We start from the raw sequence: 72,089 nt of genomic DNA, 5'->3' as shown, positions 1-72,089 counted from the left end.
CTCTCAGTAGATTTGGGAAGTTTTCAGCCATTATTTCCTGCAACCCTCCTTATGACCCCTTTCCCTTCCCTTCTCCTTCTGGAATGCCTATAATACATATATTTGTGTGTTTTGCATTGTCATTCAGGTCTCTAAGTCCTAGCTGGATTTTTTTTTTCTATCTTTTATCGATCAACTGTACTATCTGTTTGATTTCCAATGTACTGTCTTCTACATCACTAATTCTCCCTTCTGCCTCTTCTAATCTGCTGCTTTTTGCTGCGAGTGTGTTTTTGATTTCTTGAACTGTGGTGTTCATTCCCATCATATCTGTTATCTTTTTGTGTATGTCTGCAATTTCCCCTCCAACTGTTGTCTTCTTATTGTTAACCTCTTCCTTTACTTCATTAAATTTGTCTGTGATATATGTTCTGAGATCTTTAATTACTTGTCCAGGGCTCTAGCCAGAAGTGCTATTTCCATGCCAAAAACCCAAAATTTCACACCTTGCAAAAGACTCCTCTATCTCTGTTTTACCTAAATGGCTTCCACCCACCTCCCAACCTGCAAGCCCCTGAAGTAGCCTACTGGTAGCACCTCTTTATTGTGTCCGATTTAAGGACCACTGCAGATTGGCAGCCAGGCCTAGGGGGTGGGGCTCTAGCCAGAAGCCCTGAACTCCATGTCCGAAATCCAAAATTCCCTGCCTCGCAAAAGGCTCCTCCAACTGTTTCACCTAATCAGCTTCCAGCCACCTCCCAACCTGCAAGCCCCCGAAGTAGTCTGCTGCCTCTTTATTGCAGCCGATTTAAGGACCACTGCAGATCGGCAGCCAGGCCTAGGGGGTGGCACTCTAACTGGAGGCACTGAACTCTGTGTCAGAAATCTGAAATTCCATGCCTCGCAAAAACTTTGTCTCTCTCTCACCAAATTGGTTTCCAAAGGCCTCCTGCCCTGCAAGCCCCTGAATATCCTGCTCAGGGCTATGACTTCCCCAGCACCACAGATCCTCCAGGAATCACCACTGCCATGCTGCCTGCCCCAGGGGGGAGTGTCCTGTGTGCAGCCCCTATTTCTATGTAAGAGAGCCTCAATTCTGCCTTTTACACGAATCTACTCTGTCACCATCCCACCAAATTGATGTCCAGACACCTCCTGCCCTGTAAAATCCTGGAACAGCCTGGTCCTGAAGAATTTCCAACACTGCCCAGCCACATCTTTGCAGGAGAGACTATAAAGTGCACTCACTCAGACAGCATCTTGCCCTGCCAGACTCTGCTGATGGACATTTAATGTCAGTTTGCACATTGTGACCTTGGCTTGTAGAAGAGAAAGATTATTAAACAGAATGCAAAAAATAGTAACTACATTTAAAAAGTTGAAAATTGGAACTTCATTAAGATTCAGAACCTTATTCATCAAAAGACAGCACTAATGGAGGGAAAGGGCAAGCCAAAACTGTGAATATATATGTTGGAGTCTCATATACAAACTGTATAAAGTGGACTACAAATACTGAGAAAATATCCAGGCAAATCAATAGAAAAACAAATAAATATGCAATTTACAAAAACACATTTTAAAATATAAATAGCTTATACACCTCTCATTACACATCAGGAAAATGCACATCAAGATAAGAGAAATATTACATACCTGCCAGATTTGCTTATATGAAAAAGACAGAAAATACCAAATGTTAGCCATGATATGGAGCAATCAGAAATTTCATAATGTTGGTGGGAATACAGATTTGTGCAACCACTTTGGAAAACTGTGAGGAATAGCATTAATACAATTCTATTATGATTTTGTAATTCCACTCCCAAGGATATGTATTCAACTGTAATATGAATCCAAGGGAACCTATGTGATAGATTTTTTATCCACCATTATCCATTAATAAAATGATAAAACTGTGGAACATTTTATATTGTTCCTTTTCCATCTTGAATCTCTATTTTTCTACTTGCCAAATAATTTTATCATAATTAGTTCATTTTACAACTGAAACTTTATTGTACTGTTCTGTAACAAAAATAAGTGTATAAATTGAAATAAACTTTTTTCTCAGATCATAAATCTTTGTAATGTTAACTTTTACTCTAAAATGTAATTAACTTACCATTATACTTATTTTAAGTACACAATCAAAACAACATTAAGTGCAATCTAAGAGAAACAATGTAATATCACAATAGAATGAAGGGAAGAATCCCACATCATCATCTCAGTTGATTCAGAAAAGGCATTTGACAAAATCCAGCACCCTTTACTGATAGGAACATTCCTGGACTAGGAATAGAAGAGAACTTCTTCAGTATGATAAAAACCATCTATGAAAAGGCCGCAGTTAAAATGGTACTTAATGGTGAAAGCCTGAAAGCTTTTCTTCTAAAATAAGGAACAAGATAATGATGCCTGTTTTAACCAATACAGTTTGACATTATACTATAAGTTCTGACCAGAGCAACTAGGCAAGGAACAGGCTACAAGGAACATTCACAATTGAGAGGAAACAATATTACTGTTTCTGTTCACAGTGACAGAATCTTATAAATCTATAAATCCCAGAAAATCTACAAGAAAGGTACTAGAGCTAGTAAATGAATTCAGCAAAGTGGCAGGGCCCAAGACCAAAGCAAATAGGGGAGAGGGGCAAGATGGCGGCTGAGTGAACTTCGCTGTTAGGGTCTCCTGCAGGGAGTCAGCTGGGTGGCGTCAGAGACTCTTTGGGACCGGGTTGTTTTGGGATTTTTGCTGGTACGGAGGTGTCTGGACATTGATTTAGACAGAAGGTAACAGAGAGGATCCGTCTGTGAAATATACACGGAGATCCCGGCTACGTGTGGAGGCTTCCCTCCTTGGGTAGGCGGAGCTGAGGCATCTAGCGCTGCAGTGGCAGGGGAGCCGGTCCAAGTGGACCGAGCAGCGGTGGTGGGCGGAGCTGGGCAGAGCCAGGCCGGGCCACAGCGGTGGGCGGAGCCCGGCCGAGCCCGGAGGAGGGGTTTCTGTTCTTTGTTTTGTTTTTTTGGAGCCTCTGCAGTACTGGGGAGTCTGTGGGCCCTGGGCGGCCTATTGGGGGGTTGGTGGGAAAAGGGAGGTGCTTGCAGACCCATTTGGGCAGACAGACGGGGGTTTTAGGGCAAAGCGGGGGGAATTTGTAATTGCAGACACAAACAATAGCATTTCTGCCTAGAGCCACACCCCCCCCCCAAGCCCGGCTGCTGACCTACAGCAGTCTCAAAGTGATAGCAACAAAGAGACGCTACCAGGGTCTCACGGGGTGGCAGACGTTTGGAAGCTGATTAGGGGAATATTTTGCGAAGCATGGGAATTTCGGGTTTGGACCCTGTTATTAGTGTTTCTGGCTGGAGCCCCTCCCCCAGACCTGGATATTTGATCTGAGTCATTAAATTGACTGCAGCCTAGAGGAGTCCCCAGATGGACATTCCCAGGGACCACAGGGTGGGAGGGTTCCTGAAGTCAATTGGTGATATATCCACACAATAGATCCTAGTAAGTGAGTGAATTGTAGGACACAGAACACAGGATAGAGCTTGTGGATGAGACCTCACCCATAGGGCTGGCACCCAGCTGCGGGGATCCCTGAAGGCTGTGATGCATTGTGGTGCTCCCAGGATTCCTGTTAACTGGACTCGAGGTTGCCAGGTCTGAGTTCCCTGGACTCTGGCAGCCCACACGCCAGAGACTCACACCTCTTGAGGCCTCAGACTGTCCATCCCTGAATCCACCACGCCCTGAGGTTCATCTGAGGCCCTTGAATATCCTAGCCTTCAACGTTTGCATTTTTTCTTTTGTTTTATTTTGTTTTGTTTTTATTTTTGTTCTATTTCTATTTTTTTATTCCAGTTTTTTAATGTTCTGATTCCTGGCATTGCATTATCCCCTAATCTTTTCTCCCAATGTATCCCCCAAAGTCTCTTTTTCTTTCTTTCTTTTTTTTAATCCTCTCTTTCTTGTCCCCAATCTTCTTCTTATTCTATTTTATCTTAACAATACAATAGGTCCTGCAGGAAACACCTCCCAATTGCTGGGTTTCCTCATCCTCCACTGCCTCATTTCTCTGTGAATAGATTTAGGCTATCTACACTATTCCCTCTCCCCTACAACTTGATATCCTCCACCATCTGCTATCTCTCCTACATTCCATCTCCCTTTCTTTGATCCACTAAGCATCTAACTCTTAATTTCTAATACCTTTGTTTAGTTTTCCATCTGGTATCCACCCTTGAAACTATTACCATTCTTTTCTCTTTCCCTCTCTCATGAAAAAAATAGCTTCTTAGTACGTACCATATCCCTCCCATATTCAGTTGTCTACCTCATTATAGGTACTTTCCTACTATGATAACTCTACACAATTTAAATGATCTAACCTCCATCCTCCCAGAACTCATATTGATGCTTTGTTAACATATATCACCAATACTACTTTACACTTTTCCTTCCTTACACAATTGCCTTTCCCCAGCACTAATACTTTCCTTTAAAGTGAACTTAAACAGCAATAAGAAATTGGAATAGGAAAAACAAAGTGACAAAGAGAAGATATAACATTTACGCAAAAAACAACAGCTAATCAATCTCCAAGACTAGACAAAGAAGCTACGGACCTGATTAAACCCATCAAGGAAAAATGATGACAAGACAGCAACAAAAATCTACAAACCAAACCAGTAATCAGGAAAGCATGGCTGAATCCAATCAACAAACTAAAAATCAGGAAGGGGAGCAGAACTTCACACAAGCAATGAAAGATCTCAGAACATTTATCACCGACAAATTTGATGAAGTAATGAAAGAGGTTAACAACATGAAGACAACACTTGGAGGGGAAATTGCAGACATGTGCAAAAAAATAACAGATATGATGGAAATGAACACCACAATTCAAGAAATCAAAAATACACTTGCAGCAAATGTCAGCAGACTAGAAGAGGCAGAGCAGAGAATTAGTGATGTGGAAGACAGTGCATTGGAAATCAAACAGATAGTAGAAGTGGTCAACAAAAAGGTAGAAAAAATCCAGATAGGACTTAGGGACATGAATGATAATGCAAAATACTCAAGCATACGTATTATAGGCATCCCAGAAGGAGAAGAGAAGGGAAAGGGGTCAGAAGGAGTGTTGTAGGAAATAATGAATGAAAACTTCCCAAATCTACTGAAAGAGACAGATGTACATATCCAAGAAGCACAGCGCACTCCACTGGTCATAAACCCCAACAGGCCCACCCCAAGACATATACTTGTCAAATTATCCAATGCTCAAGACAAAGAGAAAATTCTAAAAGCAGCAAGAGAAAAGAAAACCATCACATACAAGGGAAGCTCCATAAGATTAAGTGCTGATTTCTCATCTGAAACGATGGAGGAAAGAAGGCAGTGGTATGATACAGTCAAGGAACTAATGGAAAAAAATTTCCAACCAAGAATACTCTATCCAGCTAAACTAGCATTCAAAAATGATGGAGAGTTCAAAATATTCACAGATAAACAGAAACTGAAAGAGTATTTCAACAAGAAACCTCCCCTTCAAGAAACTCTTAAGGGAGTTCTGCAGGAAGAAAGGAAAAAAAAAGGACAGTCAGAGATGGAAGAGAGTGTAAGAGCAACAAAAAAGACAAAAATAGAAGGGGAAAATAAAATAATACAAACAAAATATAACAAACACAAATCCAACCAAAATATGGCTACCACAAATAATTCTCTGAGAGTAATAACACTTAAGGTTAACGGATTAAACTCACCTATCAAAAGATTCAGACTGGGACACTGGATAAAGAAATATGACCCATCTATATGCTGTCTACAAGAGACACACCTTAGACCCAGAGACACATGGAGATTGAAAGTGAATGGCTGGAAAACAATCATACATGCAAACAACAACCAAAAAAAGGCAGGAGTAGCTATATTAATATCAGACAAAATAGACTTTAAATGCAAAACAATTGTGAGAGACAAAGAAGGATACTACATTTTAGTGAAAGGGACAATCTGTCAAGAAGATTGAACGATCATAAATATTTATGCTCCTAACAAGGGTGCCTCTAAATACATGAGACAAATGCTGAAAAAACTAAGTGAAAAAATAGATGCATCTACAAGTATAGTGGGGATTTTAATACACCACTATCAACTCTGGACAGAACATCTCAAAAGAGAATTACTAAAGAAACAAAACATTTGAACAGTATATTAGAAGAGCTGGATATAATAGACATATATAGATCATTACACCCAAACACAGCAGGATATACATTTTTCTCAGGCACACATGGAACATTCTCCAAGATAGACCATATGCTAGGCCACAAAGAAAAGCTTAGTGAATTCAGAAAGATCAAAATCATACAAAAGAATATCTCTGACCACAGTGGAGTGAAGCTAGAAATTCGCAAGGGACAGAGGCCCAGACTTCACACCACAATTTGGAAATTAAACAGCACACTCTTAGAAAAATAGTGGGTCAAAGAGGAAATCTCAAAAGAACTCAATGACCACCTTGAAACAAATGATAATGATAACACAACATACCAAAACTTATGGGATGCAGCAAAAGCAGTACTGAGAGGGAAATTTATAGCCATACATTCATACATTAAAAAAGAAGAGCAAAAATTGAAGAACTAACTGCACATTTGGAGGAATTAGTGAAAAAAAAAAACCACTAAGTAACCCTACAGGAAGAAGAAGGAAGGAAATAACAAAGATAAGAGCAGAACTAAATGAAATAGAAAATAATAAAGCACTTGAAAATATAAACAAGACCAAGAGCTGGTTTTTTGAGAAGATCAACAAAATTGACAAACCTTTACCGAGACTAACAAAGAAAAAAAGAGGGAAGATGCAAATACACAAAATAAGAAATGAGAAAGGTGATATCACCACTGACCCCACAGAAATAAAGACTATCATAAGAGGATACTTTGAAAAACTATATTCCAACAAAAATGACAATTTAGAGGAAATGGACAAATTCCTAGAAACACATAAGCAGCCCATATTGACGAAAGAAGAAATTGATGATCTTAACAACCAATCACAAGCAAAGAGATAGAATCAGTCATTAAAAATCTCCCAACTAAGAAGAGCCCAGGGCCAGACGGCTTCACAGGTGAATTCTACAAAACATTCCGGAAAGAACTAACACCAATCCTGTTGAAACTATTCCAAAAAATTGAAACAGAAGGAACATTGCTGAACTCCTTCTATGATGCCAACATTATCCTAGTACCAAAGCCAAACAAAGACACCACAAGAAAGGAAAATTACAGACCAATTTCTCTAATGAAACTAGATGCAAAAATACTTAACAAGATACTTGCTAATCATATTCAACAACACATTAAATGAATTATACACCATGACCAAGTGGGATTTATTCCAGGTATGCAAGGATGGTTCAACATAAGAAAATCAATCAATGTGATATACCATATAAACAGATTGAAGGAAAAAAATCACATGATTATATCTATAGATGCAGAAAAGACATTTGACAAAATACAGCACCCCTTCTTGAAAAAAACACTCCAAAAGATCGGAATACAAGGAAACTTTTTGAACATGATAAAGAGTATATATGAAAAACCTACAACCAACATTGTTTACAATGGCGAAATCCTGAAATCCTTCCCTCTAAACTCAGGAACAAGACAAGGATGCCCATTGTCTCTGCTCCTATTTAACATTGTCTTAGAAGTACTTGCTCGAGCACTGAGGCAAGAACCAGATATAAAAGGCATTCAAATTGGAAGGGAAGAAGTAAAAATTTCATTAGTTGCAGATGACATGATCCTATACATAGAAAACCCTGAGAGATCTACAACAAAGCTTCTAGAACTCATAAATGAGTTCAGCAAAGTCGCAGGTTATAAGATCAATGCGCAAAAATCAGTAGCATTTCTGTACACCAATAATGAGCAAGATCAGGAGGAAATCAAGAAACAAATACCATTCACAATAGTAAATTAAAAAAATCAAATACTTAGGAATAAATTTAACTAAAGAGGTAAAAAACTTATACACCGAGAACTATACAAGACTATTCAAGGAAATCAAAGAAAACCTAAATAAATGGAGGAATATTCCTTGTTCATGGATAGGAAGACTGAATATTAGTAAGATGTCTATTCTACCAAAACTGATCTACACATTCAATGCAATCCCAATAAAAATCAACACAGCCTTCTTTAAGGAACTAGAAAAACTCACTATGAAATTTATTTGGAAAGGAAAGAGGCCCAAAATAGCCAAAGACATATTGAAAAAGAAAAACAAAATAGGAGGAATCACACTTCCTGACTTTAAAACATACTACAAAGCTACAGTAGTGAAAACAGCATGGTATTGGCATAAGGAGAGAAACACAGACCAATGGAATTGAATTGAAAGTTCAGATATAGAACCTCATGTATATAGCCAAATAATATTCAATAAAGCCATCAAACCCTCTCAACTGGGAGAGAATGGCTTATTCAACAAATGGTGCCAGGAGAACTGGATAGCAATATGTAGAAGAATGAAAGAGGATTACCATCTCACACCTTATACAAAGATCAACTCAAGATGGATCAAAGACCTAAATATAAGAGCCAAGACCATAAAGATCTTGGAAAGCAGTGTAGGGAAACATCTACAGGAACTTGTAATAGGAAATGGCTTCATGAATATCACACCAAAAGCACAAGCAGCAAAAGAACTAATAGATAAATGGGACTTCCTCAAAATTAAAGCCTTCTGCACCTCAAAGGAGTTTGTTAACAAAGTAAAAAGGGAACCCACACAATGGGAGAAAATAATTGGCAACGATATATCTAATAAGAGACTTATAACTTGCATATATAAAGAATTCATATATCTTGAAAACAAAAAGATAAACAACCCATTTAAAAAATGGGAAAAAGATTTAAACAGACACTTCTCCAAAGAAGAAATACAAATGGCTAAAAAGCACATGAAAAAATGCTCCAAATCTCTAGTTATCAGGGAAATGCAAATCAAAACTACAATGAGATACCATCTTACTCCCATAAGATTGGCAGCTATGAAAAAAACAGAAGAATACAAATGCTGGAGAGGATGTGAAGAAAGGGGAACACTCATCTAATGCTGGTAGAAATGCAGAAGGATCCAACCATTCTGGAGGACAGTTTGGCGGTTTCTCAAAAAACTAACCATAGATTTGCCATATGACCCAGCAATACCACTGCTGGGTATATACCCATCAGAACTGAAAACAAGGACACAAACCGATATATGTACACCAGTGCTCATAGCAGCATTGTTCAGTATCACCAAAAGTTGGAATCAATCCAAGTGTCCATCAACAGATGAGTGGATCAATAAAATGTGGTATATACACACAATGGAATACTACTCGGCTGTAAGAACAAATACACTTCAATCAAACGTGATAACATGGATGAACCTTGAGAATCTTATGTTGAGTGAAGCAACCCAAGCATTGAAGGACAAATACTACATGACCTCAATGATATGAAATAAACACACTGCCTCAGATAGCTAGAGTCTGGAAAAGAGGCTTACAGGAAATCGGGGGGTGGAGGAAGGATGTGAGTTTACGTCTGCAGGGGTGGAATCTGTGATGAGCTGGCGGTAAGTATGAGCACAAAGAAGGGACAAAATGGGGCAAGGGGTTGCCTTCACGTGGGGCTTTGTGGGTCTGAGTGGGGCTGGGGATGGGAAGAGGGGTAATATTGTCCAAAAATTGGGGGGAGGGAGGGGCAATATATGAACATGGGAGAGTTCAGGTTTTGTTGAGAACAAAATGTTGAGAAAATCATATCAAAGTATAAGTAGGAGGGTTACCTGTTTACGATGCTCAGGGGGTATGGTCTGATGTGGGACAGACTTCGGGGGAATAGCTGAAGGCTCATTTTGCCAAGGTGGGTTGTACCATTGGGAAGAGACCCAAGAAGTGAGAGTTGGGGTGGACCCACATCCTGGGGAGGACTAATGCTGCCAAATAGAGAGAACTGTATCTCTCATGAGAAAGGATGGCTCCCAGGGCATTAGGGCAGTTGAGAAAGTCAGGTCCTGAATACTGCTGCAAGTATCTCTGGACATGGCTTCTTGGGAAATGGAGATTGGCTGGCATTGTGGGCCCTAAGGGGAGGGGAAAATGGATGTGGAATGGATGGAACCAAGGTAAATATGGGGGCAAGAGAGGAGTTCTGTGAGAGTACACGAGGATGAATATAAAACATGTAATACTACACCAAAAACATATAGGGGACGACAGACTAATAATGTAAACCATAAGGCAAAACATAGGATAACTAAAAAATTTAGAAAACTGTACAATCAAAAGTATGGACCACATAGTAAGCACAGATGTCACCTTGTTTGAAAGCTATTGTCTCCGAATCTGTACATCAGTTTCAGGAAATACGATATGAATAAGCTAAAAGATTATCGCTGTGGAAGGGAAAAGGTTTTATGGTGGATCTGGGGAAGCACTGTATATTGTATATATGAATTTCGGTGATCTAAGACTCTTGTGAAGCTGACATTATGTTGGGATCCACTTTACAGGAAGTTTTGGATCACAGAGTGGTTCAACAATGGCAGCGGAGGAATACTGATATAGGATGCTATTGACAGGATATATATGGCTGACAGGGAGTTATACAGGGCATATGCCCCGGGTATATAGTAATGTCTAGATATACTCAGTGGAAACAATTAAAAACAACAGCTGGGGGGGGGTACTGGGCCCCTGGCCGGGGGGTCACTGTCGTGGACCCTGGGGGAGCAGCAGCAGTCCCCCAGGTGCAATGACAAGAACCAGGAAGGAAGGAGGGCCCAACAGTGGGCTCCTGATACTAATGGCTATGCTTTTGAGCCTATACACCTGCAATAAGAACAAGGCCTAGAGTAGCACTGTGCCTGGGAGTTTCCTCCTGACAGCCTTCATGCCACTCTCACAGCCAAACTCAGCATGTAGATGCAGTGCATTCCCCCCAGCATGGGAAATGACACCTGGGGATGAGCCTCCCTGGCACCAAGGGATCACTACCACATACCAGCTGAAGATGCAACTAGAAAATGACCTTGAATTAAAGGTTCAATACGGATCAGCAGAATATCCCTGTCTACATATAATAACATGACTTCAAAATGCCGTTTGACCTAATGTAAGGGGGAAATGGAAAGGAGAAATGAGATTATAAGGCTATGAGTCTCTAAAAAAGAGTCTGGAGGTTGTCAGAAGGAATGCCCTTATGCACAACTGAGCAGAGTCTAAGAGACAGATAAAGTAGATACAACCCCAGGTATTGGTTCTTTTGAGGGATAAAGAGACCCACGGGTTCTATGGTCATGGCAGATGGGGTTCACTGCCATGTCAGATGGCCCTTCTTTGGAGCTGGTGTTTCTGCATGATGGAATTGGACTCAGAGGGGATCTCTTCTCACAAGACTTGCATGCTACTTTAATGGAATTTTAGCTGGTGCTGGGGTTTAAGATATATTTAGGGGATTTGAATCTCTGGACTGATAATAAGACACCCAGGCCCAGAGCCTCAAAAGACTTCAGCTCCTACATTTTGATTTATTGGACTGACCCCACTCAGCTAACATGGAGTTGAAGAAGGTCAACCACCACACCATGGAGCCTAGAATGTCTACAACTGAAAGCAGGAGGAGTGCATCCAGTATCCATGTGGAATCTAAGCCCCCAGTTGACATAGATGTGCAATGGACACAACCAATCCAATGTCCACAGAGAAAATGTGGAATGGGTGTGGGAAGGGTAGCCATGGTGGCTGCTGGGTTTGGGGAATGGGAGGAAGAGATGAGATGTGGAGGCGTTTTCGGGACATGGAGTTGTTCTGGGTGGTGCTTCTCTGACAATTACGGGACATTGTAGATCCCCCCAGGACCCACTGGATGGAACGTGGGAGAGTGTGGGCTATGATATGGACCATTGACTACGGGTGCAGTGATGTTCAGAGATGTACTTACCGGGTGCAATGGATGTGTCACAATGATGGGAGAGAGTGTTGCTGTGGGGGGAGTGGGGGGTGGGGGTGGTGGGGTTGATTGGGACCTCATATTTTTTTAATGTAATTTTTAAAAATAAATAAATAATTTTAATTAAAAAAAAAGATCAAAGCACATAAATCAGTAATTTTTCTATATTTAAGCCAGAAACAATCCAAAAAGAAGAACAAAATTCCATTTACAGTAGCACCTAAAGAATAAAATATTTAGGAATAAACTTAACCAAGTTCATAAAGGTCTTGTACATGGAAAACTGCATAGCTTCTTTGTTGCAAGAAATCAAACAAGACCTAAATAAATGGAAAGTGGGCCTATACCCTGGATTTTAGGACTTAATATTTGTAAGATGTCAATAATATTCAAAGCGACTTAGAAGTTAAAGTTAATCTCAAGAAAAACCCAACAGTCTTTGCAAAATGGGAAAACTAATTTTCAAATCCACTTGGAATGGTCTTCAAAAGAGCAAAGTTGGAGGGGGTCACACTATCTGATTTTAAAGTTCATTTTAAAACTATTGTAGTAAAAGCAATGTGGTACTGGTATAAGGGAAGATGTATAGGCCAGTAAAATAGAATTGAGAGTTCAAATACTCACCTATGGCCAACTGATTTTGACATGTGTGCTATGTCCATTCAATGGGGAAAAAATAGTCTGTACAAAAAATGATGCTAGGAAAATTCGATCTTCATATCCAAAAAGAATGAGAATGGATGCTTACCTCCTTCTATGTACAAAAACTCACTCAAAATGGATCAATGACCTAAGAATGAGAGCTAACACTGTAACACTTTTAGAAGAAGCAAAGTCACTTAAGGACCTTGTAACAGGCAATGGACTCTTAAACTTCATAACAAGATCATGAGCCACAAAAGAAAAAAATAGATATATTGACCTTCATGAAAATTAAAACCTTTGTTGCACAAAAGAACATTATCCAGAAAGTGAAAAGACAACAAAATGGAAGAAAATATATCAGATAAGGGTTTAATATCCAGGATATAAAAGACCACCTATAACTCAGTAACGAAAAGACAACCCAATTAAAAATGGTAAAGGAACTTAAGTAGCTAGTTTCCTGAGAATATACACAAATGTCCAATAAGCATATGAAAATACTTTGGACATCATTCACCAGTAGAGAAATGCAAATAAAAATCATGAGATAACATTCACACCCACTAGAATGGCCATTAAAAAAAAAAAAAAAAGGAAAATAACTGCTAGTAAGGATGTGGAAGTTTAATATAGGGAAGCTGCCTTGGAAAACAGTTTTATGGTTCCTTAAAATGTTAAACATGGAAGATACCATGTGACCTGGCAAATTCCAATCCTGGGTACCTACCTAAAAAAATGAAAAGCAGAGACTCATAGATACATATACATTGATATTCTTCATAACCAAAAGGTGAAAGTAATACAAATATTCACCAAAAAATGAATGGATAAACAAAGTGTGATGGACAAATAAAATGGAATATTATTTGGCTGTAAAAAGGAATGATGCTGCCCATCGCGAAAGAAAGTGCAGCCTGCCTAAGAATGGGAGGCCCACACTGAGACCTGACACAAGAAGATGATGCAACAAAAAAGAGACACAGATTTCCATGCTGCTGACAACAACAGAAGTAGATGAAGAAGCAGCAGCATATAGACACAGAGAACAGACAACCAGGGTGGGGGTGGGGAGGGGAGAGAAATAAATTAATCTTAAAAAAAAAAGAAAAAGGAATCATGAATGCTACAGCATGAACCCTGGAGATAATGCTCAGTGAAAAAAGGTAGAAACAATAGGACAAATGTGTGATTCCTTTTATATGAAATACCTAAATATGCAAATTCACAGAGACAAAAAGTAGATTAGACATTACATAAGTGGGATGAGAGGAGAGTCAGTGCATAATAGGTGCAGGGTTTCTGTCTAGGGTGATGGAAAAGTTTAAATATTTCATATTGATAACATTACAAATGCTACTAATCCCATTTGTATATTTAAAAGTGGTTGAGATTTGAGTTTTTAGGTAGTATATAGGCTACAACAATTAAAAAGATGCTGGGTGGTTGGAGGGGACTGAAAAGACTATGAGAATTAAAAGCAATTGGGTAAGAAAGTGGATGTGGCACCTGCCTAACATTTGGAAGTCCTGGGTTTGTGTCCTGGTGCTTCCTAAAGAAGATAAGTGGATGCCACACCTGCCACAATGAGCTAGATGCTGCATCCACCACAACGAGCAGATGATTCAATGAACAGATGCTGTAGGCCATCAGATGCTGCAGTTTGTGTGGAGCAAATGTGGCTCAGGCTGTTGGGCACTCACGTCTCCCATGGAAGGTCCTGGATTCAGCTACCAGTGCTTCCTGGAGAAGGTGAGCAAACAATGAGCAGACAAATGAGAGAACCTTGGGGAAAGAGATCTATAAAAAATGAAAAATAAATAATCTTAAAAAACAATTGGATCTAATAATGAAGGAGAAAATGCACAAAAGAAAATTACTAGGACAAATGAAAAAAAAATTGCAATATAGGCCCTCTGCTTTATGTCAATGTTAAATTTCTTGATTTTGATTTTTGTACTTAATGTGGTTATGTAAGTGAATATCCTTGTTCTTATGAAATAAATCTGGAAATGTGTATTAAATGAGTGTGATGCTTACTCTGCTGCCATCTTCTATGTCTTTTTTTTTTTTTTAATGTTTTAGTCTCACTAGAGGCTTAATAGGTTTTACGAAGAATGTTTTCACATTTGTTGCTCCTTTCTGTGGTCTGTCTGCTTTCTGTTATTATCTGTGCTTTCATATTTTTCTACTATAGTTTGATTATAGCTTTTTTAACCTGTTGAGATATAGTATTTAGGGTATTAATTTAGGCCTTTTAAAGACATGTATTACCTTTTAAGAATTGTATTGCTTTAACTTAATCCTACAAATTTTGATTCATAATATTTTTATTAACCTTATCACTTGATATCTAATTTCTATTGTGATATCTTCTCTGATACATGTGATTGTTAAAAGAGGTTTATGAGTATCTAGACATATAGGGATTTTCTAGTTATACATATTTTTTAATTGGCTTCTAGCATGACTGCAGTTCCTCATCAATATTCATTGCATGATGTCAAGGCTTTAAACTTCTTAGAACTCATTTTATGGATCAGCATGCATTAGTTTTTGAAAATGTCATTAGACCCAATAGTGAGTCCAAAGAGCATGGATTCTGAAGCTGTAAGGTACAGTGTGTATATATGTTTATTAATAAAATTTTTAGATTAAAAGAAATTCTCTTACTGATTTTTTAAGTTGTTTATTCTTCCAACTACTGAGAAACATGTCAAAATCTGCCTCTGTGGTTGTGCCTCTATGTCTAGTTCTCTAGAAGAACTTTACGAAGTTTAATATCCATAATATAAAACTGACTTATTTTAAGTGTACCCTTAAATGACATATTAAATGCAAAGAGTTGTGCAGGCAGTATCAGAACATTTCCATCATCCCACAAATATCTCATGTGCCTTTTTGCACCTGATTTTCTTTTCTTTCCAGTTCTTAACCCCATGCAAAGACTAATCTACTTTCTATTTTTGACAGTCCTGGCAAATTTAGCTTAAAGATTTTGAGGCTGTTATGCATATAATACTACCCACTCTCCCTTTCACCACCTCATTATTGATGGTCCTGGTTTGTGGTAGATCTCAGCCAATACCAGGATGATGGGCAACCAGATTGTCAGCCTCATTCTGTATGACTCTTTCTAGGTGGGATTGAAGAGTCTCCTTCCAGTGATCCCTGCTTACACCAAGAGGATGTAGTCTAGGATCACTTATTACATACAGTAGCATGTCTCTACCTCCAGTTATTTGGAATATTTTCCCAGGTTTTGTCATTTATTTTGTTGATATTTTTGATGATACAGTCCTCTTTTTTGTTGTTGTCGTTGCTGTCTTTCTACTTATCAAACACTTTAAAGAAGTATAAGTTCTAAAATAAAGTTTAATCACATTCCTTTTGTCTTATTTTCTTCTATATCAGTCAGCCAAATGGGGTGCTGATGCAAAGTACCAGAACTCTGTTGACTTTTATAAAGGATATTTATTTGGGGTAGAAGCTTACAGTCACAAGGCCCTAAAGAGTCCAACTCAAGTTACATCCTTACCTAGTCAGTTGCCATGAGTTGAAGCAAGATGTCGGGCAACATCTGCTAGGATTCAGCCTTCTTCTTCCTCTTAAAGCACCATGGGCCCAGCTTATTCCTCTCTCAGTGGTAGGCCAGAGGCTTCAGAGATTTCTAGACTCAACTGCTTTGTTATCTTCACAAGGTCAGTAGTAAACTGTCAGGTGAATGGCTCATCTCTCTTCCCATGACCGAAGGATCAAAGCTGACAAATTCTCTCCTCTTCTGTGTCTGTGGAGCTCTCTTTGTTCTTCTGTGTATCACCTTCTGTATGTCTTCTTGATTGGCCATTTTTATAGCCCACAAAGGGGGCAGGGACTCAACCCTGGCCACCTCCTAATGTTCTTGTTAAATGAAAGCCCTACTTTTAACATAATCAAGTAAACACAAAAACCTTTGTATTTAAAACAATGAAAGCATATCACACCCAGAGGAACAGACCAGTTTGCAAACATAATCAGTATCTATTTTTGGCATTCATGAATAATATCAAACTGCCAGACCTTCCATTGAAATAATTCATCTCTAGAATGGAATATGACCATCCACGAAAGAAAGGGGCAACCCAGGAACAAGTGAAACTCTCCCTTTATTGAAGTCCTTCATAGGATCTTGGGAACAGCATTTCTACCCTGCCCAATGGTTTTCCTCATATAGTCAGAAAATAGCCTACATCTATATTCAGGTGAGGTTAACCTATAGCAGAGATTCATGGAATAATGGTGGTAACAAAGGTGCTTCCCTTGTTTGCAAGCCCTTCTACTAGGTTTAAACCTTTGCACTTAAGATTTTTGTGTTAGCCTGCTTCTTTCTCCTACACTGAAACTACTTTAGCTCCATTTTTGTCTGTATGAGAGCAAAGGTAGCTTCCATTCGAGTGAGACCAAGAAGGAGTAGTCTTCTCAGTTAAACGACTATCCTAACAATCATTTTCCTCACCTATCTTGGTAACCCAGTGTGCTCTGCTGTTGTATGTTTTTATTATTTAGCCCAGAGTCTTCTCTCAACTAGAGGACTGGAACTTGAAATTTAACTCAATGAACATTTGTTGATAACTTGCTATGTGAAATACATAAAAAAAAAAAAAAAACCTACTGTGTTGTTTTATTTTTTCTTACCACCTGCTGGCTCTGGATAGCTTATTTCCAGAAAAAAATATGTACAATTAAGTACTTTACACTAAATACTCAAGTCTAAGGCCTCTCTATGTTTTTTTCTCTCAAGGACATTTTTAAGACTCTGAATATCTTTCTTAATAAATTGAACTCTTTATCCAACTAAACAATTTGATTTCTTTAAATTTCTGCAGAAATTCCTTATCCATTTTATCTATTGATGTATTTTTATTTTTTATTTATTTTATTTCATGTCATGCCATGCCATGCCATGCCATTCCATTCCCAGGGCCGAGGATTGGACCCAGGACCTCATAGGTGAGAAGATGGCTCTCAAACTCTGAGTCATATAAGCTTCCCTTTGTTGTTGTTTTTGTTTGTTTTACTTGTTTTTTTTTTTTTTCAGGTGACACCAGAAATCAAAGTTGGGACCTCCTATGTGGGATGTGGGAGTTCAACTGCTTGAGTCACATCTCCTGCCCTTATCCATTTTTAAAATTGGTGGTTAGTTGTAGAGTCTTTCCCTTTTAAATTTACCAGTCAGTTATATCCCTAGAATCTATTTTGATTCTATTCTTTTTGTTGTTGTTATTATAGAGCATTTATTACAATTGTTCATAACATTTTTTTAATTGTAGTACTTTATGAAAAATAGTTACCTTTGTAAAAATTAATGAAATATTGCTAAAATAGTTCTATTGTCCATTATTTACACTGGATTTATTTTTTCTCATGTACATCCCTAATATTCCCATTTTCAATTAGTATCATACATTTTTTGATATTCATGAAAGAACATTTTAAATCATGTACTTTTTTCTTCTTTATTTTCTTTTAAATGTTACATTAAAAAAAACAGGAGGTCCTCATATACCTCCCATCCCACCACTCCACCCTCCCACATCAACAACCTCTTCCATCATTGAGGCACATCCCCTGTACCTGGCGAATGCATTCTGGAGCACTGCTGCACCACATAGACAGTGGTCCACATTGTAGTCCACACTATCCCCTAGTCCACCCAGTGAACCACAGCAGGACACAACATCCAGGATCCATCCTTGCAGCACCACCCAGGACAACTCCAAATCCTGAAAATGCCCCCATACCATATCTCTTTTTCCATCTCCCTACCATTTGCAGCCACTGTGACCACCCTCTCCACATCACTATTACAATTTCTTCCCTTACTAACCACAATAGTTCTGCAGTAGAACACCAGTAAGTCCACTTTAATCCATACTCTATTCCTCCATCCTGTGGACCCTGGGATGGTTATGTCCAGTCACCCTCTACATGAAGAGGGGCCTTGGATGATGGATGCAATTCTCCTGCTTGCATCTGTAGGCACTCTCAGCTCCCTGGTGTGGTGGTTGACCATCTTCACCTCCCTGTCAGCTGGCCAGAGGAAGTCCAATAAACAGAGGATAGGAGCTGAAAGACTGCTTTGACCCATAACCTAGACATCACATGGACTGTCCAAAGATTCAGGTCTCCCGAGTATACAGCAACCCAAAAGCCAACCACAGATCCAGTAAAAGTAACAGAAGATGCATGTGTAGAAAGGTCATATCTGAGTCCAATTTCATCACATTCAGGAGCACAAACCCCAAAATAGGGCCAACTGACATAGCCCTGAACTCCAGAGCCATATGCTATGACCATAGAACCTGTGGTTCCCTGCAGCTCTCAGAAGAACCAGCACCTGGGTTTCCATCTACCTTGGCTGTCTCTGGTACCCTGCAGAAGTGTACATATGCATCATCCCTCTGATGATCTCTGACTCTTTTTTGGAGACTGATAGCCATATCAACTCACTTGTCCTTTCCATTTCCCCCTTTTAATCAAGTCAAAAAGCAGTTTTTAACATCTGATATTACATGTAGGCTGAGATATTCTCCCAGTCTGATTTGACCCCTTTATTCAAGGTCTTTTTCTAGTTACATCATCAGCTGGTGCTTGGTAGTAATCCTTTGGCGCCAGGGAGGCTTATCCCCAGGAGTCATGTCCCATACTTGGCAGAAGGCAATGTATCTACATGCTGAGTTTGCTTTACAGAGTGGCCACATTTAAGCAATATGGATACTCTCAGGAGGTAACTCTTAGGCATCCTACAGCTCTAGGTCTAGTTCATATTTCAGGCACACAGGCTCATATTCAGAGCCAACTGGATCAAGGGCTCATTGTTGGACCATCCATCTTTGTTGGTCTTTGCTATTGCACTTGTGGGATTTTTGCTATTCCATTGGGCAATGTGATAGAGCTTCCCTAACCAGTAACTCAGCACTCTCTCGGCTTTATAACAATTTTTAGATTGATAGTACTTAAATAGCTTATATTTTTAAAATTTTTTGATAGGAAAATATATTTAATACATGTTACAAATTGTTGAAAAGGTTGACAGATTTAAACTTTGTCTGATTGGATTTGGTTTTTTTTTTTTGTAACAATACTAATTAGGCCATTCAGTTTAGTGTAGAAAACATTAAATATAGAATTATTGGTCAATATATTATATAATAATGACTTCAAAATCTAGGTTTCAAGTGAAACTCTCAAATTTAATGTTCCCTAACCAATTTTGTTTTCCTTTGGATATCTGTCAGGGTATTTTCTAGCTGACACCCAATTGAATCTTTTGAACCAAATTTTCTCTTAATACCCACTTTTCCCCCTTTTATTAGCATGATTTTTAAATGGGACAGAAAGAACCATATTCTTGATCTATGGTATTCTTCTTTTTAAACTTCAACAAATACATTTTCCTAATCAGAAATTGTCTTAAACGGTGTGTAAATTTTATTTCCAAAGTTTTATACGAGGGAAGGTTAGAAATTATTTATGAAGTTGTGACAAAGTTAATTCTTTAGCTTTCCTAGATTACATTTTACAAAATTGTGCTTGACCTATTTACTTTCTCAAATACTGCAATTTACTCTTAGCCTAATATCCACTCCTTTGAAATCACTGTTTTAGTGAAAGAGCACTGGTATTCAGGAAACCAAAAATCTAGAACTAGTTCTGTTTAAGTTTAGTGCTTATTGTTAAGCTGTTAACTTCCCAGATTTGTCTTTCATCTCTGAATTTGAAATGAGTTGAAATTGTTGATCTCTAAGGCACTCCATTTCCAAACTTACTGTAATGCATGTTGTGTTTTAGATTTCATCTGACTTGATTCTTCCTTAGTCGATGCTGAATATTTTATTTGACCCTTATTTAAAATATAGTGTAATAGATAGATAATATGATATGTAATGTTTGTTTTTGGATATATAGGAGAACAGGAAAAGACATAATAGTTGGGAAAAAAGGCAAATAATATGCATTTTAAAAAATAATTCATAATTCTGTGTTTTAGTGGAAAACTTTTATAAAGCCTCTTACATTTTTTAAAAGAGAAAGTTTAATTAGTATGAATTTTGTTGTATGGAATTATGAAATTTTATATTTGTTTGGTATTACTTATAATATTTGTGTGGATATGTAAAAAAATTTCAAATCAATAAATGGTTTTGAAAATATACCAAGATACTTTTTAGTGGAAAAAACTTTTGACTATTGAGAGGGCAAATAACTTTTATTAGAATAATAAAGATCAACTTTTGGCTGCATTGTGAGACCATAGTTCCAATATAGACTTGGGTTTTGCTGATTTTTCCTTCAGCACAAATATATCAGAAAGGTGCTGAATTAGGGTTTTCTAGGGAAACAGAACCAACAAGAGATACCTGTTAATAGTATGAAATTTTATAAAATTATCTCATTCCACCATGGGTTGCAAAGGTCCAAATTCTGTAGGGTGGGACACAAACCAGGGACTGGGATGAAAGGCCATGATGAATTCCCAGGGCGCACTGTCTGAAATAGAGATGGGAATTCTCCAAATGCTGAAATAACTTTCCTGTTTAAGACCTTCAGCTGATCGGGGAATGGCAATCCCCTCAGTTGATTGTAGATATAATCAGCCATCTAGGCCATCAATTCACTGATGTCCTTATTTTACAATTAGCCCAGTGCTTACTTGACCAAACCACTGTGCACTATTACCTGCCCAAGTTGACACATTAGCCTAACCATCATAATTGCAGACAGTTTAAATTATGTTTGGGTAAATGTATTTTAAAAAGTATATGTTGCTTTAGAATATTGATTGTTTTGACTTGTAGGAGTTTCATTTTAATGCTTTGCTCTTTTGTGAATTCAGTATCTTTGGGAAACTTAATGGTAATTTCCACATTTGCCAGTTTTAAAGATTAGGGATGTATGTTACTTATAAAGATTAGTACAATTAATCATTGAGATGCAGAAAGTCTAAATAGTCTTACATTTGGAATGAGAAAACTTGGGATGGAGAAGCCATGTCCATGTGCCTATTTTTATATTTCTGTTGTAGTATCAAAGTACTAGAAATGTGAGCTAAGTGTTTGAAAATACTATGAATCCATTTGGACCTCCTTTTTTGGTATTAAGATCTGTAAAGCTTAATACCACATTTACTGTGTGACAACTTAATCTGAATAACTCTCACACAAGGCATTTTGTCAATATTCTACAGATTTTGTCTTCAGAATAATAACAATCTTAATGACTTTTGCCAAGCCCTTTCCCAGGAGTAGCAAATGCCTGTATATGGAGTACTGTAGTCCAGATGACTCAGGAGATGGGGCTTAACTTAGAGGTAGTCAGTCATTTGTACATAGCTCAAGTGAAGGATATATTAATGCATAGCCTTCTGCAGGTAAGCAACTGATACATTTAGTTTAGGAACTGTCCTCATCCCCAACTATTTTGGCTGCTAGTCTCGAAGTCAATCATTTTTTAAAAAATGAATGAATAGGACAAATTGCAGCTGCTTCTCTTCCACAGCCACCTCAACAGCCATCTTCCATGCAAACAAGAATGAGTCCTTCTGCTATGAAAGTGTCTTTACCACCACTGGCAACAATTCCTGCATACATGCATATACTTGGTGTGGAGTACATACAATTACTGTTACAGTATCTCCAAACCACCCCACTGTACAGACTGTTGGAAGAGATTTACAAATTATTCCTCAAATTCCAAACAATATCCATATGTCTTCTAGTTCTGTTTATATTAGACAGATATCCCAGAGTTCCTTAGAAAGACATACTGCTCAGAGTATGATATGGTGGCCTTCGACACAGGGCCCAGTTCCTAATTGTGGTCAATATCCTTTACCTTTTTATCAATATCAGCAGAATTATCAATTTCTCAGTATTCTCCCAAACAACACCTTCATCTCCTTATCAGTCACCACCTCCTTCTCAGTGTCCTCATCCTTCAGCTCTCCACAGCATCTGGTGCAACCTTCCCAGTTGGACCACCCAAGTTCCCATGTTTTTATGCCAACTGGTCCTTCAATTACTCTATCCCATCCATATCAACAAGGACTGCCTAGCTATCAGAAACAGAGAAATCAACCAGTAGCCTATCTCCCATACCCAGCATCTAGCTTATCAAAACAAGTCCATCAAGAAGATAGAAATCACAATTGAACCCTCTCAGAGAACTGGGAGAGCAATTACTAGGATAACCCATCAGTTATCAACCATTTTCATGAAATCAGCTCCCATGGTATACAGCTATCATAGCACTTTCAGGTTCTCTTTCAAGAGGAGTATCTAGTCAACCAAAACCACCTTTTAGTGTTAATCCTTTCTACACTATGTATGCAAAGCCAACTGGACCTCCATCTGTCCTGTCACCATCTCCTTGGGTAAAACCAGGGTCAACTACAGTTTTTAAAATTACTGTAGGCCAAACCATGACTTAAAATCTCTTAAATTTTGTGGGTCAAGAAGAGCATTCTGCAGTACCAGAACCTATTCAACCTGTTTCAATAACACCAGGCTCTGGGGAAGAAAAGGGAAATGATAACTATCAGAGGAGTTCTAGTGCTGGATTGAATGACTATCCCTATACACAAGGTAAAATTTAGCTGTTTTATGAAACTTAACCTTGTTTTGAAGTGGCAATCTCCTATGCAAAATAAAGTAATTTAAATTAGTTATTTAATTTGTTTTCCATGTTCAGATTATTAAAAACTGGGTAATAGTGTTGCATTAAGAATAAAGTTTATGCTTCCATGTCACCCTCAGATTCATCTATAGTCACCTACATTTTACTTTTGAAAATGTCAAGAAGAAAAGATCCAAAAATACTTTCTTAGGAAAAATGAGGAAATAATAGACAAAATATATATTTTCAAAAGTATGAACTACAAAGGAAAAAGTGGATATTTAGAGGGGAGATTTAATATACTTTGAAATAAAAGAATTTGGGTCTTTTTGAGTATGGTACTTATAAATCATATATATTTAAAAGGAGTAGAATTAATGATGAATAACATTGTTAGATTAGTTAATAGTAGGCCTAACCAAATATACAGAAGAGTTTATTTTTGAAATGTCTGTTCAGATCCTTAAAAGATACCTGATAATTTGTTTCAAAATTTAAGGAGGACTTACTATTTTATTTCAGTTATGGCTGATATTGACTCTATTTATAATACATGTAGATATAGCTAAGGAGAATCTTGGAAACTTAAGTTTGTCAGAACAAGATGGATGTATGTGTGATATAAAAAAATTTTTTTGAGGTACTGGCAATAGAACCTGGGATCTCATAGGTAGGAAGCTTGTGCTCAACCACTGAGACACATCAGAATCCCTGCGTTGTTTTTTCATTTGTTTTGCTCATTGTTTGTTTTGTTTTGCTTTCTCTCTCTATTTTTCTTTAAATGTTACATTAAAAAAATATGAAGTCCCCATATCTCCCACCCCCCTCACCCCAGTCCTCTCACATCAATAACCTCTTTGGTCATCATGGGACATTCATTGCATTTGGTGAATACATTTTGGAGCACTACTGCACCACATGGATAATGGTTTGCATTGTAGTTTAAACTCTCCCTCAGTCCACTGAGTTCATGACAGATTCTATTGTTGTTGTTCATTTTTGTTTCCTCAGGAGGCATCAGAACCTGAACCTGGGACCTCCCGTGTGAAAGTCAGAGGCTCAACTGCTTGAGCCACATTCGCTCCCGTGATAGCATTTTGGTAGCAGTTATAAGAGCTATGTGAAAGCAGAAAGAGAAGCAGAATAGCATTAGAACGTCATGGGAGTGAATACCAAGTAAAGTTGGAGACAGCGGATATATGAGTATTTTAAACATTAATATTATACATAGAAATTTCCAGGTTACTTGTTTATTGTAATTCTTTGAAATCACGTTAGGTGTAATACTAGAGCTTTACTGTTACATTAACAAGCAAGAATGGAGAGGTTAACACAGCAACTGAAACTTGAGAAAAATGAACTAGAATTGTTGAAGGCAAAAGTTAGTGGTATGGAGCATGGCCTGCTGCAGAGAAGGCTCAGAAGTGTCATCTGTAACAATGCAATCCCAAAGGTAAGTGACTTTTGGGATATGTTGAGGGGAATGTCGGTGAAATGAGCTGTCTGGCCCTGTATGTATGTTCCGGGCATAGTGCTTGAAAACAATGACTTTAAGGGACTTTTACCTTTATGAGCGCTTGTCAAAATAAATTGCTTTATTTTCACTTGTGTGAATTCTAGAGACTCATCAGTTTTTTCAGATACTGACTATAATCAATGTATAGCATTCCACTTACTATAAATTGCTTGCAATCTAAATAGAAACGAAAACTGAACCTGGGCCTAATAGTTTGCTATTCTCTTTAAATTCATTCTAAGTACATTTTGTATATTTAGTCAAACATTTATAACTTATTCTTCTAAGTCTTAATGCAGATCAGTTAGAAATAGACTAGTGTGAATTTGGAAAAGTATTAACCATAGACATGTTCTAAGACTGGTCAGTTTCCTTAATTGTTGAGTAACTGTAGAAACTAGATTATAGTGTTGGAAAGTAGGGATATTAAGGGGAATTAATCTGATGAAAAAATGAGGATGAAATGTGTTTTTTCTTTAGATTTTATTGTATACCTTTATATATATAATATAAAATTTGTGTTTTAACCATTTTAAAGTATGTCATTCATTAGTATTAGTTATCTTTACAATGTTGTGCTGCCATCACCACCAAAATTTTTTATCACCCCAACAGCAACTCTACCCAATTAGCATTGATCTCCCTTCTTTAAGGTCTTGGCATCCTCAGCTTTACTTTCTGTCTCTGAATTTGCTTGTTCCTGTAATTTCATATATGTGGAATCATACAGTATTTAGCCTTTTCTGTCTGATTTCATTTAGCATAATGTTTTTGAGAATCATCCATATTGTAGCATGTATCAGAATGTCATTCTTTTTATGGCTAAGTACTATACCACTCATTTTGTTATATCTAGTCATATGCTGATAGATGTTTGGGTTGTTCCTACTTTGTGGCTATTGTAAATTTTACTGCTCTGAATGATGATAGACAGGTAACTTTCAGTCATTGCTTTCACTTCCTTTGTGTATCTGCCTAGGTATGGTATTGGTGGATCATAAGTAAAATCTATGTGAAACTTAGAGGAATAACCAAACTGTTTTCCATAGCTGTGCTATTTTACATTTACTGTTGGAACCTCCAATGCTTGAGGATTCCAGTTCCTTCACATCCTGTCCAAACTTTTTAATTAAAAAATAATAATCCTTAGTTAAAAAGTAGGCATTTCATTTTGATTGTTTTTTGAATGACTAATGATGTTGAGCATCTTTTCATCTGCCTATTGGCTATTTGTATGTATTTTTAGGAGAAATGTCTGTTCAAATCCTTTGTCCATTTTTTTTTACCAGGTTATCCTTCTGTTGTTGAGATTGAGGGAGTTCTTTATATATTCTCATATTAAAGCCTTATTAGATATGTGATTTCCACATATTGTCTTTTATGTAAGTTGTACTTTCACCTTCTTGATAGTGTCCTTTAATGCATAAAAATTTATAATTTTAAGTTCAGGTTACTGTTTTAAAAATTATTGATGTGCTTGGTTTCATATCATCCAAGATCATTAAGATTATTCCCCCAGGATTTCTCCTATAAGTTTATAGGTTTAACTCTTTTATTTGTACCATTGGCAACAATTTTTATTTTAACTTTGTTGTAAGTTTTGAGTTTAGGAAATGTGAGAACTCCAACTTTGTTCTTTCTCAAGATAATTTTGAGTATCTGGGACCCTTGCAATTCCATATGAATTTGAGGACTGGCTTACCCACTTCTGTAAAAAAAGGGTGCAGGGATTTTGATAGGGCTTAAATTGAATCTGTAGAGTGTCTACGTAAAATATCATTTTACCAATATTAACTTTTCTAATTCATGAACCCAGGATGCCTTGCCATTTATTTAGGTCATCTTTAAAGTCTTCAATTTTGGTTTTCTTTAATTTTGTATTTTTCAGTGCACAGATATTTTACCTCCTTGATTAAATTTATCCCTAGATTTTTTTAAGCTTATTTTTTTTATTTATTTCTCACCCCAGTCCCCCTCGTTATTTGCACTTGCTGTCTGTTCTCTGTGTCTATTGGATTTCTTGGGTGTCACTGGACACTGAGCCTGGGACCTCCATGTGGTAAGTGGACACCCAATAGCTTGAGGCATGTCTGCATCCCACCTAGTTGTTTTATTTTTTTAGAGGCAATTGGTATGTGGAATTGTTTCTTAATTTCCATTACAAATTATTAATTGCTGGTGTATAGAAACACAAATGATTTTTATATGTTAATTGGTACCTTGCAACCTTTCTGATTTCATTTATTAGTGCTAGTAGCTTTCTGGAAGACTCTAGAAATTTTTGATATGCAAGATCATGTCATCTGCAAATAAAGGAAATGTTATCTCTTACTTTCAAATTAGGATTTTTTGTTGTTGTTTTTTTGTTGTCTAATTGTTCTGGCTAGAACTTCCAGTATAATATTGAATAATAGTGTTGAAAGCAAGCATATTTGTCTTGTTCCTGATCTTTTTTTTTTTTTTTTAAAGATTTATTTATTTATTTAATTTCCCCCCCTCCCCTGCTTGTCTGTTCTTGGTGTCTATTTGCTGCGTCTTGTTTCTTTGTCCGCTTCTGTTGTAGTCAGTGGCACGGGAAGTGTGGGTGGCGCCATTCCTGGGCAGGCTGCTCTTTCTTTTCACGCTGGGCGGCTTTCCTCATGGGCGCACTCCTTGCGCGTGGGGCTCCCCCACGCGGGGGACACCCTTGCGTGGCACGGCACTCCTTGCGCGCATCAGCACTGCGCATGGCCAGCTCCACACAGGTCAAGGAGGCCCGGGGTTTGAACCGCGGACCTCCCATATGGTAGACGGATGCCCTAACCACTGGGCCAAAGTCTGTTTCCCGTTCCTGATCTTAAGGGAAAAACTTTTAGTTTTCACCTTTGTGTATGAAATGAACTGTGAATTTTTTTAAATTTTTTTATTGACTTTTTAATAATATTACATTAAAAATATATATATATGAGGTCCCATTCAACTCCACCACCCCCACCCCACCTCTCCCCCCCCCCCCAGCAACACTCCTTCCCATCATCATGACACATCCATTGCATTTGGCAAGTACATCTTTGGGCACCTCTGCACCTCATGGTCAATGGTCCACATCATGGCCCATACTCTCCCCCATTCCATCCAGTGGGCCCTGTGAGGAATTACAATGACCAGTGATTGCCCCTGAAGCACCATCCAGGGCAGCTCCAAGTCCCAAAGATGCTTCCGCCTCTCATCTCTTCCTGCCTTTCCCCATACCCATTAGCCATCATGTCCACTTTTCTCAATCCAATGCCACCTTTTCTATGTGGACATTGGATTGGTTGTGTCCATTGCACCTCTATGTCAAGAGGAGGCTCAGATTCCACATGCATGCTGGATGCAATCCTCCCACTTTCAGTTGTAATCACTCTAGGCTCCATGGTGTGGTGGTTGTCCTTCTTCAACTCCATCTTAGCTGAGTGTGGTGAGCCCAATAATTCAGATTGTAGGTGCTGGAGTCTGTTGAGGCTCAGGACCTGGCTAACAAATTGTCAGTCCAGAGATTCAAATCCCCTAAATATATCTTAAACCCTGACACTAACTGCACCTCCAGCACATTAGCATGAAAGTCTTCTGTAGAGAGATCCCATCTGAGTCCAGATTCATCACACATAAACACCATTTCCAAAGAGGGGCCATCTGACCTGGTAGTTAACCCCATCGGCCATGACCATAACTCCCATGGGTCTCTTTAACCCTCGAAGGAACCGATATCTGGGGGTTGTATCTGCTTTATCTGTCTCTCAGACTCTGCTCAGTTGTGCATAAGGGCAATCCTCCTGACAGCCTCCAGACTCTTTTAGAGACTGGTAGCCATATAAACTCATTTCTCCTTTCCATTTCCCCCTTACATTAGGTCAAACAGCATTTTAAAGTCATGTTATTTTATGTAGACAGGGATATTCCACTGATCCGCGTTGAACCTTCTGTATAAGGTCATTTTCCAGTTGCATCATCAGTTGGTAGTTGATAGTGGTCCCTCGGTGCCAGGGAGGCTCATCCCTGGGTGTCATGTCCCATGCTGGGGGGAAGGCATTGCATTTACATGCTGAGTTTGGCTTCGAGACTGGCCACATTTGAGTAACATGAAGGCTGACAGGAGGAAATTCCCAGGCACAATGCTGCTCTAGGCCTTGTTCTTATTTTAGGCTTATCAGCTCACAAGCATAGTCATTAGCCTCAGGGGCTCACTGTTGAACCCTCACTCCCTCCCGGTCCCTGCCGCTGCACCTGGGAGACTGTTGCTGCTCCCCTAGAGACCACGACAGAGCACCACTGGCCAGGAACCCAGTACCCCCCTGCTGTGGTTTTTAATTGTTGCCACTATGAGTATATCCAAACATTGCCATGCACCCTGGACATATATTCTGTACAGCTCCCTGTCAGCCATATATCCCCTGTCAATGGTATCCCATACCAGTATTCCTCCATTGCCTTTGTTGAACCACTCTACAATCCAGAACTCCCTGAAATTTGAAGCCCAATATAATGTCAGGGTCCCTTACTAGGAAATGGCATATAGCAATGGGTTTAAAGGTTAGATAAAGAATACGTGTTGACTTGGAAAAAATTCTACATCCTATCTTCCCCCCCCCCCCAATTATTGAGCTTCTTTTCACAGGAGCCCTAGACCACAGCAATGCATATATATAGTATACAGCACTCCCATACATCCACCACAAAACCTTTTCCATTCCACAGTGATACTCTTACACCCTATTCTCATCATATTTACTTAATGTGATGTACAGAGTCTGAGACAATAGCTTTCAAACAAGGTGACATCTGTGCTTACATTGTGGTGCATACTTTAGGATTCAGAGTTTTTTACATTCTTAGTTATCCTATGTTTTACATTATGGTTTACATTATCAGTCTGCCATCTCCTATATGTTATGGTGTAATATTACATGTTTTATATCCATCCTTGTGTACTCTCATGAAACTCCTCTCTTACCCCCCATTTACCTTGGTTCCACACATTTAATGTCCATTTTCCCTTCCACCTTGGTGCCCACAGTGACAGCCAACCTCCGTTTCCCGAGGAGCCACTTCCAGATATAGATGGAATAGTGTTCAAGGCCTAACTTGCTCAACTACCCCAATGCCCTGGGAGCCACCCTTTCTCTCGAGGGATACAGTTCCCTCTATTTGATGGCATTAGTCCTCCCCAGGATGTGGGTCCACCCCCACTCTCACTACTTGGGTTTCTACCCCATGGTGTCACCCACTCTGGCAGAATGAGCATTTAGACATTCCCCAGGAGCCTGTCCTGCATCAGACCCTCCCCTCCGAGCATTCTAAACAGGTAACCCTCTTTATTATATTTTGATATGATTTTCTCGGCATTTTACTCTCCACCACCACCTGACCCTCTCCTGTGTTCGTATGCTACCCCTCCCTCCCCCCACTTTTGGTCAATGTTACTCATCCGCCCATCCCAAGCTTCCCTCAAACCCGCAAAGCCCCAACCAAAGGCAACCCCTTGCCCCCCTTTTATCTCTTCTTTGTGTTCATACTTACCACCATGTCATCTTAAATTCCACCCCTGCAGACATCAGCTCACATCCTTCCTCCACCCTCCGATTTCCTGTAAGTCTATCGTTCAGTCTCTTGCTATCTAGGGCAGCTTGGTTATTTCAAATCATTGAGGTCATGTAGTATTTGTCCTTCAGTGTCTGGGTTGCTTCACTCAACATAAGGTTCTCAAGATTCATCCATATTATCCCATGTGTTTGTAGTGTGTTTGTTCTTACAGCCGAGTAGTATTCCATTGTGTGTATATACCACATTTTATTGATCCACTCATCTGTTGATGGGCATTTGGGTTGATTCCAGCTTTTGGCGATAGTGAACAATGCTGCTATGAACATTGGTGTACATACATTGGTTTGCGTCCTTGTTTTCAGTTCTGCTGGGTATATACCCAGCAGTGGCATTGCTGGGTCATATGGCAAATCTATGGCTAGTTTTTTGAGAAACCACCATACTGTCCTCCAGAATGGTTGGATCCTTCTGCATTCCCACCAGCAGTGGATGAGTGTTCCCCTTTCTTCACATCCTCTCCAGCACTTGTATTCTTCTGTTTTTTTCATAGCTGCCAATCTTATGGGTGTAAGATGGTATCTCATTGTGGTTTTGATTTGCATTTCCCTGATAGCTAGAGATTTGGAACATTTTTTCATGTGTTTTTTTGCCATTTGTATTTCTTCTTTGGAGAAGTGTCTGTTTAAGTCTTTTTCCCATTTTTTAAATGGGTTGTTTATCGTTTTATTTTCAAGATATAGGAGTTCTTTATATATGCAAGTTATAAGTTTCTTATCAGATATATGGTTGCCAAATATTTTCTCCCACTGTGTGGGCTCCCTTTTTACTTTCTTGACAAATTCCTTTGAGGTACAAAAGGCTTTAATTTTGAGGAAGTCCCATTTATCTATTAGTTCTTTTGCTGCTCATGCTTTTGGTGAGATATTCATAAATCCATTTCCTATTACAAGGTCCCGTAGATGTTTCCCTACACTGCTTTCTAAGGTTTTTATGGTCTTGGCTCTTATATTTAGGTCTTTGATACATCTTGAGTTGATCTTTGTATAAGGTGTGAGATGGTAATCCTCTTTCATTCTTCTACATATGGCTATCCAGTTCTCCAGACACCATTTGTTGAATAGGCCACTCTCTCCCAGGTGAGAGGGTTTGGTGGCTTTATCGAATATTATGTGGCTATATATGTGAGGTTCTATATCACAGCTTTCTATTCAATTCCATTGGTCTATGTGTCTCTCCTTATGCCAATACCACGCTGTTTTCACCACCGTAGCTTTGTAGTATGTTTTGAAGTCAGGTAGTGTGATTCCTCCAATTTCATTTTTCTTTTTCAGTATATCTTTGGCTATTCGGTGTCTCTTTCCTTTCCAAATAAATTTCATAGTTTTTCTAGTTCCTTAAAGAAGGCTGTGTTGATTTTTATTGGGATTGCATTGAATGTGTATATCAGGTTTGGTAGGATAGACATCTTAATAATGTTCAGTCTTCCTATCCATGAACAAGGAATAGTCTTCCATTTATTTAGGTCTTCTTTGATTTCCTTGAACAATCTTGTATAGTTCTCGGTGTATAATTTCTTTACCTCTTTAGTTAAATTTATTCCTAAGTATTTGATTTTTTTATTTACTATTGTGAATGGTATTTGTTTCTTGATTTCCTCCTGATCTTGCTCATTATTGGTGTACAGAAATGCTACTCATTTTTGTGCATTGATCTTATAACGTGCAACTTTACTAAACTCATTTATGAGTTCTAGAATCTTTGTTGTAGATCTCTCAGGGTTTTCTATGTATAGGATCATGTCATCTGCAAATAATGACATTTTGACTTCTTCCTTTCCAATTTGAATGCCTTTTATATCTGGTTCTTGCCTCAGTGCTCGAGCAAGTACTTCTAAGACAATGTTAAATAGGAGTGGAGACAGTGGGCATCCTTGTCTTGTTCCTGAGTTTAGAGGGAAGGAGTCTAGAATTTCTCCATTGTACACAATATTGGGTTTAGGTTTCTCATATATACTCTTTATCATGTTCAAAAAATTTCCTTGTATTCCAATCTTTTGGAGTGTTTTTATCAAGAAAGGGTGCTGTATTTTGTCAAAAGCTTTTTCTGCATCAATAGATATAATCATGTGATTTTTTTCCTTCAATCTGTTTATATGGTGTATTACGTTGATTGATTATCTTATGTTGCACCATCCTTGCATAACTGGGAGGAATCCCACTTGGTCGTGGTGTATAATTTTTTTAATGTGTTGTTGAATACGATTAGCAAGTATTTTGTTAAGTATTTTTGTGTCTAGGTTCATTAGAGAAATTGGTCTGTAATTTTCCTTTCTTGTGATGTCTTTGTCTGGCTTTGGTACTAGGATAATGTTGGCATCATAGAAGGAGTTGGGTAATGTTCTTTCTGTTTTGATTTTTTGGAATAGTTTCTGCAGGATTGGTGTCAGTTCTTTCCGGAATGTTTTGTAGAATTCACCTGTGAAGCCATCTGGCCCTGGGCTCTTCTTAGTTGGGAGATTTTTAATAACAGATTCTATCTCTCTGCTTGTGATTGGTTTGTTAAGATCATCAATTCCTTCTTTTGTCAATATGGGCTGCTTATGTGTTTCTAGGAATTTGTCCATTTCCTCTAGATTGTCATTTTTGTTGGAATATAGTTTTTCAAAATATCCTCTTATGATAGTCTTTATTTCTGTGGGGTCAGTGGTGATATTGCCTTTCTCATTTCTTATTTTGTGTATTTGAATCTTCTCTCTTTTTTTCTTTGTTAGTGTCACTAAAGGATTGTCAATTTTGTTAATCTTCTTAAAAAACCAGCTCTTGGTCTTGTTTATCTGTTCAAGTGCTTTCTTATTTTTTATTTCATTTAGTTCTGCTCTTATCTTTGTTATTTCCTTCCTTCTTCTTCCTGTTGGGTTACTTTGTTGTTGTTTTTCTAATTCCTTCAAATGTGCAGTTAGTTGTTCAATTTTTGCTCTTTCTTCTTTTTTGATATATGAATTTATGGCTATAAACTTTCCTCTCAGTACTGCTTTTGCTGCATCCCATAAATTTTGGTATGTTATGTTATCATTATCATTTGTTTCAAGGTAGTCATTGATTTCCTTTGAGATTTCCTCTTTGACCCACTGTTTTTCTAAGAGTGTGCTGTTTAATTTCCAAATCGTGGTGTGAAATCTGGGCTTCTGTCCCTTGCAAATCTCCAGCTTGACTCCACTGCGGTCAGAGATAATGTTTTGTATGATTTCAGTCTTTCTGAATTCGTTCAGCCTTTCTTTGTGGCCTAGCATATGATCTATCTTGGAGAATGATCCATGTGCGCTTGAGAAAAATGTATATCCTGCTGTGTTTGGGTGTAGCGATCTATATATGTCTATTAGATCCAGCTCCTCTAATATACTATTCAGATGTTTTGTTTCTTTGGTGATTCTCTTTTGAGATGTTCTGTCCAAAGTTGATAGTGGTGTATTAAAATCCCCCACTATAATTGTAGATGTATCTATTGTTTCACTTAGTTTTTCCAGCGTTTGCTTCACGTATTTAGAGGCACCCTTGTTAGGGGCATAAATATTTATGGTTGTTTGATCTTCTTGACAGATTTTCCCTTTCACTAAAATGTAGTATCCTTCTTTGTCTCTCACAATTGTTTCACATTAAAGTCTATTTTGTCTGATATTAATATAGCTACTCCTGCCTTTTTTTGGTTATTGTTAGCTTGTATGATTGTTTTCCAGCCATGCACTTTCAATCTCCATGTGTCTCTGGGTCTAAGATGTGTCTCTTGTAGACAGCATATGGATGGGTCATATTTCCTTATCCAATGTCCCAGTCTGAATTTTTTGATAGGTGAGTTTAATCCATTGACATTCAGTGTTATTACTATCAAGGAATTATTTGTCTTAGCCATATTTTGATTGGATTTGTGTTTGTCATATTTTGTTTGTATATATGTATTTTTGTCTTTTTTGTTGTTGTTGTTGGTCTTATACTCTCCTCCAACTCTGCCTTTCCTGTTTTTTCCTATTTTCCTGCAGAACTCCCTTTAGAATTTCTTGAAGGGGAGGTTTCTTGTTGGAATACTCTTTCAGTTTCTGTTTGTCTGTGAATATTTTGAACTCTCCATCATGTTTGAATGCTAGTTTAGCTGGATAGAGTATTCTTGGTTGGAAATTTTTTTCCTTTAGTACCTTGACTATATCATGCCACTGCCTTCTTGCCTCCATGGTTTCAGATGAGAAATCAGCACTTAATCTAATTGAGCTTCCCTTGTATGTGATGGTTTTCTTTTCTCTTGCTGCTTTTAGGATTTTCTCTTTGTCTTGAGCATTGGATAATTTGACAAGTATGTCTTGGGGTGGGCCTCTTGGGGTTTATGACCAGTGGAATGCGCTGTGCTTCTTGGATATGTACATCTGTCTCTTTCAGTAGATTTGGGAAGTTTTCAGCCATTATTTCCTGCAACACTCCTTCTGACCCCTTTCCCTTCTCTTCTCCTTCTGGAATGCCTATAATACATATGTTTGAGTGTTTTGCATTGTCATTCAGGTCCCTAAGTCCTAATTGGATTTTTTCTATCTTCTTATTGACCCTTCTACTATCTGTTTGGTTTCTGATGTACTGTCTTCCACATCACTAATTCTCTGCTCTGTCTCTTCTAGTCTGCTGATATTTGCTGCAAGTGTATTTTTGATTTCTTGAACTGTGGTGTTCATTCCCATCATATCTGTTATGTTTTTGCATATGTCTTCAATTTCCCCTCCAAGTGATGTCTTCATGTTGTTAACCTCTTTCATTACTTCGTCAAATTTGTTGGTGATAAATGTTCTGAGATCTTTCATTGCTTGTGCCAAGTTTTGCTCCCCTTCGTGATTATTGGTTTGTTGTTTGGATTCAGCCATGTTTTCCTGATTACTGGTTTAGTTTGTAGATTTTTGTTGCTTTCTGGTCATCTCTTTATCTTGACGGATTTAATCAGTTCCTTAGCTTCTTTGTCTGCTCTTGGAGGTTAATTAGCTGTTATTTTTGCATAGGTGTTATATCTTCTCTTTGTCACTTTTTTCTTCTTATTCTAGTTTCTTTTGTTGGTTAAATTCACTTTAAAGGAAAGTATTAGTATTGGGGATAGGCAATTGTGTAAGCAAGGGAAAAGTGTAAAGTAGTATTGGTGATATATGTTAACAAAGCAAGAATATGACATCTGGGAGGAGGGAGGTTAGATTCATGTAAATTGTGTAGAGTTATAGCAGTAGGTAGAGTACCTATTATGAGGTAGATGATTGAATATGGAAGGAATATGGTATGAGCTAAAAAGCTACTGATTTCGTGAGAGAGGGAAAGAGAAAAGAAAGGTAATAGTTTCAAGAGTGGATAACAGACAGAAAACAAACATAGGTATTAGAAATTAAGACTTAGACCCTTCGTGTATCGAAGAAAGGGAGGTGGGAGGTGGAATATAGGAGAGCCAGTAGATGGTGGTGGATATCAAGATGTAGGGGAAAGAGGATAGTGTCGGTAGCCTAAATCAGTTCACACAGTAATGAGGCAGTGGAGGATGAGAAAACCCAGCGAATGTGAGGTGTTTCCTGCTGCACCTATTGTATAATTGAGTTAAAATAAACTAAGTAGAATATGAGGGACAAGAGGGAGAGAGACAACAGAAAAAAGAAAGAAGAAAAAAAGAAAGTGGGGGGAAGGGATGAGAGGAGGAAAGTAAAAGGGGGTGGGCAAAGGGTGGGGAACAGGTAGGGGAAAGAAAAAAAAAAAAAAACAGATATGCATGACCCAGAATTAAAACACCCACTACACAGCACCTACCACAAAAAAAAGCCTTAAATAACTGAGTAAAAGAAAGACTTTGGGGGATACACTGTGAGAGAAGACTAGGGGATAATGCAGTTTTAGCAATCAGGAAATTGAAAAAAGTAAAGAATAAGTCAAAATGAAAATAAAAACAAAACAAAATGAAATGATAAAGAAAAAACCACCAACTTTGAAAGCTAGGGCATTTAAGGACCTCAGATGGACCTCAGTGCGTGATGGATTCAGGGATGGAAAGTCTGAGATATTGAGGACTCAAGAGGTGTGAGTCTCTGTGGTGTGGGCCACCAGATTTTAGGGAATTCAGACCTGGCAACCTCCAATCTGTTCTACAGGAAGCTTGGGAGCCCTGCAGTGTAACACAGCCCTCAGGGATCCCCACAGCTGGGTGCCAGCCTTATGGGGGAAGTCAGATCCGCAAACTCTATATTATGACTGAACCCTGCAATTCATTTACTTAGCTGGGCTCATTAGTATATCTCACTTCAGCTTTCGGACAGCTCCCATCCTGTGATTCCAAACCACTGCCACTAGAGGGCGCCTCTACACCGCAGCCACTTTGCTAGTACAGATCTGAAGCCCGGCCTGTGACGCCGAAAACAGATTCAAAAACCTGAATTCCCAAGCTTTGCAAAATATTCCCTAATCGGCTTCCAGACGGGTCCCCCTCCCTTGCCGCAGCCTAAAACAACTTTCCGATTACGTCTCTTTATTGCCTACAGCCTATTTGGTTTGGAGACTGGCTGCTGGGCTTTTGGGGGCGGGGCTTCAGGCGGAAGCGCTATTGTTTATGTTCGTAATCACAAGTTTCTCCCGCTTCACAACAAAACACCGTCTATCTTCCCAAATCGATCTGCAAAGGCGACCCGTCGCATCAACCCGCCCACAGCTCGCCCAGAACTCGCGAACTCCTTAACAGCTCAGAGCCGTCTAAAAGCAGTGCCGCTGGGCTGGACCGCGGTTCCCCCCACCCCCAATAGGGAGGAGCCCATGTGCAGGTCTCACCTACAGGCAATAGAACCCAAATTATATCTACTAGACCAATCCTCTCCGTTACCTTTCCACCGAATCGATGTCCAGGCACTTCTGCCCTGCAAAAATCCCAAAAAAGCCCAGCCTTGGAGAGTCTGTAGCCATGCCCAACCGTCTCTTCCTGGGACTGACCGCAAAGGCAAGTTCACTCAGCGACCATCTTGCCTCCTCCTCCTGTGAAATTTTTATAAATGCTATTTAACACATTGAGAAAATTCTCTTCTAGTTCAGGTTTTCTAAGTTTTTTTAAATTGTTTTTTATATTTTTTCGATCATGAAAGGATGCAGATTTTTACCAAGTACCTCCTGTTGTTGAGTGAGAGGTCCTGTTCTCTTACATTCTGTAATGTGGTATATTACACTTACTTTCTTTTGTTGAACTACCTTTACATTCTTTGGATAAATCCCTCTTAGTCATTGTATATAATCCTTTTAATATGCTGTTGGATTATGTTTCTACTATTTTTTTGAGGATTTTTCCATCTGTATCTCTAAGGAATAGGATATTTAATTTTCTTTCCCATAGTGTTTTTATTTGGCTCTAGTAGAACTATGAGTAGGTCTCATAGAGTGACCTAAGAAGTTTTCTTTCCTCTTCATTCTTGGGGAGGGTGAAAAGGATTGTATTAATTCTTTTAAAAATGTTTGGTGAAATTCCTCAGTGGAATCACCCAGTTTCGGATTTTTCTTTGTTGGGAGGTTTTGACGACCAAATCAGTTTCTTTATTTTCTATTAGTATGCTCAAGTTTTTCTATTTCTTCTTGAATTAGTTTAGGTCATCTATATGATGATAGATATTTGTCCATATAATTATTCATAACATTCTATTATAATCTTTTAATTTCTGTCAGGTTGGTAGTAATATCCTTCCTTTCTATCTGGGTTTTAATGATGTGTGCTTTCTCTCCTTTTTTGTCAGTCTAGCTGAAAGTTTGTTACTTTCGCTGGTCTACTCAAAGAACCAACTTTCAGCTTCATTGATTCTATGTGTTTCTATTCTATTTTTCTTTCATCTCTGCTCTACTTGTTATTTCAATTCTTCTGCAAATTTAGGGTATTGTTTGCTTTTTCTTTGGGTTCAATTTCTCCAAGATACGAAATTAGGAAATTGATCTGACATCTTTTTTAATGTAGATGTTTACATCTATCATGCTCCTCTAAAAACACGCCTTTGCTATCTTTCTTAAATTTTGGTACATTGTGTTTTCTTTTTTTATTTTTTTGTCTCTAATAATTGTCTGAGTTCCCTTCCCATTTCTTTTTTGACTCATTGTATTTTTAAGAGTGTGTTGTTAATATCCACATATTTGAATTTTCCAGTTTTCCTTCTGTTATTGATTCTAACTTCATTTCATTATAGTCAGAGAGATACTTCATATGATTTTAATGTTTCTCAATTTAATTAAGACTTGATTTTGGGTACCTAAAGAATAATTCATGTGTATTTGAAGGGAATGTACATTCCACTGTTGTTAGAAGATGTCATTGAAAGTGATGAATTGAAATCTCCAGCTATTATTATACAACTGTCTATTTTTTCTTTAAATTCTGTCATTATCTTCACATGTTTTGTCCCTCTGTTGCCAGGAGTATGTTATGATTATATCTTCTGAATGAATTGACCTTATTGAAATATATGTTCTTCTTTATCTTATTTAACAACTTTTGAATTTAGATCTATTTTGTCTGATAGTGGTAAAGCTACCTTAGCTCTCTTTCGGTTACTATTGAATGGGATATTTTTTGCATTCATTCACTCTCAACCAAATTGTGTCTTTGGAGCTAAATTTCTTCCATGTCTATAAGATTTGGTAATTCTTTTTATCACTGAAAAAATATTCCATTGTATGAATATACCACAGTTTGTTTATCTATTCATCTATTAAAAGCCATCTTGGTTGCTTCTAGTTTTTGGCAGTTAGTTTGCTAGGCACTGAAATGCATATATGATAAGGTGGATTGGCATTTAACAATGGGAATTCATTCATTTAAAAGCTTTTAGTTTTAAGGCTGAGAGAATGTCTAAATTAAGTCACCATCAAGCATCACCATATCTCCAAAGAGCAACTACTGATGATCCTGGGTTCCTCTATTGTATGGCAAGGCACAGGCTAGTATCTGCTGCTCTCTTCCTAGTCTTGCAGGTTTTATTGCTTCCAGCTCCTTGTTTCCATGACTTTCACTTTGTTCGACTGGATTTCGTTCTCTCCTAAAGGACTACAATGAGAGGACCAAGACCCACTCTGAATGAGGTAGGTCACATCTAAAGAGCCTGTTCACTAAAAGATCCTACTTACATTGAGTTCACACTCACAGGAATGATTAACTTTAAGAACCTACCTTTCTGGGGTGCATACAGGTGCAAACCATCAAAATGGCCATAGAATGTATGTATAGGTTTTTTAATTTATATAAGTTTTTCACTCATATGAGCAATTAATTAGGAGTAGTACATCTGCAAGTTCTTATGTTTAGCTTTGTAAGAAACTGCCCAGTTGTCTTCCAAAATGGCACAATCATTTCACACCAGCAATAAATAAGAATTCTGTTGCTCCACATTCTCATCAGCAATAGACATTGTCAGTGTTTAGGACTTTGGCCATTTAATGGATGTATCATGACACTTTGTTGCTATTTTAATTTGCAATTCCCTAAGTACTTAATGATGTTAAACATCTTTTCATACATTTATTTGACATCTGTATGTCTTCCTTACTGAAATGTCTGTTCAGATCTCTTACCCGTTTTGTGATTTGTTTATTTGTTTTCTTGTTGAGTTTTAAAAATCTTCATATATTTTGGATAAAAGTCTTTAACATATATGTGCTTTACAAGTATTTGTCAAATACAGTTTCTCTTCTAATTCTCTTTTGATTTCCACAGAAAAATTTTCATTTTGATGAAGACCAACTATGAATTTTATCTTTGTTGGAGCATGTTTCTGGAGTTGTATCTAAAAGGTCATTGCAAACTGCAGGTTGCCAAGATCTTCTCTTTGGTATCTTCTAGAATTTTATAGTTTTGTGTTTTATCTTGAAATCTGTGGTCCATTTGAAGCTAATGTCTGTGAAAATTGTAAAGTCTATCTTTTATTTGAGATGTTTTGACTGCATTAAAGTGATTAATTATGTATTTAGATTAATATCTATTATAATTGTAACTACTTTGTAATCTTGGAGAAAGTTCTTTTTTAACCACCTCTTTTCTTTTCTTTTCTTTTCTTTTCTTTTCTTTTCTTTTCTTTTCTTTTCTTTTCTTTTCTTTTCTTTTCTTTTCTTTTCTTTTCTTTTCTTTTCTTTTCTTTTCGATCCTGCACCTGGAATTGAACCCAGGACCTCATAAGTGGGTAACAGGTGCTCAACCACTGAGCCAAATTTGCACCTGGAATTGAACCCAGGACCTCATAAGTGGGTAACGGGTGCTCAACCACTGAGCCAAATTTGCTCCCTGAATTTGTGTGCTTGTTGTGTGTTTTTGTTTTTAGGAGGCACTGGGAACTGAAACTGAGGCCTCCCTTGTAGGAAGCAGGCACTCAATCACTTAACCCATATCTGCTCCCCAGTTTTTGGTTTAAATTGAACATTTTATATGATTACATTTTCTCTCCTGTCTTAGCCAATTAATTTCACTTCTTTTAAAAAAGATTTGTGTCTCCTCCAGAGCGTACAAAATCCGTTTATATCTAATCTTGGTCCACTTTCTAATAACATTATATCACCTCATCAGCAGAGTCAAAACCTTAACTGTAATCCCAATTCTTTTGTCTTGCCTCTTTAAACACTCTTGTCATTCATTTCAGTTGTCTATAATTATAATCACCTAATATATTATTTTTAAGAAACTGCCATATTTTAGATCTGTTAGAAGAAGAAATATAAAACTTTTTATTTTACCTTCATTTTCTTTCTCTAACATACTTCCTTTCTTAATGTATATCTGAGTTTTTAACCTATATCATTTTACTCTGATGAACTTATTTGACTATTTCTGACAAGACAGAGCCCCTCAATTTTTGTTTGTCTGAGAAAATCTTTATTGTTGCTTCAGTTTTTAAAAATTAATTATCTTTAGAAAAGTTCTAGGTTTACAGAAAGATCATGCAGAAAACAGAGTTCCTATATAACCACCCCCATTTTTAGCAGTTTGCATTAGGCTGATACCAATATAAAATCTGTTGAAAGAATTTATTATAATTGTACAATTAACTATAGTTGACATTATTCAAGTAAAATATATATACCTCCTAAAACTTCTCCTTCTAACCACATTCAGATACTATATATCCTTGAGTAGTGTCACAATCACCAGTATAGATTACTAAAAAATGTTCCATCATTTCAAACAAAATCTCTGCAAGATTACTTCACCATTTCTTCCCCCATCCCGACCCCTGTTAACCTATATTCTAATTTCCGACTCTGAATTTGCTAATTATTTTATATGAATAAGATAATACAGTATTTGTTCTTTTGTGTCTCACTTACTTCACTCAACATGATATCCTCAGATTTATGCATATTGTTGCATGTAACAGAACTTCATTCTTTTTCAGAGATGAATAATATTCTGTTGTATATATGGGGTTTCAAATATTTTCTCCGATTGTATTGCATATTCTTATTTCCTTGATAAAGCCCCTTGCTGCACAAACATTTTTAATTTGCATGGAGCCCCATTGTCTATTTTTTCTTTCGTTGCTGTATTTTTGGAGAAAAGTCTGAAAACCACTGCATAACACCGGATCCTATAGATACTTCCCTACATTTTCTTCTAGGAGTTTTATAGTTCTGGTTTTCATAGTCTGTTTAGTCTTTGATCCCTATGAGTTAATTTTTATATATGGTGTCACGTAGGCATCCACCTTCCTGATTTTGCACATGGATATCCTAATTTCCAGGATACATTTATTGGAAGAAACAGTTCTTTCTCACATGAATTGACTTGAAACCCTTATTAAAATTCATTTGGGAGAGCAGATGTGTCTCAAGCAGTTGGTGCCTGCTTCCCACATGGGAGTCCTATATTTGGTTTCTGCTGCCTCTAAAAAATGAAACAAAACAAAACAAACAAAAAACAAACAACAAGGAGACAAATGAAAAAACCAACTCAGGGGAAATGATGTGGCTCAGTGATTGAGTGTCGGCTTCCCACTTACAAAGTCTGGGTTCAATCCCCCACCCCTGATACCTCAAAAGAAACAGATAAATTCATATGGCTGTGATGTGAAGGTTTACTTCTGAACTCTTTGTTTGATTCCGTCAATCTATAAATCTGTCCTTGTGTTTGACCAATGCAATATTATTTAAGTTTAAAATTGGGGTTTCCTCCAACTTCATTCTTTTTAAAAGATGGTTTAGGCTATGTGGGGCCTCTTACTCTTCCATGCAGAATTTCTTTATTAGAGAGATTGTGGATTTACAGAGCAGCATGCATAAAACACAGCATTCCTATATACCACCTTACCACCAATAACATCGTGCATTGGTGTGGAACATTTGTTACAATGATAATAGCACATTTTTATAGTTGTACTATTAAAGTCCATGGTTTCACTGTTTGTGCAGTGCAGTTCCATGGATTTTTAAAAAATTGTATTATTAACTTACATACAATCTAACATTTCCCCTTTTAATCATATTTAAAACATATATTTCAGTTCTTTAACTTGCATTCACAATAGTGTTCTCTCATCAACAGGATCCTACCAAAACATTTCTGTCACTTTAAACACTTCACTTCAAACAGGAATCCTGTGCATTTTAAGCCTTAACTTCCCATGCCCATCCAAAGTGTACACTCAGTGGCTCTCAGTTTCATCGCAGCGATGGTCTATCATCAGTTAGGCCATTTTAGAATGTTTTGATAATTCCAAAAGGAAGAGTCCTGTTCCCCCTTATAACCCACAGTTGTTGACCTTTAGTATTGATAGAGTTTCTTTGCCTTTACCACTAAACTATCACAATATCATAACTATATCAGTTAAAATAGTCTTTCCATGCACCCCCACATTCTTAACACCTTGTCATAGAAGAACGTGTTTACATTTGTACTGCTAACCACAATCATATCCACCACTGAAATCAGTTATACAGTCCGAAGATTATCCTCTACCTTTCTTTAAGTAGAAATTAACCCCTCTATGCTATCCCTTTCAGCCTCATTCACATTTATAAATCAACAGTGTTAGTTATACTGCATGTTACCGTCAACTCTAAACATTACCACACATCACAGCCCCTGCTTACTAACATTCTACTTAGATTGAACATCATCAGCTCCTCCTTCTAATCTCTTAGTAACCTGTACTCTGAAATTTAATTCCATGAGTTTACTCTTCATATTTAGTTATTAGTGAGACTATGATATTTGTCATTTTTGTCTGCCTTATTTCACTCAACATAATTTCCTGAACTTTTATCCATGTTGACCCATGCATCCTAAATACCTTTCTACTTAGAGTTGAGTAGTATTCCATTATCTGCATATATCACATTTTGCTTATCTATTAATCAGTGATGTACATTAAGGTTGCTTCCATCTTTTGGAAGTTTTGACTTATGCCACTGTGAACAGAAGTGTGCAAATGTCTGTTCAGTTTTGCTTTCAGTTTTTCTGAATATATTTCTAGTAGCAGTATTGCTGGAGAATGTGGCATTTCTATATTTAGCTTCCTGAGGAACCTCCAAACTCTCTTCCATGAGGCTACACCATACTCTCTTCCCACCAGCAGTGAAGGAGTGTTCCTTTTATTCCACATCCCCTCTAGCACTTGTAGTTTTCAGGGGCTTTTTGTATTGTTTTACTCTGTTCTTGTTTTTAATAATGGCCATTTATAAGATATTGTAGTTTTAATCTGCATTTCCCTAATAGCAGTGATGTTGAGCATCTTTTCATGTGCTTTTTGGCTGTTTTTATATCTTCTTTGGAAAAAATGTATGTCTCAGTCTTTTGCACATTTTTAATTGGATTGCCTTTTCATCATTGAGTTGCATGAGCTCTTTATATAAAATGGAGATCAAACACTTATCAGATATGTGGTTTCGAAATGTTTTCTCACATTGAGTAGACTTCTTTTGCACCTTAACAAACTCCTTTGAAGGACAAAAGTGTTTAATTTTGAGGAGGTCCCATTTATCTATTTTTTCCTTCAATGTTCTGGTTTTGGGTGTAAGGTCAAAGAAAACACTATCCATCGGGGATCTTGAAGATGTTTTCCTAAAATTTCTTCTAGGATTTTTATGGTTGTAGCATTTATATTTAGGTCCTTGAGTTAATTTTTGTATAAGGTGTGATATAAGATATTGACATGTTGTTCTCCCAACACCATTTGTTGAAAGATTGTTCAGACACAGCTGGGTTTTCACAGCCTTGTTAAATAATCAATTGACCCTATATGTGAAGGTATATTTCTGAACTTTCATTTTAATTCCATTGATCAATCTTTCTATTTTGATGTCAGTACCATTATATTTTCTCTACTATATGTAAGTAATATAGTTTCAAGTCAGGAGGTGAGACTCCTCCAACTTTCTTCTTCTCTTTTAAGATATTTTTGGCTTTTAGGGAACTCTTCCTTCCAAACAAATTTGATAATTGGCTTTTCCATTTCTACATAAAATCTATCAGATAGGGCATTTTTAGGGCATTAGAATTGTTCTGCATGATCTTGCTGTAACAGATATAGGCCATTTTAAATTTCATCAAAAATTGTAAAAGCGTATGATCCAAAATGCAAGTCGTATTGTAAACTGATGGTCATGGCTAGTAGCAATTCTTCAATTGTAACAACTGTACCATCCACTGATCCATGTAAAGTGTTATTAATAGGGGAAAGGGAAAAGGGGAGGGCTTTGGTTATATGGCAATCCCCCTATATTATCTAGTGACTTTTTTATAACCTAAAGCTTCTTTGAACTTAAAATGGAAAAACACAAGATACTGGGGAAGTAAGTATATGGAAGAAAATGTCATTGTACACACAAGACAGCATATCTTACAGTGATGAAGGTCAATGTCTAAAAAACATTTTGTATGAAGATATAAATTTTTAAATTTTGTCCTTATTTAAAAGGTTTATTTTATTTATTTCTTCCCCCTCCTCTTGTTGTTTGCACTTGCTGTCTGCTCTCTGTGTCTGTTCATTTTTGCTCTCTGTGTCTGCTTGCCTTTTTTAGGAGGCACCAGTAACCAAACTGGGACATCGCATGTAGGAGAGAGGCACAATCACTTGAGCCACATCTTCTCCCTGGTGGTTGTATCCAAATTGTGTCTTTTCATTGCATTGTTGCACCCACTCACTGAACCAACCCCTTGCCTCAGCTCCCTGTATTGTTCATCTTCTTTAGGAGACATCAGGAACGGAACCTGGGGACTTCCATGTGGTAGATGGTGGCCCAACTGCTTGAGCTACACCTGCTCCCTGTATTATTTTTAAAAGCATTACTATTATTTCATCTTAGTTTTCTTTGGCTGCTCTCTTGGCTTCATCTTTGGAGAAGATTTGGGTCACAGAAGGGTCACTACTGTGGCAGGTGTGGGGTATCAGTGATGGGGTACACATGGAATGGGGTTCTCCTGGGGCATGCCTCTGAGGCATGTGAATGTGTTCAAGGGTTCATGAAGCATTGTCACAGTGGGTCGAGATCCACACGATAACCAAAAGAATATTGAATTCCCATCCTGGGGAGTTCTGTAACATTCTCTAATGGGAAAGTGAGAATTCTACAAGTACAGGGGCAGGGACTAGTGAGAGAGGATTGATGGTTGTGCCAACCCCTTGATGTCGATGATTGTACTCATGGAACTCTTTTTTTGAAATTGAAATTGAAATTTAGCCGAGTATTATATGTTGCCTAAGAGTTACCTCCTGAGGGCCTCCTTGTTGCTCAAATGTGGCCTCCTTTTAAGTCAAACTGAGCATATAAATGCACTCTCTTCCCCACAATGTGGGGCATGACTCCCCAGGATGAGCTTCTCTGGTACCAAGGAGTTATTACCAAGCACCTACTTGCAAAACCTGGAAAAAGTCCTTGACCATAAGTGGGAAAGGGTAAATACAAGTGAGTTTTCATGGCTAAGAAATTTAACATGAGTTGGAAGGTCATTCCAGAGGTTATGGACATTTTGGCAGGATTTCATTGGCTGCCACAGTAAATAGTGCCCCAAATAGCAGGGCTCCTGAGGGCTCTAGAAAAATCCAGACACTATAGGCAGGGTAGACCATTCAGGAGTTTGGCACTCTGCCAGTGGGCCTTACTTTGGAATTTGTGTGTAACAGAATTGGACTTGTCTGGGTTTAACTCTTCTGCCCTTTCTATTTGAACTTATGGTTAGTACTATACTTGGTAAGTACATGTCCAAGAGATTTAAATCTTTGGACCATCCATGCGCCAGTTTGGCCCTGAATCTCAGGAGAGTTTCAGAACCTACTCTTCAGTTCAAGGACTTATCCAGGAAAAATAACAAGGTGGTTATGTTGGACAATATCCTTCCCAAAGAACAGAGAGAGTCTAACTGCAAGCAAGATGGTTCCGTCCATCTGCTCCATGGAATCTAAGTACCCTCTCAATTAGAGGCAGAGTGGGCATTACCATCCTCAAATCCTCAAGATTGGGGAGTGAACAACTGCCTGAAATAGAGTTGTTAGTCTACCATTACCTTGTTATTATAGTAGCAATGGAAGAGCTTTTATCATTAATGTGGAGGGAGTAGCCACTGGAGATTCTGAGGGAAAGAAGAGGGAAAAATGGATATAATATGGGGGCATTTTTTGGACAGTGGAATTGTCCAGCTTGCCATTGAGGTGATAGATACAGGCTATTATATATCTTTCATAACTTACAAAATTGCGTGGGGCAGAATATAAAGTATAATGTAAATTATAATCCACATCTAGCAGCAATGCTTCAAAACATTCATCAATTGAAACAAATGTACCACACTAATGAAAGATGTTTTAATGTGGGAGACTGTGGGAGGGGAAGGGAAAAACACATATGGAAAGTCCCTATTTTTTTTATGTAACATTTATATAATCTGAACTTTAAAAAAAAATGATATTGGAATTTTTATTGGCATTGCATTGTATCTGTAAATCAGATAGGATAAAATTGACATCTTAACATCATTTGGTGTTCCAACCCATGAATATAGACGGTCCTTCCATTTATTGAGGTCTTCTTTGATTTTTTTTCTTTTTTTTCCCCCAATTTCTACTCAATTTATTCATTTTTAAAAAATGTTACATTCAAAAAATATGAGGCCCCCATTCACCCCCACCACCCCCAGCCCACCACTCCCCCCACAGTAACACTCTCCCCCATCATCAGAACACATCCACTGCATCTGGCAAGTACATCTCTGGGCATCGCTGCACCCCATGGCCTGTGGTACACACCATAGCCCACACTCTCCCACGTTCCATCCAGTGGGCCATGGGAGGACATACAATGTCCGGCAGTTGTCCTTGCAGCACCATCCAGGACAACTCCAAGTCCCGAAAATGCCTCCACATCTCATCTCTTCCTCCCATTCCCCGCATCCAGCAGCCACCATGGTCACTTTTTCCACACAAATGCCACATTTTCTCGATTATTAACCACCATAGTTCATGAATAGGATATCGTTAAGTCCACTCTAATCCTTACTGTATTCCTCCTTCCTGTGGACCTTCGCTTTGTTGTGTCCATTCCATATCTATGTCAAGAGGGGGTTTAGATTCCACATGGATACTGGATGCAATCCTCCTGCTTTCAGTTGTAGGCACTCTAGGCTCCAAGAGAAGCTTAATAATTAGGAAAAAAGAAAAGAAAAGATAGGATGTAGAATTCTTTGGTTTCTTTAAGCAATGTTTTTTAGTTTTCTATGGTCTTTTATGTTCTTGGTTAAATTTATCCTAAGGATTTTTTTCTTTTAGTATTGCTATTGTAAATAGGATTATTTTTATGACTTCTCATAATCTTCATTAGTGATAGACAGAAATGCTACTGATTTTTTGCTTGTTTAATCCTACCACTTTGCTGAAACCACCTCTTAGTCCTAGTAACTTTGTTTTGGATATTGTAGGATTTTCTAGGTGGAGGATCATATCATCAGCAAATGGTAGAAGTTTTACTTCTTGCTTTCCTATTCAGGTGAATTTTTTTTCTTTTCCATGTCTAACTGCTTTAGCTAGAACTTCTAGCTAAATATTAAATGATAGAAGCTACAGTGAGCATTCTTTTCTTGTGCGAAGTCTCAACCAGAAAGCTTTTAGTCTTTCACTGTTGAGTAGAGTGTTTGCTTTGGGCTTTTCATATATGCCCTTTACCATGTTGAGAACATTTCCCTCTAATCTTTAGACTGTTTTTTCAAGAAAGATTGTATTTTGATGAAAGTCTTTTCATGGTCAGTCAAGATGATTGTGGTTTTCTTCTTCAGTTTATTTAGGTGATGATTTAAACTGATCAGTTGTCTTGTGCTGAATGATCCTTGTATCAAGGGATAAGGCCCACATGATCACAGTGTGAAATTCCTTTACTGTGCTTTGGGTTTCAGTTAGCAAGTGTTTTGCTGAGGATTTTTTGCATCTATATTCACTAGAGAAATTGGTCTGTGATTTTCTTTTTCATTGTAATTTCATCCGGTTTTCTAGTAGGGTGATGTTGGCTTCGTAGAATGACTCTGGTAGCATTCTCTCCTCTTCACTTTTTTGTAAGAGCTTGAGCAAGATTGCTCTTTTATCTTCTTTGAATGATTGATAGAATTTACCTGTTTCACTTATGGTCCCGGCTATTCATTTTGGGGAGGTTTTTGATGATTGTTTCAATCTCCTTACCTGTGATTAATTTGTTGAGTCTTCTGTTTCTTCTAGGGTCAGTGTAGTTTGTGTGTTTCTAGAAATTTGTCCATTTCATCCATATTGTCTTGTTTATTAGAGTACAGTTTCTCATAATATCCTCTTATGATCTCTTTTATTTCTGTCATGTCAGTTGTAATGCACCCTCTCTCATTTCTGCAGCTTTTGTCCTTTTTTCTTTGTCAGTCTAGCTAACGGTTTGTCAATTTTATTGATCTTCTCAAAGATCTAGCTTTTGGTTATGTTGATTCTATTTTCTTGGTGGTGTTCTCCTTTCTCTTTCCTCCAGTCTTTATTTCCATTCTTCTTGTTGCTTCCAGGATTAGTTTGCTGTTGTTTTTTTTAGCTCCCCTAAGTATGCAGTCAGGTCTTCCAATTTAGTTCTTTCTTCTTTTTTAAGGTAGACAATGAAGGCTATAAATTACTCTTTCTATACTGCCTTTGCTGTATCCCAAAGAAGAATTTTCATTCTTGTGACCAACATGTGACCTATTATGAAGAATGATCTATGTGCCCTTGAGAATAATGTATTCCCTGCTTTTTTGGGGTGTATGGCTCTATAAATTTTTGTTAGGTCTAGTTCATTTATCATAATATTCATGTTCTCGGTTTCCTTATTTATCCTCTGTCCAGATGTTATATCAAAGTCTCCAACTATTATTGTTGAGATATCTATTTCTCCCTGCAGTTTGCAATTGTGTGCATCACATATTTTAGGTGCATAGATATTTATTATTGTTATTTCCTCTTGATGAGTTGTCCCTTTTACTGTTTATCTCTTATATTAGTTTTGCATTTAAAATCTAAGTGTCTGAAATTAGAATTGCTACTCGAGATGTTTTATTGTTTACTGTAGATGTTTAATATTATTGATGAATTGCAAGGAGAAATGGATTATGTTTGTAATCTGATCTTTACCTGGCATGATTGAGTTATGATTAGGGTGGTTATTCCCCACCCCTTGGTGGGTGGGGACTCAGATAAGAGGCATGGCAAAGAACAGAATTGAGGTTTTCTGATAGAGTTTTGATGTTGGAATTTGCTGCCAAAGACTTAAGCTGGTGCCCCAGGAAGTAAGCTCACAGAGGGAAGAGAAGCCAGCCCCAAGAAGAAAGGAACCTTGAACCCAGAGAAAAACAAGTCCCAGGAATGTAGGAACCCAACAAGCCTGAACCCTTACAGATGTCATCAGCCATCTTGCTCCAAATAGACTTTGGTGAAGAAAGTAACTTATGCTTTATGACCTTATAACTATAAGCTCCTACCTCAAATAAATATCCATGATAAAAAGCAACCAACTTCTGGTGTTTTGCAGCAGCACCCCTTTGGCTGACTAATACAGAAGTTGGTACTGAGGAATGGAGAAGTGCTTTTGTAATTACCAAAATGCTGGAACAGTTTTATAAATGGGTAAGGGGTATTTTTTGGAGGACTTTTAAGATGACTGATGGAAAAGGCCTAGCTCAGTTTGAAGAGACTGCTGATAGCACTATGACTGCTAAAGAGATTTTTTATGATGCCTTTGAAGTAAATGATAAAACAATTATTGGAAACTGGAGGAGAGGTGAGCCATGTGATAAGTTGCAGAGAACTTAGCAAGATTAATTCCTGGTGTTGTATGGAAGGGAAAATTTGAAAATGGCAAGGCTGAGCATTTAGGTGAAGAACTTTCCAAAGTAAACTCTGAGAATGCAGCTTGGCTTCTACTTGCTGCTTTTAGCAAAATGCTGCATGAGAGAGAATAAGCTAAGTAATGAACTGTTTGGCAAAAGGAAAACAGAGACTGATTCCAGAAGTTCTAAGCCTTTGGAAATCAAGCTACCAAATGAAAGTGGCCCATTTCAGGACTTAACTAAACTTGGAACTGTTAAATTAAGATTGAAGGTGTAGTTACCTAGGAAAGACTTGTGGAAAGTCTTACTGTCTGATGGCTTGGACCCCTGCCTCCAGCTAGCTAAACCAACAGTCTGTTTCAGAGTGCTGGATGAACAAAACCACTGTCAGCCTGGAATAAAAAGGACATGGAAAGGAGAGCTTGAAGGAGAAATAGCTTTAAGAGGAAAACAATGGAAGCTGAGATCTGGCATTCAGACATCACTTTGGGCCAAGAGAGGAACCCGACCCGTGTGTACAGAGAGGGTGAGTTTGTTCCCTCTTAGTGGATATTCCTGTCCAATGTTCTGGGAGAGTTTTGCTGCCCCAGGTACATAGAGGGTGGGACACATACCCCAAGGATTAGAGTCATTAAGGACAGCACCCCACAGTTCTGAGTGGAATGGACCTGTCCCACAAAGGTTAGGGGAGGCCAGGTGGTCAACCTGTTACTCTGAGAGGGTTGAGCCCATATGCAAGGGTTAGGGAGGGCCAGGTGGTCAACTCATTGCTCTGAAAGGGTTGAGCTTGTATGCCAAAGTGTAGGCAGAATATTGTCTTCACATCATTGTACTACGGGAGTTAAGACACTAACCCAAGGATTGGATGAAGAGTGGCTGTCACCCCAACACTCTTGGAAGGCGAGGTCTGGAGCTTGGTTGACACCCAGATGCCTTATGAGGGTGGAACCAAGAAAATGGCCATTGGGCAAGCATGTGGAAAGGGTGGGTTCCTATAAGATCCCAAGGAGAAGAAACCATCATCGTAAGAATGACTCTCAGACTTTAAAATCAAATAGAGGATGTCCTGCAGGTCTACTGAACTGCAGAATAACTGTAACTCATGGTTCCCTTCCAATTTCTCCTTATTGTAATGAAAATGTTAACCTTTTTCTATCCAGTTGTATATTAGAAGCAGATTGTTTTGTAATTTCAGAGGTCTGTAGCAGATATGACTTGTCCCAGTACAAACTGTATTTCTTTAAATTGTGATATGATTTAGTACTTGCATTATAACGATTTGTTTATTTTTTAAATATTTTATTGTCTTTTGGAATTCAAAGGGTGGAATGTAGTTTAATATTATTGATGTATTCCAAAGAGAAATATTGGGTTATGTTTGTAATCTTATCTGTACCTGGCATGATTGAGTTATGATTAGGGTGGTGATTCCCCACCTCTTGGTGGGTGGGGATTTATAGATAAAAGTCATGGCAAAGAACAGAGTTGAGGGTTTCTGATGTTGGCATTTTGATGTTGGAGTTTGGCACTGAAGACTTAAGCTGGAGCCCTGGGAAGAAAGCATGCAAAGAAAGAGAAGCCAGCCTCAGGGAGAAAGAAACTTGAACCCAGAGAAAAGCAAGCCCCAGGAATGTAGGAACCCAGGAAGCCTGAATCCTCACAGACACCAGCAGATATCTTGCTCCAAGTAGACTTTTGTTGGGGAAATAACTTATGCTTTATGACATGGTATCTGTAAACTCCTACTCCAAATATATACTCTTTATGAAAACCAACCAGTTACTGGTATCTTACTATTTGTGTGAAATATTCTTCTAACTTTTCACTTTCAGCCTAATTGTATCCTTGCGTCTAAGGTAAGTCTCCTGTAGACAATATACAGATGCCTTTTTTTTTTTTTTTTTTTAATCCATTCTCTCAGTCTGGGTCTTTTGACTGGGGACTTAAGTTCATTAATGTTCAATGTTATTGTGGTAAAGGTGTTACTTACTCCATCCATTTTATCCTTTGGCTTTCCATTGTTTTACATTACATGTCATCTTAGCCTCTAGTTTTCCTTATTTATGATCTTCACTTCTACATCCTTCTCTGAGTCTCTCACCTTTGTCTTATCTTTTCATTCTAAGCACTCCCTTTAGTATCCTTTGCAAGATTTCTGGTTGTCTTTTAGTGAAAAATACTCTGTTTTTATTTGTGAAGAATTTAAATTTACCCGTTTTTGAAGGACAGTTTTCCTGGTTGAAGAATTCTTGGCTAACTGTTTCTCACTTTCAGTACCTTAAATATGTCATATCACTGCCTTCTTACCTCCATGGTTTCTGATGGGCATTTTTGTTACTGAACTTGTATGAGATACATTGTTTTTCTCTTGCTGCTTTCAGAATCCTCTCTTTGTGTCTGCCATTTGGCCTTGGGAATAATAGGTTTATTCAGATTTATTGTTTGGAATGTGTTGTCCTTCTTCGATACTGATATTTATGTCTTTCATAAGTATTAGGAAATTTTCTGTCATTACTTCTCAGATATTCTTTCTGTTCCTTTCTCTTCTCCTTCTGGGAAACCGATAACATGTTTCACAGCGTCATTTAATCCGCTGAGTCCCTGCTCAGTTTTTTTGTTTTGTTTTGTTTTGTTTTTTTCTGTTCTTTTCTCTTTCTATGTTCCTGTCTTTTCAAATTTAGATTATCTTCTAACTCACGAATTCTGCCCTCTGTCAATTCAAATCTGCTGTTACATGGCTCTAATGAATATATTTTAAAATTTCAGACAGGGAGATTTTCCTTCTATTAGATCTATTATTCCTTTCTTTTCAGGCTTTCAAGTTGTTTTTTATGCTCACCCAGTGTTGTCTTAATGTCCTTTATCCTTTTATCTAGTTTTCCTTCAACTCTTTGAATTGGTTTAGGGGATTTGTGTGAATATCATTGATTAATTTTCTTAAATCCTGTGTCTTGTCATGGTTTTTTATTTGTTCCTTTGACTGGGCCATATCTTTTTCTTATTATGGTTTGTAATATTTTGCTAATGTCTGTTGATCTGATTATGCTGGTGAATTTACTCTGATGATCAAATTCTTCCCTAATGCTTTTGTTTCATGACTGCTTTTTGATTTTTATCTCATCTTATTTCAAATCTTTAAAATTGTCCAACTTAGGTTAATAAAGTATGGCCAGGGACTCAACTAAATGGGGCACAGACGAAATCCAGGAGTCCAGTGATTTGGGCAAGATTCCAAAAAGTTTTTTTACCCTCTTTTTGCAGTTTCCCTGCCTGCCAATAAGTCAACATTTCCATGAAGGTGTCTTTCAACCTCTACTTGCTGGGTTGGGTAGGGCAGAGATTTCAAGAGGTCTTGGCTGTCCGAATTCACTGAAGAGCAATCTCTCTGCCCTCCACCACAATTTCCTTCTGAGTAAGGAAGACACCTGTTTTTCTCTTAGTTGGCCGTAGGTTTTACCAAGCCACTTTGCCTTGAGAGTGGGGATGGGTGCCATTCTCAGGTGTGGGGATGAGTAGTACATAGTTTTCATTTCAGCTTTTTGTCTCTCTGTCCTTTTAAAGAGAGTGGTATGTAAAAAGATGTTATGCCTATTTCTTTAGGAATCTGTATTATTTGTGTATGTAAAAGTATAATAGTACAAGACAGTAAATCAGAAATGCAGTTTAGGTGTTTGGTAAAATATTAAGTACTTAATTTTCAGAAATAGAAACCCAGGCAACTCTTGAATTACAGAGATATCTCCATGAAAATATTCCATATTTTTGATAAATTGCTATTTAACTTTCAGAGATAGGCTTTTTTCCTTTGGTTTTATTAGATGCTATGAGCAGAATTTTGGAAACTTATTGATAAGTGCTTAGTGGTTCTCTTGTGGCCTTTGGAAATACCTCATTGACAATGACATTTTTTAAAAAGTCATAAACAAATGGAATTATAAAGTCTACTATGATAATGCCTTATCCAGGCCCACCGTTCAGCTTCATTATTCATTTCTGTCTAAAATATCTCTACCAAAAATACATAGGAAGGAAACAGAAGAGCTCCTTCAGGTACTTGCTTTTTCTGATATGGAAAAAAAGTGTTTTTTCCACAGGATCCTGAGAAAGTAGTCTTACTATTTAGAGCTCTGAAATAAATCACTAAATCTTTATTATAAAAGCTGAGAAATACGTTTTAAACTATTAATAAACCACGTTAATATCACATGACTTGCCCATAGGAAAGGAATATGTAATTCCTAATTAATATTTCTAAATGACTTTTCTCCTTAGCATTTTAAGGTATTGTAATTACTATAGTGTTAATATTTTGTCTCGTATCACTTGTTTTTTTAATTTCTTTTTTATTGATTTATTAGAAGTATCAGGGATTGAACCTTGGACCTTGTACATGGGATGCAAGCACTCCACCACTGAGCTACATCTGCTCCCCACCTAACTTTATTTTATTTTGATTCTGCTAGTTCATTGGACATCCACAGTTACTCTGATGATACTGCTTAATGGCATATTACAATGCTGTTACTTAAGAAACCCTTTTCCTTCACTATTTTCCTTCACTATTACTTAGCATTCAGTTAACAAACTAAATTTAACACTTAACAAGCTAAATGCTTTGGCACAGGTATTATTATTATAAGGCAGGTATTGTTGAGATCTGCCTTACAATTGACTTAACCTTTGGCAGTCTAATGAGAGTATTGCTAAAAGCTTCATTATCCAAGTATTTAAGTTCTACTCCTTGACTTTATTGTTTACTATACAAATACAGTAAAGAAATAAAGCACACCAAGCAAAATAAAACATAAAGTGAACTTTTTATCATTTAAAATAATTTCTATGATGATAAAGTTGATTAAAGTGTTCATGTGCTACATTAATTTTTCTTTTGATCTAGAAAAAGAAGACAAGAGAATTTATATTCATGTGTAAATTCTGACTCAATTTCTTGTTTTATGACCTAGGGAAAAATATGTAATCTCTTTGTGCCCAAGTTTCTTAACCTACAAATTGGGGGTGATATATGTACCTACCTACACGATTGTTGTGAAGAAAGAATAAACAAATCTGCCACATACTAAACATTCATTAAAATAACTGCTGTTGTAATCATCTTCTTTGGTAATGCCAGTTTAAAAGTTGGTTGTTATAGTTTCCCTTGCCATAAAAATATATAAAATAAAACATTAGTGCTCTGTGATTAAAGAAGTATTATAGTTTTTTGTATCATAGAACACTGGTTAATATAGCCCACCTCTTTATATGCATAGTTTGTTTTATATTTGTGTGTGGTCATTTGGATATCCCCATTTTTCCTGTCTACCTCTTTAGAAAACAGACATACAGGACTTCTTAAACATACCCTAACTTGAGGCCAGGTTCTTGGTAATATTGAATTGGAATACTTAAGATGAAAACAGTTCTTAAATATTGGACTTGATAATGCCTTAGCCTCAATTGTAATTTTGGGTCCTTTTTTTACTAGACTGAGGAAATGACAAGATTGAGAGGTATGAACAGACAACTGCAGATAAATGTATTCTGAAAGAAGTTGATCTCCTTCTTTCTAGAGGTATAGACTCTATTATTTGGTAAACCATACATAATAATATGATATTACGCTGCTTTTTTGGTTTTACAGATTTAAGAGAGATGTTACATGAGGTTACAGTTCTGGTAGAAACTTTCACTTCCTGGTCCTATATTAGATTTGGAAGATTAAAAGTAGTTTTACTTGGGCAAATTAATCATTAAGTTCTTGCCTTGTAGGCTGTGTTATTGTCCTGCATTTTTCTTTTTTTAGTTCTTGATTTTGAATATTTCATAAATGGGTGGGATTTCAATTTTTATAATGTGTGCTTGTAACCTAAAATATCTATAAAAACAGAGCTTACAAATCATACTAGATTTATGCATTTTAAACTCATTTCCTCATGTCATTTTTTATACTGAGAAATATATCTTACTCTTTTAGTATTCTCAGTTTATTATAGCAGTACACTGCAGTAGAGGCACTCATATGATTTCTCTTACTCAGCTCACCATTTTAAGTGGTATTCTTTTATTTACTTACTAATATATAGTTTCTGATGTTCACAGCATTAAACACTCATTAACAATGAACCATACTTAGACATATACATATACTGTTGCTTCTTTTGGTTGGATTGTTTGCTTACACCGTCATTTGTCTAATCCTAGACTTGTTTATCCTAGTTTTATAACTTAGTAATTTAATGTTTTATAAACTGACAAGAATGGTGAAGAAGCTATCCTTTCCATAGAAGTTAAAGGGCAAATGCTTTAGAAAGACTTGTAAATGCTTTGGAAAGTCATAAAGGCAAATCACTAAAATATATAGATGCTTCTGTAAATTGGGTATGGGTAAAAACAACTGAGAAAACTGTAGGGTTCTGCCAAAAGGTTGCTTTGTAAGAGTCCTTGATATTTTTCTTGCCCTGCTATAGAAGAAATCAAAGCAGGAAACTCAATGCCATCACTTGTATGGATTATATAAGATAGACAATACAGAATTCTAGTCAGCAGAGACTTATTTCAAAAAAAAAGACATTCATTAAAAGATTGATATTTATGTTTTGTTATATTATAAGACAATTTTTTTCATTCTCAATTCTTGGTTTTAATTGATCCTTTTTTATAATAACCTACAATTACTTTAGAAACATCAAAAGACTATCTACTGTAACATAGCCCATTGCCACTTTTAGGTAAGATTAAATAGAGCAAATTTGAATGTGAAAGTTTGGCAGACTAGTTAGGTATACTTAAAATTACTTTATAAATCTAGTCTGGATACAGTCTGCTAACTATAACCGTCAAGAGAATTACTGTGAATAATGTGGAGATTGTACAAACTGTAGAATGTGTGTGTGTGTGTGTATTCTTTGAAGCATAACAAAAACACTAATCCAAATACTTGATTAGAATATTTCAGTGAGACTTATGAGATCTAGAAATGTTTAGAAGATTATTGGAGTCATGGACCTGAAGGGTATTGGGAATGAAAGACAAAGAGAGTTTGGGATCAGGGAATCTGGGAGCATTGAAGCCTCAAGCTCATCAGGAAAGTTTATTAATTTCAGGGGCTTCTTTATATACTCCAAGCAATCATGAGAACCAGCAAATATCCTAGCTAACTATTCCCATTATGTTAACCTATATAACACAATGGATCAAAATCTACAATTATAATTCAAAGTACAAAATTTCCATGTTCTATTATATTGTTGAGAAAGCATACCCATAAATTGTGTTACCCAGGTTGTCTTGTTCTACCTAGTCCTCATTTCACCTGAATGTACACATCCCCTTGCTAGATTTATGACCTGCACATATAGCTATGGAGACAGCATGACTCGGTTGTCAAGGAAATAACTTGCTTCCATGGAAGTGACATGCCTTTGTTTCCCACATTTCCCTCTTTTTGTTTTAGTCAGGGTGGCTGTGCCTGTCTTATGTTGCCCTCCTCTGAGAGTCTTACCTGTTATTGACTACCAGCCAAGCACACTGACCATGGGGCACTCATTGCAAGGTTCTTGTAGGTACCAAATTATTGGCTTCTCCCATAGCATTCACATGGTGCAAACATCTCGTCCCAGGCAGGCAGCAACAATGAGCAACAAGATTAACACACAAAGTCCTATTCCTAATGCTGATTTAAAAAAATGTTGAGACTTCCACCAATTTACTGGATTAAATTTATTGAAAGAAGAAATCAAATCATTAAAGATATCCTTATCATCAGCTACATAAATCTGATTATGAGACATTTCTAATATCTTTTTCTGTAATTCTTCTATTTCTAATGACATATTACTCTTATTACCTACCAAATGATTTTTAATCTTTTCCCAGTCAAACATAGAATTATTATAAGCAAGTGGAGTAATACAAAAAGTACTCTTATTCCAATCACATTTTAAACCTCTAAGTAAATTTAAGCTATATACTTGATCTCCAAGATGTAAAAATGCTGATTATAGATCATTAACTCTATTGTTTAATTCTTCATCAATATGTTCTTGACTATGCCATAAGTCACTAGCATTCTTATGCCAATCATGCACATATTGCTAAATTTGCACAGTCTCATGTAAGGCCATGATAGCTGTAGCAGCAGCTGCAATAATACCAGTCAGTCCCAATATGCCAGCTACTAACAGTCCCACAAATCACTTTGAGCGCTTCTGGATTTCTTGAACCATATGGAACAGCAGTTGACTCTTACGTGATGATTGCCAAATTTGGTTCAGTCGCACTGCAATCCACACTCCCCGCCACCTTTGAGCCATTGTAATGAACTCTCCATTCTGTAAAATAGTCTCAAACTGGTATACAATGCCCCGCTTTTATAAAATAGAGCATTCCTAGTTATAGTTATTTTTCTAACCACAAACATAATGATCTCTTATGATTACAAATGATGAGTTTGATTTAAATGCAAATATTGACCATTCTTACTCTTATTCTGTTGTAATTGCTATTCCCAGAAAAACTTTCCACAAATTCTTTTGATTATGCATAGATGTAATATGACACCATGGAGAAGGGATCCATTTCCCTTTATATTTCCAAACACTATTATTTTTGGTAAAAATTATTTTTTCATCCAAATCAAGAGATATTGCATATTACTAATGTGCTGTCCTTTACAGTTAGACCATATCAAATAAATCTGCCATTATATTTGGTGGGGCTCCCCATAGGGGCACTTTCCCACACTATCCCATAGGAATAATTATAGGTAGGTTTTTTAGTCACCATGTAATTATAAGAAAGAAATAACATCACTAAAGACATAGTATTTTTTTTTAAGATAATCATAGGCCAATTTTTAAGAAACATACATGGAGGATGGTTACCAATGCATAGGGGTCAATAATCAAATGGTATTATGAGATTATAGATTCTTTGTCCTTCCTCATGGGGCTTAATTGGTAACCTATCATCAGTTGGTCTAGGGAATATATGGGTCTTATTCAGATAAAAGGGAAAGGATGGATCTTTCCAGGTTAACACTGTAAGTAATGGGGGGTTAGGTATATAGGCCCAATAGGTGTAATTACCCACAGTTTTCTCATTACTTATGATCACCATCATAAGTTGTAGGAGACACCATTTCTTCATTCCACAGCTTAATCCTCTTCAAGGTAGCCAAATTTGCTTTCCACTTTCTGAAATGACAAGAGCATAGTCTCACCTCCATACTTTAATCCTGTCTCTTTTCCATTCATTGCTTAAAATATCTTTCCAGAATATTGGTTGATCTTCATTTCCAGTGTCCACTGTAGATTTTTGATATTTTCCAAAGTGACATTCCACAGGTGTAAATGAATTATAAACATTAAGAAAATTTAAAGTAAGTAAGGCTTTTGCCAATTGATCATTTGGTGTTATACCATCATCTCCTCCTTTTTGTTTTAAAAGCATAGTTTTTAGGGTATGGTGGCAGTGTTCAAATATGGCTTGAGTTGTAGGATTATAAGTAACTAGTAACATGCTTAATAGCATACGTAGAACAAAAGGAAGCAAAAGGCTTACTGGTGTAAGAAGGGCCATTATCAGTTTTAATTTTCAAGGGACATTCCATCACAGCTAAAGTAGACCACAAATGAGAATGAGTGTGATGAAAACATTCACCACTTTGTGCAGTAGCCCACAAAAATGAGAGTGTCAGTACAGACATGAACATATTGTAATTTACCAAATGAGGGTATGTAACATCCATCTGCCACAGTTGATTAGGAGCTAGGCTTCTGGGATTAGTTCCAGCCTGAAAGGGCACTGTGGCCAAGGGTCCATAAATGGGACAGCTATTAATAATCTCTTGAGCTTGATGTTTTGTCAATTGAGGAAATTTATGTCTAGGTCCCTTATTAGTAATATGAGTCAATGCATAATATTTAGTTGCATCCTGCAAACATCCCACTAACAGATCAGCTTGGGCATTTTGGGTAGCTAGAGCCCAGGAAGGGAAGAATGAGACCAGATATGAGTAATATATATGGGCTGACTTCTTTGCCAAATGAGGGCTTGAAGGTCAGCAAAAAGTAGAGACAATTCATCAGTAATAAAAATATGAGCTGTTTCAATATGAGCTACAGTTTAACACACATATTTAGAATCAGAGACAATATTCAAGGGCTCCTGAAATGTTTGTAAATCCTTAATGATGGTGGAAAACTCTGTGCATTGAGCAAATGAATACAGAATCTGCCAAACCTGTTCTTTTTGAGAGGTAACATTGCTGCTTTTCCATTACTACTACCATCAGTAAATACTGTATGAGCATTTTCAATAGGAACAGTTTCACAATTTTTGGTAAAATCCAAGTGGTTCCTCATAAGAACATTAACAGTTTGGAAGTAGGATAATGATTATCAATAATGCCTTGAAAATTATGAATAGCAATTTGCCATTGAGGATTAGTTATATATGCGTTCAATTTATTTATGAGAAAGATCACAAATAATTCTGTCTGGATCAGACCCCTTTAATTGTAATAATCTAACACAGCATTTTGCTAAATAATTTTTGGAGATATGTCTGCAATCTCTTTTATTATTAGGTAAAAAAAAAAATTCTAATATACCTTCTTGCCAAAATAAAGCTGTAGGAGATTGAGGGGTTGAGAAATAAGCAAATCAATAGATTTGCCAGGTTCTATTTGTGTTAATTGTCCTTGAGAGATTCGATCCTCTACCAATGCCAATTCTTTTTCAGCCTCTACAGACAATGGTCTAGGGCTTGAAAGATCTACATTCTTTCTGATAGTGACCAGGCTTTGCACATTTAAAACAATTTCCTTTCTCTCCTCCTTTGAGATACCGTAAAAGGCTGTGGCCAACACCACCATCTGATGAGCCATAGAGTCAATATCCTGAGAAGCTTTAATATAATCTTGAGTTGAACCTCCTGCTGCCTTCAAGGGTCAAATTGCCTTTTTACATTCACTGTTAGCATGATCAAAAGCAAGCATTTACAAAATTACCTCTCTTGCTTCTGGAATCTTTATTGTTTTCATCAAAATGTCAGATAATTGGGCTACAAATTCCATTTATATTTCATTAACTCCCTGGATCACTTTGGCAAAAGATTGAGCAGGTTTTCCAGGTGTACAAATCCATTTCCAAGCTGCCAAACATGAATTGCACACTTGTGTTATGGCCTGATCATTGTATTGGGGCTGTCTTTGAATTCCAGACTAATCACCAATACCCAATAATTGTTCAGCAGAAAGAATGGGAGGAATCTGTATTGTGTTACAGTGCACAATCGTATTGGCTTCTGTCCACCAGGTTTTAAATTGCAAAAACTCAGCCAAGCTTAAAACAGTTCTAGCCAGCATGTCCCAATCCCAGGGGATAAGTTGGTCAGCTTGAGCCAGCCCAGGCACTAGGCCAAAAGTGTAAGGACTATTAGTTCCAAATTGTGCACAGCCTTGTTTAAGTTCTTCAGAATTTTAAATGGCAGGGGTTCATGATGAAAATTATATCCCCCTTGAGGGCTGTTTGCATCTGGGTGAACTTGTTGAATGGTTACTGGGAAAGCTGTTAGTAATCACATTGCTTCAGGATCTCCCTGTTGAGATCCTTGCAGCAAACAACACATTAAGGAGTAGATGGAACTGGATTAGGTACATTGTTAGTGTAGGGCCTGGTGTCAATGGTATCAGTAAATATTCCCAGGGCTGTCGGCATTGTAATCGGGGGGACCGTAGGGGTTACATTACAGAAATTAGGGTAAATGCTGGCTTTAGAAATATTCAATTTAGACATCTGCTTAGGCAGAAAGGGGTGTTTCTTTCTCATTGGGGGGCTCATCCTCATCCTTGTCCTCTATTTCCTCCCTGTCCTCACTCAGATGGCCCATGTCAAGGGGCTCCCTGTAAAAGATGGTAATTTCCTCCTCCCCCACTTCAGACTGCAGCAGATCTAAGGCTGCTGCAATCAGTTGGCCTAAAGCCCACAGCAACAGTGGTATAGTCTCTCCTCTCTGGTATGCGCTATATAGTGCCTTCATTACCTGTTTCCAATGTTTAAAATTTAAAAGACTTTTTCCTTGTGGCTGAAACCAATAACAGTGTTTTTGTTCTACAGCAAGAAGTTCAAGGAAATCAGCAGTTTTCACTGAGACTCTGACAGTATCTAAGAGTCTTTAGAACCTGTGAATATTCTTCCAGACATCCTGTTGATTTCCCATACCCTGATGCTAGTGGACAGCAAAATTAAGATTCTTACCACTGTATTGTCAGACTCGAGTCACCTTTCGATGGATGCCTCAACCTTTCAAGAAAGTTTTCAGTTTCCGTGTTTCTGATACTGCCATCTCTGCTCCTGTCACTTCTTCAGGCCCCATGTTGGGCACCAGATGTCAGACTTGCAGACCCAAAGGGTTTTGGGAATGAAGGACAAAGAGAGATTGGGATCAGGGGATCTGAGAGCATTGGAGCCTCAAGCTCATTGGACAAGTTTATTAATCTCAGGGCCTTCTTTATATACCCCAAGCAATTGTGAGAACCAGCAACTATCCTAGCTAACCATTCTCATTACCTCAACCTGTGTAACAAATGGATCAAAATCTATGATTATCACTCAAAGTACAAAATTTCAGTGTTCTATTATATTGTTGAGAAAGCATACCCATAAATCTTGTTGCCCAGGTTGCTCTGTTCTACCTAGTCCTCATTCCACCTGAGTGTACACATATCCTTGCTAGATTTATGACCTGCACGTGTAGCTATGGAGACAGCATGACTCAGTGGTCAAGGAATAACTTGCTTCCATGGAAACAACATGCCTTTGTTTCCTACAGAACATAAACTATAAATTAAGTTTTGAACAAATAACGTATGTGACATCCATCTTAAAAATTAAAAAAAAAAATAGTATAATGGCTTTGAAGTTCTATTTAAGAATAGTTTTCAGAAAATTGTTTTAAAATAAAAGAGCTTATCATTCTTAAACTTTCATAAGCTAAGAACTGTGTTTCAAATCATGTTTGGCAATAAACTCTTGATACTTTACTATTTCTAAATTCAATTGTAAGTGGTCCAAATATAGTAATATAACCAACTTCTATGCCTCCACTCTGAAAAACTTTTTAAGCGTCCAGTCTGTACCTACCAATTAAGACAAAAATTCTAGGCACTTTTTGGACATTTAAACTAGATATCATCATTGTATTATTTGATGAAAAGCAGCTATATTGTTGGCTTAGGTGAGGAAAACTCCTTGAAAAAATATAACAATCAGGAGGTTCAATAAATTTCAATAATCAGTATTGTACAACGTCCTCTATAAAGAAAAATAGTTCGGGAACACCTCTTAAGATAGAGGTGTTCATAACAATCAGATTAAGATGATAGATGGGTAGAAGTGAAGATAGGTCTCAAAACCAGAACTTCCATCAAAACTTACTTTGGAAGAATCATGGCAGGACATGTGATTGAAATGCCACCAGTTTAGTTGGTGAACATTTTAAATAGATAAACTTTTTAAGGCAAGATTAAATATTTATAATTGTTATAACTTCTAAAATAGGCCCAATATCTTTTATCATTGATAAGTAACATTTAAAATAGCCTTTTCTCTACCTAAGATTGTCTATATGCTGCAGTTATTTCACTTTTGCCTAGACTGTTTAGTTCTTTCAAAGTAGAACTCTAATAAGAATAATCTTTATGATTTAGTATTTGCCTTCATAATCAAATTAATAATGGGTACAGTTGAGGGTAAATTATGAAGAAGTAAAGGTAATCTTTCACCATTTCAATCTTAAATAGTTCTCTCTTACAAAATAGAGAAAACAGCTCAATCATCCTATCATTTCTCTTCTTTATTTACTGCCCCCAGTGCCTCGTATGCTTAGTTCTGAGTACTGGCTAAGGCAATGAAACTTGCAGTTGGATAAATATTTCTGGGTATAGTAAATTACAGACAAATAATAGTGCATTAGTATAACCAAAACTTTAACTCAGATTCAATGAGAGAAGGATGGATAATGAGCTTCTTCAATCTTTTTTTTTAAAGATACATAGATCACACAAAATGTGACATTTAAAAATATAGGAGGTTCCTGTATATCCCACTCCCCACTCTCTACTCCCTGCCCCCACTCCTCCCACATCATCAACTTCTTTCATTGTAGTGGCACATTCATTGAATTTGATTAATACATTTTGGAATTTTGCTACACTGCATGGATTATTGTTTCCATTGTAGTTTACACTCTCTCCCAACACATTCAGTGAGTTATGGCATGACATATAATGTCCTGCATTGTGACTTGCCAGTGGGCCCCACTTTGGAATTTGTGTTCCTGAGTGTGATGGAGTTGGATTCAGATGTTACTTCTATACACATGCTTATTCTGTCACTCTTACTGAATCTGTCACTTTTACTGTGTTGGCTCTGGGGTTGGTATATATTCAGAAGACTTAAATCTCTGGACTGGCCATGTGCCAGCTGGGCCCTGAGCCTCAGCAGAGTTGCAAATCCTAGTCTCAGTTCATTGGACTTACCCAGGTAAGCTAATGGAGGTAAGGATGGTTGGCCACCACACCAGGGAACCAAGAGAGTCTATCTGCAAGCAGGAGAATCCCATCTATCAGCCATGTGGGATCTAAGCCCCCTCTCAATTTAGAGGTGGGGTGGACATTGCCATCCCAGGGTCCTCAGGATGGGGGAATAATATATGGATTAGAGTGGAATAAGTTTTATTCTACTAAAGAATTATTGTGAATGTAGCAATGGGAGAGTACCCATAGGAGTTGCTGAGGCCCGGGAGAGGGAAGAAGAGTTGTGATAGGGGGGCATTTTGGGGGCAATAATTGCTTTTTTTTCATGTTTTATTTCTGTAGTTTATTTTTTATAAAGTTAAATAACAGAAGGAATCCTTAATTTCTGATGCCATTTTTTACAGGCAACTTTGATCCAAAAGCCACAAATAATTTTTATGACAACACTGAACCTTGCCCAGTTGTACCACCTAAACCCTCTAAAAAGATGAGTAGTGATATGTCGCTGACATCATAGAAATAAAAAGTATTCTTTGGAATTTCTATTAAAGACATTCATGAATTTATTCAGTGCATGTACATATACACACAATCTCTCTACTGATTTTGACCTTAATTTAGAAATGATGAAATATCTCCAAATTACAATTTTAAAAGGCATCAAAATTACAGAATTCATAAATATGTAATTTCAAGAATGTACAAAAACAGTACAGTATGTGCAGTAGGTATAACATTCATTGACAGGCCATACAAACAAAAAACTTTGTATAGTCAAAGGTTAGCATAAAGAATAAGTGTCACAGAACCATTGTTTTGAACAACTAGTTTTGGTAGCTGTTACATAGGAATGATTTCCAATTAAAGGGTATTCAACCTGCTTTATTTTTGTGTCACCAGTGTTTAATAGACATTTTAGTATCTCAACTGGTGAATTTCATTTAACTTTTATTTTATGATGAATAATTGAATTTATATTTACTTTTGTCCCATGTGTATAATTTTTGTTATTGGACCATGTGTTTATAAGTATCACTGTCAGAACTGATCTGGAATATGCATTTTGTGTGTTAATCCCTTTTGTTTTAACCAGCACAATATAGGCTACTTGAAACTTTATGTAATAGAAGAATTATGTAGAAAAACCATATGAAAGTTAACTTTCTAAAATTTCATCAGACTTCATTTTTAAACAAGCACCATGTAAAATTTAATTACCTGTTCTAAATTACTTAATGTATTTCAAGCTCAGTACAGACTCTTTCAAAGTATTTTGTTTATAAGTAGTAGTGCAAATTTTTTTCAATTGTTTAGTGCTACCATGGATGCTTTATCTAGTCTGCATTTAAAGTAGCTGATTTCCAAAAATGGTACAAAGCGGTATCTGAATGACTGTCAAGTAGTAGCTGTGTCACTGTGACATATATACATTTCCAGGCTAAAAGTAACTGAGTTGTTTATTACTGATTATTTTGAAGTTTTTGTTAAATGATATATACATCTATGAAGTTCATTTACTTGAGCACCTGGAAAGGAAGCATTAGGTTGATTTTCAGCTAACAGGTTTAAAGGTAGTCATATCACCACATTTAAGGAATGCATTAAAACTTATAGCCTAGGAATAGACGACCAAGTTGATACAGGCATACCTCATTTTATTGTAATTCACTTTATTGTGCTCTCTAGTAGCATGTGTGCTCACTCATGTCTCTGTCATATTTTGGTAATTCTCACAATATTTAAAACTTCATTCTTACTCTCATCTATTATGGTGATCTGAGATCGCGATGTTTAATGTTACTATTATAATTGTTTTGTGGCACCACAAGCCACACCCATAGAAGACAGCAAACTTAATTGATAAACATTGTGTATGTTCTGCCTGCTCTACTGACTGACCACTCCCTGTATCTCTCTCTTGGGCCTTCTTATTCCCTGAGACACAGCAATATTGATTTAGGCAAATCAATAACCCCACAATGGCCCCTAAGTGTTCGAATGACAGGAAGGGTCTCAAAACCTAGAAATGATTAAGCTTAGTGAGGAAGGCATGAAGAAAGCTGAGATAGGCTGAAAGCTAGGCAAATTGCCTCAAACAGCCAAGTTAGGAAGTCAAAGGAGAAGTTCTTGAAGAAAATGAAAAGTGTTGCTCCATTGGGCACCCAAACAATAAGAAAGCAGAACAGCCTTATTGCTGAAATGCTGAAAGTTTCAGTGATCTGGATAGAAGATCAAACCAGCCCCAACATCCCCTTAATCCAGAGCAAAGCCCTAATGCTCTTCAATTCTCTAAAGGCCGAGAGAGGTGAGGAAGCTGCATGAGAAAATTTGAAGCTAGCAGAGGTTGGTACATGAGGTTTAAGGAAGGAAGTCATCTCCATAACATAAAAGTGCAAGGTAGAGCAGCACGTGCTGATGTAGAAGCTGCAGCATGTTATCCAGAAGATCTAGCTAAAAATGATGAAGGCGACTATACTAAATAACAGATTTTCAGTGTAGACAAAGCAGCTTTGTATTGGAAGATGATGCCGTTCAGGACTTTTCTAGCTAGAGAGAAGTCAAAGTCAGGCTTCAAAGCTTCAAAGGACTGGCTGACTTTCTTGTAGGGGCTAATGCAGATAGTCACTTAAGTTGAAGTCAGTGCACATTAACCTTTCCACAAATCCTAGGGCCCTTAAGATTTTTGCTAAGTCTACTCTGCTAGTGCTCTAAAAATGGAACAACAAAACCTGGATGACATCATATGGTTTCCTGAATATTGTAGGCCCATTCTTGTGACCTACTTGGTTCAGAAAGAAAGATTCCTTTCTAAATATTAGTGTTCATCTTGTCAGATAACGCACTCAGTCCCCTGCGGTCACCCCTCGGGCTGAAGTGTGGTTTGCTGGCCTGGCGGGGGAGTGGCCACAGCAGGCCAAGCCACTGCCCCCATAATAGGGTGGCTGGTCGGACTCACCGCCACCCCTGAAGGGAGCTCGGCATGGGCGCAGAGTGCCCTCGGGTCTCCCCTTCTCGGCAGCCATGCTTCCGCGGCCGCTCCTCCTCCCGGATGGCGCCACACGATGCCTGTGGGGCGGCACCCTTCTTCTTCTTTCTCCCTGCGCAGGCACACGGCGGAAAATTCCAGTCTGCCCTTTTCCCCTCCCCCGACAGCAGCAACAGCCAGGCATGGGCGGAAAAATCCAGTTTGCCCTTTTCCCTCCCCTCGGACAGCAGCAACAGCCAGGCGTGGGCGGGAAACTCAAGTCTGCCCTCTACCCCAGCAACAGCAGCCACCAATCCCTAAACCCTGCCCCTTCCCCCAGCAACAGCGACAGCCAATCCCTAATCACCACCCCTCCCCCATCCAGTACCACCCACTGACCTTTCTCTGGCAACCAATCAGAACAGGGCGTGGCTTTGACCAATCAGCCTTCCCCAGCCCCTATAAAACTGTTGCCTCTCCCTCAATAAAGTGGACTTGTGTGTTTACCTTGTCTCTGCGGTGGTTCTTCTGCCATGTGCCCTCCAGTCCTGAGAGCCCCTGACAAGGGCCTGGCCTCCCTTGTCCCCAGTTCATTGCCTGCTTCTCCGGGCGACCCCTTCATCGCCGGCTTTGCCGGGCAACCCCGTCAGCCGAACCGCGCAACCCCTGTGAGACCGACCCCTCGTCTGCTGCCGGACCGACCCCTCGTCCCAAGCGGGACCGACCCCTTGTCCAAAGCTGGACCGACCCCTCGTCCACAGCCAGACCCCACCTCTACCCACCGAGCAAGCCGTCGCAGTCCCCCAAGAGCTCTGATAGAGATGTACAATGAGATGAATGTTGTTTGCATGCCTGGTAATGCCCACTGATCAAGGAGTCATTTAGATATTCAAATCTTACACTTTAAGAAATACATTTTGTAAAGTTAAAGCTGCCATAGTGATTACTCTGGTGGATCTGGCAAAGTAAATTGAAAACCTCTCTGGAAAGGATTTCCCATTCTAGATGCCACTAAGAACATTCATGATTCATGGGAGGAGGTAAAAATATCAACATTGACAGGAGTTAATGGATGGCTGTAAGAGGTTCAAGACTTCAGTGGAGCAAGTAATGGCAGATGTGGTAGAAATTGCAAGAGAACTAGAATTGGAAGCAAAGCCTGAAGATGTGACAGAGTTGCTGCAATTTCATGATAAAATTTTAACAGATAAGGAGCTTTTATGGTTTAACAAAAAATAGTGATTACTTGAGATGGAATCTTCAAGTGAAGAAGCTGTGAATATTGTTGAATATTGCATAAAATTAGTTGATAAAGCAGCAGCTAGGTGGGAGGATTGACTCTAATTTTGAAAGAAGTTCTGTTGTGGGTAAAATGCTGTCAACAAAAAGCTTCATATGCTGCAGAGAATACTGCATAAAGATGAATCAGTCAATGCTCATTTACCATTCTGAACATCATAGGGCAATGGAGAATCATGCTAAATCTACATGGTCAGTGCTCTATAAATGGAATAACTAAGTCTAGATGACTGCATATCTGTCACTGCTGTCTAATTTTTAAGAAATGGCCACAGCTATGCCATCCTTTCACAACCTTCACCCTGATCAGTCAGTGACCATTGACATAGAGGGAAGACTCTTCCCACAACAAGAGGATTATGAATCACTGAAGGCTTAGGGGATGGTTAGCATTTTTAGCAATAAAGAAAGTTTTAATTAAAGTATATATGTTGTTTTTAGACAATACTATTGCACCCTTAACAGACTACAGTATATTGTAAGCATAACTGTTACATGAACAGGGAAAGGAAAGGATTCATGTGTTTTGCTTTATTGCAGTATTCATTTTACGGTGGTAGGCTGGACCTGAACCCGCAATGTCTTGAGGTATGCCTATAATTAATATTTGAAGAAGAAAAGAATGCTTAAATATCTTTAATGAATGCTAAATTTCATAATTTCCTTATATTATTATTCAATAATTAGTCAAATTATTGAACAAATTTGTAGATAACTACTTAATTACCTGATTACTATTCCTTTTTTTTTTTTTTTTTTTGCCCACAGTAGTTCAATTTTTTTTCAGCATCCTCACGTGTTACTCTCTAACACTTGGAACTTATGAATATAATTGTAATTGGATTTTTTCTAGGTTCTTGACTATGCTGCATAAATGAATTTTAAGAGCACACTAGGTGAGTTAGGTCAGTGATTTATTAAGTTAGGGAGGGAAGAGAAATGGGAGAATATAATAGCTCATGGGTCCCACTTACAGAGGAAGGGGCTGAAAATTGATAAAGTGTGCTGATTTACAGACTACATTTCCCCATTGTAGATTACGAATGGCCAAGTTTTATTTGCATGCCCATTATGGCAACAGAAAAATGGGAAAGGCAGGGCACAGAGGGCAGGAACAGGCACACGGATAGCACCAGGACTGGCCCTGGGACAGGGTAAAGGCAAGAGAGAGCAAGACACATAGATCTCACAAAATGTTAAATTTAAAAATATGAGAGGTCCCCATATACCCCACTCTTCACCCCCCATTCCACCCACATCAACAACTTCTTTCATTAGTTTGGCCCATTCATTGCCTTTAATGAATATATTTTGGAGCACTGCAACACAGCATGGATTATAGTTTGCATCATAGTTTTCCCTCTCCCCCAGTACATTCAGTGGGTTATGGCAGGATATAAAATGCCCTGTATCCATCCCTGCAATATCAATCATGACAACTCCAAGTCTCAAAAATGCCACCATATCACATCTCCTTTTCTTTTCCTTCTCCCTGCCTTAAGCAACTTCCATGACCACTGTTTCCACATCAATAATATAATTTCTCCATTGCTAGAGTCACAATAATTCTATAGTAGAACACCAGTAAATCCAGTCTAATCCATATTTTATCCCTCTATTCTGAGGAGCCTAGAATGGTGATGTACACTCCACCACTCAATTGAGAGGGAGCTTCAGTTCTACATGGATGGTGGATGGTACTCTCATGCCTAGAGCTGTAGACTCTCTTGGTTCCTTGATGTGGTGGTTGTCCATCCTCACCTTATTAGCTGACCTGGGTAAGTCCAACAAACTGGAGAGTAGGTGCTGCAACTCTGCTGAGGCTCAGGGCTCAGCTGGCACATAAGCAATCTGGAAATTCAAATCTCCTGGACATACACCAACTCCTGCACCCACCCCAGGTTCAGTAAAAGGGACAGAAGAGGTATGGGTAGAGAAGTTGTACCTGAGTCCAACTTCATCACACTAAGGAGTACAAATTCCAAAGTCGGGCCCACTGACAAGGCATGGAACTCCAGCGTCATTTGCCATGACTGTAGGACCTAGGTTCTCTTTAACCCTTCAGGAACACCACTACCTGAGGTTGTATCTACTTTGGCTGTCTCTGAGATCCTGCTGAGATGTGCAAAAGCACAACCCCTCTGATGATCTCCTGACTCATTTTGAAGTTTCTTAGTCATATAAACTCATTTGTCCTTACAATTTCTCCTTTTTATTTAAGGTCTTTGTCTAACGGCATCACCAGCCAGTTCTTGATAATAATCCCTTGACACCAGGAAAGCTCATCCTTGGGAGTCATGTCCTATACTGGGGGAAGGTAATGTATTTAGTTGCTGAGTTTGGCTTAGAGAGCAGCCACATTTGAACAACATGGAGACTCTCAGGAGGTAACTCTTAGGCACCCTGCAGCTCTAGACCAAGTTGAAATTTTAAGCACAACAGGCTCATAAGCATAGTCTTCAATATCAAGGGTCTTATCATTGGACCACCCCTCTTCACTGGTCATAGCCTTTGCACTTGGGGAATTGTTGGTGTTCCACTGGGGAATGCAGCAGAACTCCAAAGGATGGGAACACATCACTCCCTTAGTTGTCATGTGAATCTCTACCA

General features: G+C 37.8%; 1 pseudogene; it reads left to right on the top strand.

The window, feature by feature from the left end:
• The first annotated feature begins 19,396 nt into the window (after positions 1-19,396).
• Positions 19,397-65,732, top strand: LOC139438570 (TGF-beta-activated kinase 1 and MAP3K7-binding protein 3-like; annotated as a pseudogene).
• Positions 65,733-72,089: the final 6,357 nt, after the last annotated feature.

Source organism: Dasypus novemcinctus, assembly GCF_030445035.2.
Source record: "Dasypus novemcinctus isolate mDasNov1 chromosome Y unlocalized genomic scaffold, mDasNov1.1.hap2 SUPER_Y_unloc_1, whole genome shotgun sequence".
NCBI classification, from domain to species: Eukaryota; Metazoa; Chordata; class Mammalia; order Cingulata; family Dasypodidae; genus Dasypus; species Dasypus novemcinctus.
This window is presented reverse-complemented; position numbering and strand designations above follow the sequence as displayed.